General features: G+C 47.4%; 1 protein-coding gene and 2 long non-coding RNA genes across 3 annotated transcripts; 1 reads left to right on the plus strand and 2 right to left on the minus strand.

Annotated features, from left to right (window-relative positions):
* Nucleotides 1-24,334: 24,334 nt before the first annotated feature.
* Nucleotides 24,335-28,800, minus strand: mycn (MYCN proto-oncogene, bHLH transcription factor). Its single transcript, XM_057017101.1, is given in 4 exon segments — nucleotides 24,335-25,929; nucleotides 25,931-25,963; nucleotides 25,965-26,421; nucleotides 28,165-28,800. Coding segments are annotated over 4 exon segments (1,395 nt in total). The 5' UTR covers nucleotides 28,790-28,800; the 3' UTR covers nucleotides 24,335-25,649.
* A 16,213-nt stretch (nucleotides 28,801-45,013) lies between these two features.
* LOC130516234 (uncharacterized) lies at nucleotides 45,014-46,231 on the minus strand. The gene is made up of 2 exons (XR_008947393.1): nucleotides 45,728-46,231; nucleotides 45,014-45,319 (listed from the first exon to the last, which is right to left on the minus strand). It is a non-coding gene; the product is annotated as an uncharacterized LOC130516234 (long non-coding RNA).
* A 4,760-nt stretch (nucleotides 46,232-50,991) lies between these two features.
* LOC130516223 (uncharacterized) lies at nucleotides 50,992-52,210 on the plus strand. The gene is made up of 2 exons (XR_008947390.1): nucleotides 50,992-51,451; nucleotides 51,835-52,210. It is a non-coding gene; the product is annotated as an uncharacterized LOC130516223 (long non-coding RNA).
* The last annotated feature ends 18,640 nt before the right edge of the window (nucleotides 52,211-70,850 follow it).

Raw genomic sequence — 70,850 nt, forward strand, 5'->3', positions numbered from 1 at the left:
TCTCGGTGGGTCGACCCAAGTTTATTTTTCTGTCTCCTCCCGTCTGCCTGCCTCCGCTGCTCCTCACCTAATTAACACAGTCACACAGCCAAGAGTGTGTTTGGCGGGAAACAAAGATAACGGTTGTACTTTGAATATAACAGTTTGTGCATGATATACTGTGGTGACTGTGTGTGTGTGTGTGGTGTGTGTGTGTGTGTGTGTGTGTGTGTGTGTGTGTGTGTGTGTGTGTGTGTGTGCGTGTGCGTGTATTAAGTTTTGTGATATTACATGTCATTTGTGCGTAGAGAAATTACATCTTGCACTTTTTGGCCTAAATCACTGATCAGAAAATATATAATAATATAATATAATATTATCAACTTTTATTCAACTATTCCAAAGTTTCACTTGTGCTGAACACTTTTGACGCCGTTCAATTGCACTAATACCAAAATAAACACTTTTTTGTAACCAGCTCTCTGGCATTTATGTGGGACATGTTTGATAGTTGCAGTTTAATAAGAGAGCAATGAGTCATTTCATCTTCTAAATGCTCCTTAGTTTGATTACTGCTGTTTTTTTTAATCGAATGAGAGAAAAATCAGTATTTCTTTATGATTGGTTTATGTTTGATCAGCAATTCCTGCAAAGCCAAACCTGAGTTTTCCTTATCTTCATAGCCAAAGAATTAATTGAGTCACAAAAGTGGAGCGCATATAAGGCAATGTCACTTTTAATCAAATGTAATTATGTAATTGCATTTAAATGAGCTCTTTATTGAGCCAAGTCGTGGCTAATTAAGACACACTTTATGTGAATTTACATTTACATGTGCTTTTTTTTCCCCATTATCTCGAATCCACCCCCAGCCCTGCCTTTATTTGCACTGAACAGTCTGGATTGAGGCTATTATACTGTCAATATTCAAGTGGTTTTTTTTAAATTAAGATTTTATTCTTTTGTTATGACTAACTGTCCTCTTTTTTAATATAAAGCTGAGACAGACAAAGGCTCTGTCTGTCTGTCTGCATCTGCAGAGGTGCATCATCTTCTCCCCTTTAGACTCACTATATTAATAATGGAGCACTGTCTGGCTCCTGATAGGCGCTAAATAGCTTCTGAACATGATGTGATGACATATTTCTGAATCGATATGGACCACGGTGCACTTAAGCCCCTGTGCACAGTTGCAGCCTCAGGATTGTTGATCCTCCAGTGCTCAGAATTGATTTCCTGCTACTTATTTTATTTGTTGCATCTTCCTGTTATACCTGACCACTGAGAGCTCAGCGCAGCCTCAGCCGCACCAGCTTTCTGAGACATATTGATGCTCTGTAGGTGCTGTACGTGTATTATTGTGGTGTTCTGACCCGCAACACACACACACACACACACACTCCTACACACAGACCTTTTGTGGGGTCCTTGCCAGTTTTTTTTATCATATTCTCACAGTACAACAGAATACAGCAAAACACAGCAACTTGATATGCTGCATTATTTCTATTTGAGCAGATTTTATCCCCAAATCTGTTTCCAGTCTGACTTTTTTAGTTGCGATTCTTCTGATGTTTTGCAGATGACGACATTGTTATGTAACATCTCATTTGCATATCAAGGCAAATGGTTGACTCTTTCTGCAGGGCTGTGTCTGTTAGGGTTGAGGTTAAGGGTTACGATGAGGTGTGTGTGTGTGTGTGTGTGTGTGTGTGTGTGTGTGTGTGTGTGTGTGTGTGTGTGTGCGTGCGCGTGTGTGTGTGTGCGCGTGTGCTGGGGGTCAGATGCTGAGGAACAGGAAGAAGCACCACATGCTGATATTGTGTCATTATGATGATATTTGATATTTAATGGTGGGAAAATGTCATGGTTACACCAGTACACCGAGCTCTCTCGCCAGCGTCACCATCTCTCCAGTACTCAGTTACTTCTGGATAAGATAGCATCCCTGGTTACTCACCCAGTCTCCCCTCCTCCCTCCCTTGTCCCACCCACCTCAACCAACCATGACCCTCCCATGGGGGTCATACAATGACTGTCATGCATATCATTATTGCTGGGGCCCCCCTTCCCTCTGGGGGTCCGCTCATTGACCTCCTGACAAAGGATGAAAGTGTCCCGTCCGAGGGCGGGGGTTGGCCGGGCCGACGTTGGGGTGAAGAGCCCTGCGTCCTCCTCTGGGTCGGGATAAGACCCAGCAGGGCTTTCTTCACGCTAATAGGCACGACCCCTGAACCCCACACAAAGAGCATCACTTCAGGAGTTGTGGGCACTCAGTGTGGGAGAGCTAGTAGGAACCAATGGAAGCAGGCTGGGGGCTCCAGGTTCCTTTGAGACAGTCGGACCACTGACTTTCCAGAGTGAAGAAACAAGAGGGAGGAAAAAAGACCAGGAGGAGAGGAAGAAGAGATAAGGGGAAGATTTTGTGTTTTTGTTTAGGGGAAAGGGCTGGTTGCAAAAGTTCACAGGGCTTTTCGTTTGGGGAAAAGCCTTCCCGTCCTGCTTTCTTTTATTTACCCCTAATGACTGACGGTGCAAGGAGCATTGCGCCTTTCAGACTCCTCCTTAATTACTTGTTGCCACTGTGTTGCAAGTGCTCATTGTGAATCGACTACAGTATCTCCGCTTGTGTTCAAGCATCTTCGCCGCTGTCGTGGTCATACAAATCTATTTGAAAAGGCAGCTGGCCTCGTCTTCAAGATGCTTTGAATGGCCAACTGTCCATCACGAAATAGATCCGACTTATTCAAATAAAGATACGAAAGATGTAAATGACTCATTTTGACAATGGAAGCGGTCGCAGTGATAAAAACACATTTTGCATATTTCAAACCTCATTCGTTCATTTCAGAAACCATTTGATTGGCTTTGCTTCCTTCCCCCGCTCAGACCTGCAGGTGTATGGTTATATAGCAGCAAATATATACAGTATTAGATTTCTGGTTTGGGAGTACAGTAAAATACAAGCCTCAAGGTTGAGGGGACACGGCCCCGGTGGGGTCGTATATGGGAAACCGAAGGCCCCTGCCGGCCTCCCTGTTTCAGCTCCATTGATCAGAGGGGAGGAGTGAGAGGGGGCAGGAGGGGGTTACTGTACCTGCAGGGTGCTGGTGTGTGTGAGAAAGAGAGAGGGGTCCCGCTCTTGGTTTTGCCCTAATCCATCCACAATACCCCCGCGCTCCCGCTCAACCTTCGATCCGAGCCTGACAGCTCCCAAAACAACTCGCATCAACGCAGGAGCAGATAGAAAGAATGGAAATTTATGTCGATGTAAAGCCAATAAGAGTCCGAATGCTTGCTGATTTAAATAATATCAGCTCCATCATGTCTTATTTGTGGCATCAGACTGATTCTAGCTCCCAAGTCAACTGTAACCCTGGTGGGCTCTCACCTGTGGAGCTAATCTCATTGATCATTACAGTAATTAATGAGACCCTAATGAAGGCCTTTTAAACTGGGCTTCAGGTCATTAGCTACAGGCTCTGCTCTCTGCTTTTGCCCACCGTGTAGCAAGTGGTGGAATTTCAAAGCTATGGGGGGGATATGAGAGCTTAAAAACAACTTCCCACAAGAGTGATGCGGGTTCGAACTGGCTGAAATGTACTACATGAATGAACAGTAGAAAATAAAGGACTTTACCTCGTATGGTTCGCAAAAACCACAAACCCGTTCCATAAAATCTAGAAACTCTACTCTGTGCTGCTCTAGAGATGCTGCAGAGATGAGAGGATAAAGCATTTGCCAAATTTTTTATCTCCGTCTCTCATTTCACACACATTCTTACACACACCAACATGGCCTGGAAGAGTGTTATGTCAAGTACCTCCCATCATGCTTTGTTCCTGTGTAGTGAAGTGAGTGAAGCGAATGGCAATTCTTCATTCCCACCCTCCACTCCCACCCTAACTTTCATCCTCTCCTTCCTCCTCTCCTTCTCACCCCATCCTCCTCCTCTCCACTGTGGAGCTGTGCTAATCTGCATTGAGGAAGAACCCCCCCCAAGCCCTTAAGTTACCCCCCTTGTTCCTTCCTCTTCACCTTAACAGCCTTCTTCTTACTCTCCTCTGTTAGTTTTCTCTTGCGTTCACTCCCACCATTTATTTTCTGCCTCATTTCAGCCATATTTTCCCATTTTCAGACCGGCTATTTCTTTTCCCTCCCAGTGACTCTCACCTAAGCCTTGACATCCTTCCCATCTCCCCGTCTTCCTCCCTGCCATCTGTCACTGCTAGCCACTGTACCGATCAATCAATCTCCATTTCTTGCATTCCATCGCTCCTCTGCAGCATCCTATCGTGGATCAGAAACAAAGCGGGCTCCCATTATCCTCCCTCGCTACAACCCACCCACCCACCTACCCTTCAGCTTCCGACTGGGCCTGGCTGGTTAATCTTCCTGAGGCGTTCAGTGTCTAACTGACCCCCCTGATGCTAACAGACAAAGAGAGGCCTCCCTAATTCTCCTTTTCTCTCCTTTCCCCCACCCCTTCACCGCACCCACCACTTACATTCTTCTTCCACAGGGCCCCAAGAACCAGCGGAAAGGATTTTAAGTGAAGAAACACCCCCTCCTAGCTTCTGTCTTCCATCCCTGCGGTACCCCCACACCCATCTACAAAAAAAACCCTGCACCACCAAGGCTGTCAGGGTGGCCCTTCCTTCTCCTGTGCCTCCTTTGTGGCGTCCTGTGTACCCTGCTTTTACATACCCCCGAACCTTAGCATCTGCCCCATCACACCCCCACCCAAACGTGCTCATGAAAGGCCAACCTGCTGAAGAATGTTGTTTTTAGCTCCTTCCCTTTCTCATTGAGCGGGTGATTGGTGATGTGCCCGGTTTTGTTGCCTGTATCAATGGTGCCACTTGATGACAATTTGGCGGGCGAGACGGCCATTTTTAATCAGACGTTAATTTATTGTGCCGCAGCCTCGCCAGGGTGACTTTGGTTAAGGCAATGAGTAGGGTGTTGTGTAGCTTTTTGTTCCTTGTTTTGTTGGGGAGTGTGGCTAACATTAATAGCGTGTAGCTATAGTCCCTTTCTACAGGGGCCTCCAGTGACACTAAGCCTTCCCTGGAGTAAAAGTTCCCAAAAGACGTCTGAGGGCACACACACACACACACACACACACACACGCGCGAGCGCACACACATCAGGGTTATCGGTGTTAGACCCGACAACACAGGGCATGTTTGACATAAAGAAAGAAAACAAAACAATCCTCCATCCCCGTTGTTTTACATTATTTTCACCAGGAATTATTGAACTACTGTATGTTATGGACGCTTGGGTATGGAAGATGTTGATGTTTTTGATACTTTCATTTATTAAAGAACCTCCATATTTATTGTAATGCCTTAGTAGGGGGTCACTGAGCCTGTGTGACCACCACGAGAATAAAAACAAAGAACAGACTGGAATTGAAATAACCTGTTTAAATGCATTTACATGTAATTCAAAGATGCGAATATTAAAAAAAAGTAGGTAGTTCAAATTTGGTTTGGAGTATGTATGTACATAGTAATTTATGACTAAATCTGTGACTTCTGCTGTTGTAGCATTAGCTGCCTCAGTGCTGGAGCTTATCGACCTGCCACATAGGCTGCACAAAGAACAATGGATTATAGTAGAGAAAACCAGGTGTGTCAATCCGATTTCTCATAATCAGCTAACTGCCGTTATCTGCTGAAGCGTATCACATTGTGCTGTTTACACAATCACTTGAATAATCTGATAAGTGAAAAAATCAGATAGTGATAACAGTTTAATGGTCGGACAACCAGGCCGACTGATGGAGTGGAATGAATGAAAAGCCAAATTTAGATGCAAAAGTACAACTGCTTTATCTGCTTTGCCTCTCTCTCACCTTTAATGATCATTTTTCAATCCAAGCAGAGATTTAGAACACATCAATTTTCAAAAGTGAACCCGGCTTAACGCTGGTGAGTTCCCCATTCCCAGGGGAGACTTGGACACTTGCTTTCTCACACACAGCTTGTTTGAAATAGCTCAGAATGCCGGTGCTTGTGTGATTAACCCTGTCTTAAAATGTTTAAATAGACTCTGTCAGCAGGCCAACTAGTTGCTACAGCATGTCATGCAACACATCAGAGGACAAGGGATCCTATGGTTGTTAAGAATGCGATCCATGAAGGTGGGGCAATAATCCGCCTTCAGAACAGAGCGAGAGTTGTTGAGCAGCTCAGATGGTAAAACTCGACATTCAGAGCTGCGCACGCCGTCTCTACATAAAGGCATCCACAGTATCAGATCTACAGAATTTGCAACCCTGTCAAACTGGGTGAGGAATGAAAAGTATGGCTTCAGGCAGAAGCAGCTCCCACCACATGCACCCGAAGGTGAAAACCTGCACACTTCTATTGATTTGCCAGGATGCATGCTGGGAAGCTGTTACCTGCTCGCTAAAACTTTGCCTTCCGTGTATAAAATTTGACCTTTCTTCATATTGTGCTCCACCTCCCCTGTACAATCTTCCTCCATGAGTGCAAACTTGCTCCCATTTGCAGAAGGTGCCAAAAAAGCGGCATTGGTGCATCGTTCCTGTGGGTGGACACCTGGACCCACCGCCTGGTGAAAATGATCCCGCTTCAAATGGCGGCATGAGCGATATCCTTAACACCACCCACTCAAAGCAATAAAACAAGTGCAGGGGAGGGTGTCTACAGGCGTGTTTTACGAGACATGAAAGCAAAGAAAGGTATGGACCAAAGATGAAAGCTTTTTATCAATGAGCATTTCTGTTGTCCTTAATTAAAAAAAGAGAACATGATGATTTTTTTTTCTCACCTGGCCTGAATTAGATCATCAATGTGCAGCTGAGGTATGTTTAGGGTATTTACATAGATTGGGGTGCAGGCTCCACGGGGCCCCATTCAGGTGAGACAAAAAAAAGAGTCGGATATGAAGTTGGGAACCGAATATCCCTCCTTTCTGAACTCAACCTTGGGTCAGCGTTGGGTCCAACACAGGCCTGTGAACACTTTTCAGAAGACTCCTGACAAGTCAAGGCTCTACGCGCAGAAATCCAGCTGCTGGAGATGCACGTCCAGTTCACATTTACGGCGATGCCTGCCAGCTCCACGTAAAAGATCATTTGATCGCTTCAAAAGGTTTCAGCCATATGGACACTCCAGTCATATCTTATCACTAGTGTTTATAAAGCAGTGCAGGGAGATCAAGTGTAACTTTCACAGTTGATCATCTATGAGTAAAAGTAAAAGTAAAGTGATCTTGTTTCCCCTGCCAAGTCCATGGGAGAGTGTGTGTGAATAAGAATGCCCCGAGCCGCCTTCTGATGGATAGTTCAGGAGTCTCCAAAGAGTAGTTTAGGAGTCGTTTTTGCTCCAAGGATTATCTCGATAATCCAGAGGATGAACAGGAGTTTTCGGAGTTCAAACTTGAGGTTGTTGGCGAACTGGTCCTCCATGTTCAAAGCCAGCACACTTCCCCAGAGCTTGGCCAAGTCGCGCCACAATTCCAAACCTCCGGGACTGGTGATGGTTGTTTTTGAGGAATGACAAAGGATACAGGAACTCACCTCTGCAGCTGCATCCTGGATGTGAATTACGTCACACTAATGGTCATATGTTCGCTGTTGTTTTTTCCCCAGTGATATTCCAAGTCCTACCAAGCTTATTTTTCCTCTATTTCTAATTATGTGATAAAGCAACTATAAGTAATACATTCGTTATTGGTGGATATTAAACAGCCTCCTTTTTTCTCTGCTATTTTATTTTAAAAATAAAAAAAATGTTATCATTTAAAACCCAATTTCTGCAAAGATTGCTCCTCTGTTCTCATTACCCCACACTATACATTTATCCAGGCTTGTCAAGCTCCTCTTGCTGATGTTTGAACCATGCAAATTAAGATTTTCCTCAGTTCTCGAAGGCCCCACCCATTAATCAAACTGTAATATTAATTTGTCCCTAGCTTCATTCTTTGATTCCATCATCGCCCTTTCATATTTCTTTACCATTTGTTCCGGTCCAGAACTCAGCGAAGCATATCAGACACTCGTAAAACATGATTTTCGGGCTAATATAAACCTTTTATATACATAAAATCAGCATTTAATGCCTGCCCACATCTGATATGAGGCATCGGCTTTGAGAAGTGGAATAATTTTAGGCTTTCAGTGAGATAAAAGAATGATGGTGGGAACTGTATGGAGAAGCAAGCATGCGTTTCCCATATCAATCAAGGCCTATGTATGGCGAGGGTAGTTAGCAGCTCGTGATTGTTCGGAGGCCCTTGGTTGGGGTTCCAGTGTATCCTCGAGCTCTGTCCCTTTTGCTTGGCCCAGTGGGGGGCGAGGTGGTGCCTCTGCAGCCCCAAATCCAGCCCACGTTCATGCGTCCGTTCGGATCTATCACTGAAGTGCGAAGTTGTGGGGCAAGGGCCAGCCTTTGTCCAGCGCTGCATTCTTTGGTCCCATTGTGTCCCGACCACAACCATTTAGGGGCTTTAAAGGCTCGTTTGCACAATTCCTTTTGTCAGCGACCCTTGGCATAAAAAAGCAACAGTGCGGCGGCCTGGGGGTCATTTTTTTTTTAAAAAGTGTAAACTTATTTGTTGTTTATGTTCCTGTATTTTATTAAATACAGGAGCAAAAATCTTTTTTTGGTTGTTGGGGTGGAGGGGAAGTGGACATGCATACTTTTCTCATGGCACCGTGGTACATGTCGTAATGGGAATAGCGATAGCGGCTCAGACACATCACATGTTCTCATTGAGTAAAACAAATGCTAGGCATAACAAGATATGATGGACCCCCTCCCAGCGGCCTAAAGGAAAACAGCTTCTTATCGGGAATATTTTCCTTTTTCTCCACATTCCTGTTCCTGAGCTGTGAGGGGTCCTTGGTTTGAGCACTTGTTTTGACTTTGATAAATTTGATGGGCGCATTCTGTTACATAATCCAGACTCCTCAGCATCCTTGGTGACATCATAGTGAGTGGTTGGGATTCTTCCCTTAATTTGATTTTCATGCTTCACCTCCTTCTGTGTCCCATTATGATGGACTGCTACCTGAAGAAGCTGCCTGTGCTAAATGCTTCATACCACACAGGGTTCCTTCTCACGTGGGATATTTGTCAGGAACTTTTACCAAGAAATAATGTAACCTGCACGTAACGGTTTCTCAGATAATATCTTCATATCAGTCATGGTTCCATCAAACAACTTACTATTAATGTAGCATGCTGCATTTTACATTCACCAGGTGGCAATTTGTGGAAGTTTAGATTTGTGGACTAGATTAGAGAAGAATTCACTTATCTTGTCTCCTAATCCGTCTTTGGGACGATTTCCAACAGGCTTATCTTCCAAGCTTGTTATTTCACATCAATATAAATTCCTTCACGTGTGATGACAAAGGAATATCCCAACATCCAGCAAGATTTATTCATGAATTTGAGGTGATGGACTGACTGACTGCAGAGCAGAATTTACATGCAGATGCAGGTTTTTGTGTCGTCATGGCTGCATTGTGGTTGTTGTTGTTTAGCCCGGCTGCAGTATGCATGGATAGCCAGTCCCAGAGACTCGCAGGGAGGAGTAGATGCTAGCGCACTAATCTGATGCTGTGGAGGACAGTTGAAGAGACTCCCAGTCTTTAAAGGCACATTCTTATCACCCTGATTGGGTTTACCGCTGAAGCAGAAACCAGTGCATTCTTTCCTATTGTGTTCCAGTCACCAGAAGAGCTGGAGAGAAACAAAAGAGACAGAGCGTCACAATCTGGATCCATTGTTGCTCATACAGTTACCAGCAGAGTCTGTTAGAAACTTTTATTGACTGATTTAATGTTCGGCCGCCAGGAATCTCAAGAACCAAGTAGTTTATTATTTGAATTTGTGGATTCCTGATCATCTTCGGTAAAATCAGGAAGACAATGGGGTGGGTGTCTTGATTTCTGGCAGCAGAGGTCAAAGTTGAAGTGACCTGCAAAGGTGGTGATTAGGCAAGTTGAAAACAACCAGGGTTGCTATGGAAGAAGGCGATGGTATTTGAGTTAAGTCCAGGCTTTTGCGCGGAGCTTTAAAGGCGGCCTTCAAAGTTTCAAGGCGCAGACTTTGACAGAAGATTATTCAAAATGTTTGAAATCACATGTCGAGGCAAATGTGAGCGGGTTTGTTTTTCTAGATCTATACAGACATGCGTTTCAGTGTTTGATGTGTTCTGTTTCTTCTAACGTGCCGTTGTGTTAGCTCACCTTGCCAAGTTTGCAGATCGTTTCCCAGCTGCCAACTTGCACAGGCGTGTTCCCGCGTGAGTCAAAGGGTGGTATGCGTGGAGGGGAGAAGCTTAAAGCTGAATCCGCCAGTGCGTTGACTGACTCAGGCTTTGATTGCTACCAAATTCAGACAAATACACAACGAAGGGTCGAATGCGTCGGCACACAGAGTAAGAGGTGGTGCTGCGCCCTGTGGAGAACCTGAGCAAGAGCTTGCACTGCTGAGGAGAAGACCTCCAGTTCCTGATGACACCTGACCCCACTTCCTCTGTAATGTGCATCATCCTTCTCAGCTGTTCCCTCCATTTTTGTTCTTCTTTTATTGTTTATTATGGCATGAACAGCCTCTTCCAGAAGCAAACCACAGGAAGCTCTTCACTCCCTAATTATATGCACATCAAACCAGGGTCGCCAAAGAGACGCAGACCATAAATCCAGGCCCCCTCCCCACCGCGGTGGTGTGATAGTTCTTCAGCTGCCTCTAATTGGGGCTGTAGGTTCAAACTGCTAACATATGACTTCCTTTTCCTTCACCAACTGTGTGTCTACCTCTACCAAGTTCACAACACACAGACACAAGGGCAGAAACAGGAATATACCCTCTGATTACAGTGTGGTGTGCTTTGGGGATTTGGCTCTGAAGTGGTCTACCCTGGCCCACTCTTACCACACGGACCCCCTGGTCAACAGGAGCTCACCCATTCTGTCAGAGTGAAAGAAAGGGATGTGGAGAAACAAAGTGACAGGTTGCAATAACAACCACAACCACAGTGGAGTTAGAGTATGGCTGCCTGGGTGAATAACCAAAGACTTATCGGACCCGGCAGGGCCAGATGTTGCGTGGTTTACACTTGTCTACCGCTCGTGACTCAAATGTGCGGCGCTCCCGTATATTCTTTACATATTTTCTAACAAACGGGCTTCCTGGCGAGGCTCGCCCCCACCGGTGGGTTATACGTCGGGGTCATTTGCTGGTTCCAATTAAGGACACTTTAGTGGATACACAGCTAAAAAGATGCTTGTGTGTTAAGCTGGTGAAAGATAATGAACCATTTCCAACACATGACCAACAGAGTGGTGGCAGAAGAGCCTGGATAGAGCGTAGGGCCAAAGTGGCTCTAAGACCTGCCACTGCCATGTAAATTGGACCCTTAGAAAGTGAACAAGCTTACCTATTGTCTGTAATGGCCTCTTGTAAGAGAAGCACCCACAGTGTGAATTTGTGTTTGCATTAAAGCTCCAGGGTACAAGCATATGCACTTCCTAGCTCCCCCTAAGTTTACTGCATTCTGCAGGAAACACAATTAGCCCTATCAAAGTGAAAGGAGGGGGTTCTGGAAGGGGGGTGGAGAGGACTGTGTTTTTATGAACATGGGTGGTGAAATAGCAGCATTGTGACAGCAGAGGATATGAGGTGCTGGGCAGCAGCTTTTTGATGTGGAAGAGTCTTTAGAATGCATCTGACTCTTGTTAAAGTAGACCGACGTACAATTAAAGATATATGGCCCGAGACAGCCATGTCATTTAGATACATTAGCGGATTAGATTTTAAAGGGAGCTGTTTAAAGGATGGCCAGTAAATAGTATGTGGCACTGTGTCCTGTTATGTATGCAGTGAATTGGGTTTGGTTTAAAAGCTCGCTTTTTAAAAGCATGTTAATGGATGTCTATTAAAGCGAAGAACTTTAGAGAGATAAATTATGGGTCTGCAAACTTCCAGCTTTGCCGATCTTGATTATGAATATAACGTCATATGTATTTTCAGACTGTTTGTCCTGTTTTTGCTTTGTTTTTTAATTGGACATTTTTGCCTTTTTCTTGTTGCTTCTTTAGCCTCTATGTGCATAAACAGTCATCTTGAGCAGCTGGAAGAGTTTGGAAGTGACTAACATGAACCTTCCACAAAAGATTATGGCTTCAATTTTAAAGTAATTCCATTTCACACTTTGGGACCCAGATAATCCCCTTTTTGAGGTTCATAAATCCTGTACATTGTAGGAATCATTAACTATACAGTAAACTGTTGTTTTTGTTCTGGTTTTAGTTAACCTGAAGTGATTAACTTTTTTAAAATTAGATGCATATCCCAGTATAGATCTGCTCTGACCAGTCCAGCCAGCTGGCTGTGTTGGGGTGGGGGGGTCGCTAATGGACCATTATAAAGGAAAGGGGGCCATCTATTTAAAAAGTTATTGAATCAGGAAATTCCTCAAACTCTGGGAGTGTGTGTGTACGCGTGCATGTGCGTGTGCACGTGTGTCATTGCAAGGCTTAGCTGACCCTATCTCATACCCATGGATGGACTCAAAGTGAGCTCACTGGATGTCCCTTAGTCAGCACATTCAGGCTGGGTGGACAAAAGGTCCATTCTGCCGACAATAGGGGGCACTTAGACCATCACATACCCTGGTTGACTCCAAGAGTGGGGATGTTTGGGGGAGGTAAGGGAACAGAACGTTGAAATAGGGGAGTTTGGAGCTTTAATGGGAGACAGGCAGAATCTAAATAAACAGAAAAAGCAGCTGGGTTGTCTCGTAGATCTGCCATGACCTGTAACTATTCTGCTGCCCCATTGTGTCCCTGACCGTCCCTTTTTCAGTCATAGACACAACATAACTATGAAAAATCAACTCATTATCAACATTCATTATCACAGTGAAGTCTCTGAATCAGTCTCCAGTTGACTCAGTTCTGCTGCACTAATACACCCAACATCACTATGTCTTTCCTCTAAATCTCCTTAAATATGCCCTTTTTTCATACCTGCACCCCTGTGCATGTATAGATGACCCTCTACAGCTATGGTGAACCAGATCAGCTAACCTCCACATGAACACGGGCTCTATGGGACAGTATGGAAGACACATTCATCCTTACACTTGGCTGTTTTGCCCTTGTATCCCTCCCCAGCTCCCAGACACCCCCCCCCCCTTTTTTTTTTTCTCGAGTCCAAATCTAAGGCTGATACTCTAAACTCGATGAATGACATTGATCTTAATCTGCGAAGAGTAAGGGTAATTTCGGTGTGTGTGTGTGTGTGTGTGTGTAAGTAGAACAGAGAGGAGGTCAGGGGGTCTGGCTAGAGGGGGAAGATGATCTCTGCGTCTCCAGCGGGGCACAAAGCGAGGGTGCGAGCGACAGGAGCGCTCTACCTTACAATGCGCCCCGAGGATCGTTAAGCGATTGTGTTACAGAGAACAGGTGAACTGCGTCTCTCTGTCCCCACTTTTTATTTTTTTCCCCTTTCTATTATGATTTACAGGGTTATTCTTCTTCCCTGCTCCCCTCCCCCCATAACTTGTGCTGTTCTTTTGAAGGTGACGTGCTCAATGCCATTGTACCTGGCCCGCTTTGAAGTACCTAAGTCTTAAATGATGATGAGACAAGGGGAGCGCTTTTCTTTAACAGCCAGGCTGAAGGAGGCTCTTGTTTCTGACAGGTGTCTTTTATAGAAGGGAGTGTGCTGGACTTGTGTTTTGTTGGGGATCGGGTTCCACCCCTCCCCATCACCTGCTAATTGAATAACATAGCTTGCCATCTGTGGAGATTTACTGGAACAGACCTCAGTGGACTGTTTGGATTATAGAAAAAAGATGACGTGAAAATGAGTCACATAAATAAAGAGCCGCTCCAACAAAAAGTGACTTCTTTATGACTCAACGTTGACAAACTGGGCTGCTATGACCGGTGTTGTAGAGGCCCAAAACCCATAGGAGCAAGTCTTCAGGTATCAATTAGAGGTTGGTAGTTGTCTTTTATGAGAAATGTAGGGTTTTGACTTTTATGGAATGCTTTAAAACCCCAACTCGAACCGCTTTTGGTTACTCTTCCTGTCTAAAGAATAATCACGTTATTCATTTTAAATAAGCGATGTGTTAAAAGCTTCCATAAACTCCCTAAAAATAACTGAAGTGTTTTTGTCCAAACTGAGCTCTAAAATCCCCTTAACTTTTCACCACAGTGAGCAGAGTGCAAGATTGCATTTTATCTCCTCTTGTACCACATCTTCTACATAGCAATTTGCTCACAGTGGTTCGACCTAGTTTTTAAAAGGTGGTTCAAGGGGAGTGTGTCAATGAGAGCCTACTCCCACTCGTGCACAGCGAGTCAGGATGAAGCTCTGACAGCCTCCTTTCATGCAGAAACTAATCAAATCAGCTGTTATCTCTTCATTAACTCCAGCCTAAACAGAACATCCCTGCTCTCTGAGTGTGTATGCGTGTGTGTGTGTGTGTGTGTGTGTGTGTGTGTTGTGGTTCAGGGTACATAGTGAGGACCATAATACTAGTTACTAATGACTAGCTACCTGCAAAAGGAGAACAATTTGGTCCCCATAACTTTAAAGGGCAGTTTAAGGGAGACTTTAGAACTAGCCCTAACCCTGAAGGTCAAGTTTAGAGTTAGTGGCTGAGGATTGTGTTAAGCCAGTGAAAGTCCTCAGAAAGACAGAAGTACAAGAATGTGTGTGTTGTCGGGGACATCCAGTTCTTCCTCATTGCACAGTTACATCATAATATTTTTGGCTGGTGTGGAAGCTCAATTGTGAGGGTATCTGGGCATGCGGTACACTGAAATACATTTTTTCAGTATTACTATGATTTAGTTGCTATGCAACTAACTGTAAGGCACACAACCATTTTAGTGACATGAGTCAGTTTTATAGTATGAAAACTTAAATTTGACTCACAACACATTTCCTTTTTTTATGGGTGGACTTAAAAGATGCCTTCCTGCCCCGATAACCACCCATCCGTAAATTGGCTTCAAGGGCGAGGAGTCACAGTGAGAAATGGAATAAAAATGCATTGTCTTTGTGTGTGTGTGTGTGTGTGTGTGTGTGTGTGTGTGTGTGTGTGTGTGTGTGTGTGTGTGTGTGTGTGTGTGTGTCCAGCCCTGGAGTATATCTAGATGCAGATAGCAGCAGTCACACATACTGCTGTGGGCCAGACCATCTGGATCTGACCCCGGGTGGGAGTCCACGCGGATGGAGTGGTGGAAGTGCGGGGGGGTCGGAGACTCCTGTGGGTGATAGGGGGTAAGATGTTGCAGGGACTATATTACAGGATGATGGCTGTGATTTGGAGACGGGCAGAATAAATACACCTCCTCCTCCATCCATCCGCCTGGATCTTGTGGTATGATGGAGGGATGTGGGGCCTGAACACACAGCTGTCCTCAGCCATTATCAGTGATGGATGAAGCCAGAGCAGAGCATCAATGGCATACCTGCTGCTCACTCATTTGAATACGTCCGTGTGTTTGTGTGTCTTATTTATCCTCGTGTGTGGACACAGAGTGTGAACGCAACGTGTATGTGGAGTATCCAAATGATGCAGATTAATCACTTTTAGAGTTTTAGACAACCGATTAAGGGGAACAAAAGAGGAAATATGCTTCTTGTGGCTGTTTGATTGGGTTGTGCGTGGGCGAGGGTTTATCAGTGCAGCTGTTCCAACTGCCAGGCCGTTTTAGCTTCCTCCGATAGCGCTACCCATGACACGGTGACACCGGTGACTTCCTGCACCGCTATATGCTATTTTCCAATCAACTAAATGACTTTCACACATGACGACAAAGGAAAACAGGTCAGATTAGGACATGTTCAGCTGTAGCAAACTGCTGGCATGCAAATCATCAATGTCGGCCAGGTGTGACGACCCAGATACTGTTGTAGATTATTAGCTGGGTTCAACAGCTCCCCCACCCCCGTCAAATCTGTCCAGAAATCCTTCTGTTCGGAAAAAAGTTCTGAGAAGCACAATGAACTTTGTGTCCTATTAATAAACTAATGATGTCAGGCCGCCTGTTTCCTTTTCACATGAGTGTGTCAAATATAACAATGTACAATCCTGGGAACAAAATTGTCATCATTTTGGGAACAAATGGTACTGACCATGAAAAATATTGATTCATTTGTGAATGATCGAATTTAGAACTTACTTACAAGTCATCTCTTTTTTTACCATCTGGGAGGTACAGTTTTTTGCTCCAGATATGGAAAAAAAAGCCCCCACATTAAATAAAGTCAAAGATGTATTTGAGAAATGTTATTGAAGGAAAGTCCTGGTGAGAGTTACCTAATCTAATTCCAGTCAGAGATGGTGACGGGCTAGCCTTTACTGGCCGCCAGCCGCCCCAGCTGCAGCTACGACGGACTTTTATACCCTTGTCAGCACTCAGGTTAGCAGGATCTTTCTCTGAACAACGTGGTAAACCCTGACTTAAGTGCTTTCCTCTTTGTGAATCGATGTCCACCGAGGTCGTATTGGAGGACAGTGAAATGTGCTGGCGCGGCGTGGGAGGTGGAGTTGTTGAGTAAGGTTGGTTTGATGCGAGATCACTTACAGAAGTTGAACGCTGCAGATAGTGCAGACAGCTAACAATGACCAATGCACTGGTGGATTCAATTAGAAGTGTGTGTTTGTGTGCGCGTGTGTGCTGCGGTCAAATCAAATTCAGTAATGTGCTCTACTCCTAGTCTACCAATTAAAGTAATCAATGCTACGCCTGAGTTACCACGGCGTCGGGGGCTGCAGGCTCAGGTCCCGTTAGCCTGCAGATACCGAGTGCTACTACCTTCCCCTTATAAAGGGTGAAACCATCGCCCGTACGAATCTAATTCTGCCATAATTAACCTTGCGTGTAATCCTCTGAGCGTGCTGACGGATGTCCGAAATGCTAACTCAATCCACCAGCCGAGGTTTTACTGATAAGATTAGTGTGCACAATGCCATTGTCTGACTCAACAGCTGTCAAACAGAAGAGATGGACTTAAGCTTCTAATTACATATGTTAATGGTTTTATCTTCGGTCATGTGCGAATTATGTATGAAGAGACTTAATTCAGTTGTCCTAATTTACCCTAATGGAAGCAGGAGGGTGCAAAAAGGTAGACACATGATGATCCATATCACGTTTAAATTCCCATTTGTTTGACTACTCTCTGGCTGAAGAGATATCCTCCAGTTCAGTATGGTTGCTTTTAACTGGCACACGTTGGGCACACGGCATAAAATCAATCCTATCGTTTCTCTTGATAATCGGTTACCAAAATGGGAGAAGAGCCCTTAAAAGAGGTTAATGTTTTGTTCTCCTCGTAAATGACCCCGTGTGTCATCGTGACGCTGAGCTTTGTGAGTCTCGTATTACAAAAGGTAACTTCTCGAGTACAGTTGCACTTGGGGCTAAATGGGGGATGGGGAAAGAGAGACGGTCGTCGTGTTCTAGCAGGTGACAAAAGGGTGAGTCCGCCCTTTGACATTCTGATAATTGGCTTTGATTTACATCTGCGCTGCGTTTCAAAGCAGAACATCACCAGAACTGGTTTGGTCTAGAACTCAGTGATGCGTCATAAACAAGTGACAGTCAGCCAGATGAGCCTGAAATGGAATGTTCGTGGACCAGAGACACGGGAGGCATTCTGCCAGAGGCCAGTGGAAAGCTGCATACAGAGATTAAAGAAAGCTCCCAACGAGACGTATATCCCCGATCTCCCATCAGAAACCAGCCCTGACAGTTCAGCAGCAGGTGATTTGTCCCTCGGATCTCTTTCACTGGTTCTGAGATGCCACCCTCTGACCCCTGCATCTCTTCCTCTCCCAGACGAGTGATACTGACGGGTAATATTGAAAGATGAACCACCCTGTCGCTTCACTCGCTCTCCACGACTCATTAACCCGATTTGCACTGAGCTTTGTCCCACATTTGTCAGCGAGGCGCCCGCTGCGGACTCTGTCGCCCCCGCCTTGCCCCATCGCACTTCCAGCTCAACATCAAACCGACAGATAACTGTCGTCCAATCCGATCACCCCTCAAATGTCAATACCTGACGCTTCATTGAGGCCTTTCTTTGCCACAAAATGACCCGCTGATGCTTAAACAATTCCCAATTGGTCAAGTGACGCTCATACTTTCTGGCGTGTTTACGGTTTTTAATTTGTTCTGCACGGACATCGGTTTGTTGGGGGGAAATGAGATAGAAACATGCCAGAGCATCGTATCTTGGGTGGGGCATGGAGGCCGACTGTTTCTGAACAGGCAGAATGGGCCTCAGCCACTTCCACTACCTCATCACACCCTGCTTTTACCCCCCAATTCAAGCCTTGTGCAAACCCCCTCAGGGCATGCAAAGAGGGATTTGCAAGGTAAACAGTCCTCACCGAGGCTTCAGCAGTGCATGAGAGGGTCAGTGCATGAATGAATGGACCGGTTGGTCCGATGAAGTCAACCAAGTCGTTTGTGAACCGTTTATTTTTGTTTTGATGACACGGCACCCCGTGGGTGCCGCGCTCGCTCGTAGTCATCCACAGTCATGGATGACCGTGCTTTCTCTTGAGCTTCTTTTTGCCTTCTTTGACTTACAGCCATGTGTGACACGGTCATCTGCCCAGATCGCTCAGGTCACAAATTCACAGCTCTAAATCCAGATCAGCTCGTCGATGCACACTTTGCGTTTGGGCGAGTCCCACAGACAGTAAGCAGTGTAAATTAAGGCTCAGACGATTTAAACTTCAGATATCCTGTTTGCAGCTCAGTTGCTAATCTTGAACCCAGATTAGATGTGTCTGATTTAATCTTTGGATAGACATTAGCACACCTAAAATGTTGACTGTGGTCTGGCCTGTCAGAATGACCAGTTAATACATGACTAGTTAGATACATTTCCTCGAAGCAGGACAGTTTGGCTCAGACTATGATCGTTGGTGAAAGTTAAGAAGAGGAAGCTACTTTTAATTACTGTAATTCTGATAATGTACGACCTGGAGCTCGACTCACTCAAGGTAATTTGTTGGACAATAGAGACCATCTTCTATGTGTGAAAGGTGCCGATTTTAAATGTGATCACTCATGCTCTTGTTTTTATGAATAATATTAGAAATTGCTGTAGAATCAATAAATCAGGAGGTACAGATCTCTCTCTGTGCCACATTCGTTGTTGTGCCCTTCATTTAATGACAATCACGCACTCTGCTTTTGAGGAATCCATGTCGACCTGTACCGTTCTGAACCATGTGGTACCATTGTGAAATTTGCTCCTATTTTAACACAATCTCAGTGATTAAACAGTTACATATTGCCTCACGTATGTATTGGGGTTAAATGTTGTCACCACAGGGCTACGCGGAGGCTGGAAAGTTTGCGTAGCCCCGTGGTGACAACATTTAACCCCAATAAATACTTCTTTCATTGGATTTAACAAGAGACCAGGACAGCTTCCCATCTGGTCGTCATTCAGCCTCGAGTGTAGGTGCTTGATGAGGCTGGTTGGTTTATACCAATTTGGTGACAGACAATGTTTACCCGACCCCAAAAACCATTTGTTATCCAGTTTGTCTGGAGGGTACTCATGAATCAATCGTGATTCAAATGTACAAACACAGAAGCGCGCCAGTGATTACTGCAAATAAACATAAGCGCACGGACACGCACACACTTGGAGATTACATGAAAGCTATTTTGGCTGCACACTAGCGAAGCCGTTCTACACAAACCACTGCTAAACTCACACTCACTCACAACACATAAACAGACACACGCTGAAAAGTAATGAGGACGTTAAAATCTGAAGGAAATGTGTATGACTGTTACATATTGCCTCACATTAAAGAGGCATGCTTCAAGTATGAGTCCCAATATTTACAATAGGCTTGGTTGTTTATACTGACTGTAATAAATGCCTTATCTCCAGAGCTCGGCTTTATAGCTGTGATGAAATGCTGATAACACATTTAGTCGGAAATGTACATGTGGCTGGGGGGGGGTTAAAGTTTCACTTTGCAGATAAGAAAGTTCTCCACGCTGATCAAAAGAAATGTGGCAACTGGTATCTAAGTCAAACACACATGCCGTCGCCATCTGATCTGCACCGTCTCCGCTACAATAACTGTCAACGGCACATAATAATGCCGCTAACCTACATGCCCTCGCTCGCTGTTTAGCGCTGCCAGACAAGTATGTAACAGAATATAAGCACATTTTGGTTGTAATATCCAGACAGTCAGTTCCTACAGCTTCATTTTTAACTATGACATTTCATAGCAAGTCCATCTCGGGGCTCCGACTGACAAATCATGATGATCACGTGACATTTCACACAACGGACTAATCGCCCCAAGTTGGTCCCAAAACAATAGCTTCAAGGCAGAGCGCTCCTGCTCAGTGCCTACACAAGAATTCCATTCAGAACCCGTATAGCCCGAGGATGTGGCCAGCTGAATTAAGTGAATGTAGTGGGAGCGTATGACGACTACTCCCACTACTAGTTCATCCTTTTGCTTCTTACACTCATGTCTCAATCACGATGTCCTGTATTTTTAATTGAACCTCTCTCATTTTTTGCTGTCTTATACCTTCCCGCTCGTTCTTTTGCTTTTTCTTTCTTTTTCCTTGGTGCTGTGTTGTGCAGCCAAAGCCAATTCTTCCTCAGAACACGTATTTGAAAGGCTATTCATGGATTCCTCAATGAAACCCAATAACATTACTCAGTGTGTGCGTGTGTGTGTGTGTGTGCGTGTGCGTGTGTGTGTGTGTGTGCGTGTGTGTGTGTGTGAATGACTAAGAGAGAAGGAAAAAAGAATGAAAAATAAAGAGAGGGAAAGGTATTCCGGGGGCCAGGCTACAGTACCATCTGTATGCAAATCTCCTCAGACTTTGGTAAACTTTGATCAAACACTCAGGCCTTTTCTCCCTCTTCCCTCCCTCTTCCCTCCCTCTCCTCCCACCCTTTCTTTCCTCCTTGTCCACTCTCAGCTGCAATTGCTCCAGCTCCGCAGCTCTCTGCTGCTGCTGCTGCATGTTACTCAGACAGGGCGGTGGGTGCCCTCAAGGAACTGCCCCTTCATCACATGCTACAGACACACATTGATGTTTTCTGCCCCAATACTCTCCGATACCCTCCCCGTGTCGGGCTCAGCCCCTCAACCCACCGACACCCCGACGAGCACCATTACTGAACACCTGCGACCCCACAACAGATGGTGACACACACACACACACACACACAGGCGCACACACATCCCCAGCGATAGCGGGGCTCTTGGCAAACAGAGGCTAGCGTGGCGTATGGTGATGGGCATGGCTTTGTGCAGAGGTTGGGCACATTGCATGCAGCACACACTTGTGTGTGGACACACACAGCACCCATTGTTCGCTCCATATGGGGAGGTTAACCTTCTGAATAAAGAGTCGGTGTCCAACAGGACGACAGAAAGGTTGTAACAAGTGTCTGTCAATTATTTGCCAGTAGTAATTAAAATCATCAGTCAGATGATGGGACACGTACACAGAGAACAAACTTTAGCACATTAGGCGCTGTGGAGCTTTAATGTCCAACCGCCAATGGGGTGTAAGCCCATTAGGAGTTGTGTCATGTGTGTCTGAGCAGCTCAAGCCTGGCAGTCAGTGGGCAGGAGGATAATGGGTATTAATCAAGGAAAAGCCACAGCCATATGTCTGTTTAACATAGACAATGGTTCCCTCGCTGAAGCCCAGCTCGGCTCCAAAACAATTAGCCTCATTTCACAGAGTAGGTAGCCTCGCTGTAGGTGAAGCGTGTGAGCATATTAATGCTCAGTGAAGAAGGAAGTGTGTGTGTGTGTGTGCGTGCGTGCGTGCGTGTGCGTGTGTGTGTGTGAATGACTAAGAGAGAAGGAAAAAAGAATGAAAAATAAAGAGAGGGAAAGGTATTCCGGGGGCCAGGCTACAGTACCATCTGTATGCAAATCTCCTCAGACTTTGGTAAACTTTGATCAAACACTCAGGCCTTTTCTCCCTCTTCCCTCCCTCTTCCCTCCCTCTCCTCCCACCCTTTCTTTCCTCCTTGTCCACTCTCAGCTGCAATTGCTCCAGCTCCGCAGCTCTCTGCTGCTGCTGCTGCATGTTACTCAGACAGGGCGGTGGGTGCCCTCAAGGAACTGCCCCTTCATCACACGCTACAGACACACATTGATGTTTTCTGCCCCAATACTCTCCGATACCCTCCCCGTGTCGGGCTCAGCCCCTCAACCCACCGACACCCCGACGAGCACCATTACTGAACACCTGCGACCCCACAACAGATGGTGACACACACACACACACACACAGGCGCACACACATCCCCAGCGATAGCGGGGCTCTTGGCAAACAGAGGCTAGCGTGGCGTATGGTGATGGGCATGGCTTTGTGCAGAGGTTGGGCACATTGCATGCAGCACACACTTGTGTGTGGACACACACAGCACCCATTGTTCGCTCCATATGGGGAGGTTAACCTTCTGAATAAAGAGTCGGTGTCCAACAGGACGACAGAAAGGTTGTAACAAGTGTCTGTCAATTATTTGCCAGTAGTAATTAAAATCATCAGTCAGATGATGGGACACGTACACAGAGAACAAACTTTAGCACATTAGGCGCTGTGGAGCTTTAATGTCCAACCGCCAATGGGGTGTAAGCCCATTAGGAGTTGTGTCATGTGTGTCTGAGCAGCTCAAGCCTGGCAGTCAGTGGGCAGGAGGATAATGGGTATTAATCAAGGAAAAGCCACAGCCATATGTCTGTTTAACATAGACAATGGTTCCCTCGCTGAAGCCCAGCTCGGCTCCAAAACAATTAGCCTCATTTCACAGAGTAGGTAGCCTCGCTGTAGGTGAAGCGTGTGAGCATATTAATGCTCAGTGAAGAAGGAAGTGTGTGTGTGTGTGTGTGTCTGTGTGAGAGAGACACACACATTCAAACCGTGTTTGTCCAGTGAGGACAGGAAATGTAAAACTGGCTGTGATGTCCATGTCCGAGTTGTTGACTTGTTTGGGTTCTTCTGAAAATATCACCTTTCCCCGTTTGGAAGCGAACGCCTTCTGTTCACCGCTCTACGGTATTTTGTTCCAGTAGTTGTTTTTGTCTGCGAACTTGTTTTCATCCTATAACCAAGCAATATAAGCCATTTGGCAGATGGTAAGGGGATGTCCCATGAGAGGATATGCGCACGTACACACACTCTACTGTGCACAGTAAGTGCATACAAAGACACCAGACCCACCAGGCTCCTGTTATGTAATCCGCCAGTTGCCCCCCCTCAACCAAGAGGCTCAGCCTTAGAGCCGTCTCAGCTCCAAAACAAAGTCGTCCATCTTCATATAGCTCTGTCCATTACATAGTGCACATACTTCTGGCTCATTTTGGCCCTGCTTTTATGGCAGACTGGGGGGGGGGGGTCAATGTGCTCTGGAAGCGTAAAAACTAGAGTGTTTGATGGTTCTGTACTGGATGATCCATGCTTTTAAAATAAAGGATGGTCTGTTCTACGGTCTGACGCAACCACTGGGCCCATGGTCGAACAAGGATTAATCAAAGTCATCCACAGTGTGTGTTTTTATGTCTTGTTAATTCTTTTTCGCCATCCTTCTGTGGACACAGACTGTGTGGCTACTCCAGCCGTGGCAACAGATTTTTCTTTCAACCATCTCCAGAGAACGCCTGGCCAGACTCCTGAGTGGCACATATTTGGGTTCAGGCCCGGCGCTGGAGACGCAGGGAGAGGGTGGGGGGAGGAGGAGGAGGAGGAGGAGGTGGCGGAGGCCAGAGCCATGTGGCTGATGTTGGTAAACAGTATCCACCCTTGTCCTGGCATCATAGCAGCAAGCGCGCAACGCTGGAGATATCAGGCGGCAGGGCCACACACAGACCGGGACAAAAGGTAGACCCGCGCGCAGACATTTGCATTCATACACGTGCACTCGCGCGCACGCTTGCAGGCAGAAATACACAGACAAATAAAAGACTCACTCTCGGTGTCTGCCACTCAGCAGCTGCTCCAGTTTCCATGGCAACGGCCGGAACAATGTAGTAGGAAGGGCCGACTCGGTGTAAGAGGGAAATCGAAAGAGGAGAGAAGAGGGAGAGTGTGTGTAGGTGTGTGTGGGTGGGTGTTAGAGGCTACTGAGGGGGAGGCAGCCGCGGGGGTAGTCAGACAGAGAGAATTCAGAGGACACTCTCTTTATTTCTTTGTCGGGATGAGTCTTCGGGAAGCGGCAAAACAAACAAGGAAATGTAGGAGCAGACGGAAAAATAAACAGAGAGAGGAGAGCCGCACGCGCGGCTGAAAAATATCACCGGGGCCACGATGAGCGTTTTACAAAAGTCTATTTATTTTTTCAGAATGAGGTATTTCAAAAGTGCTATGAGTTGCAGCACTAAATGTACATTTTAAAAGTGGAAAAACCCCCAAAACAAACCCCATCTCATATCTGTTTACCCAGTTCTATGCACCCGATTGTTACAAATATAAACAAAAGAGGAGGAAAGAAGAAGTCCAGGTACATGATGATACAACACATTTTGCTGTACAAAAGAATTATTCGAGATATAGAAGGGGAAAAAATTGTCGAGATAAAGTGATATCTACCAAGAACTCATTTTCATACGAAAATATAAGTATCAAATTTAGTATGTATCAGGTTCACACTAAAAGCATAAAGGTGTGTAGAATTAGTAAGATGATACAATATAAGAAAAAGCAGGAAACAAAAAAACAATATATTGTTATATTACAAAGTTTCACAACTCTCAAAAATCGAGGCTTTACAGTACTTTAAAGGTATATAAACTTCCAGTCTAGTTATTGGCAGCTTCCTGACATGTATATATATAAAAAACAAGGACAAAATGTATTACAAAACAAGGCAGATCCGAGTGTATTTTTGTCTGTACACTATTGTTATATACAAAAGTGTCGGCTAGCAAGGTGCACAGGTATACATCCACTGACTTGGCTGGAGCACCAGTGTGAGGGAGGAGTGAGAGAAGGGAAACCTGTAGTGGCATTGTTTTTACGTGACCCATAACGCTTCGGCTGTCACAGTCTCTTCAGTTTTTGCAGTGGTAAAGGCAAAATAAGTGTGCACTGCTTTCTTGTACGTGAACTCTCCAAGCAAAGTGCCCTCTGACACCCTGTCCCTGATTTCCAGGCTGGTGTCACAGTGAGTACAATAAAAAGAACATCACAACAAGGTACAAATAGAAATGATAGTTAAAAAGATGACAAAACTGGAGGAAGGAAAGACCAAAGCGAGGAACATCCGCTTTCCTTCCTCCTCATTTTCTCTCTTTCTCTTTTGTCATATTTCCTCGATGTGACTGGATTGAAAAAGTAAACCCTAAACATTCTTAACGTCAACAAATGTGCAAAAAAAGTGGCGGCAGTGAAAGTCCGAGCATCGTTTCCTGCAACTCCTCTGCCAGGTGTGTGGGTGTGTGTGTGTGTGTGTGCGTATTTGTGTGTGTGTCAGCATCTGAAGGTAAAGTCCTCTGAGATGTTTGTGTGTGCGTTGTGACAGGTATGGAGGCAGTTGTGCCTACGCTTGGGTGTATTGGCCTGCTTTACGCGCATCCGCGGGGTAGTCCAGGGTCTGTGTGTGGTTCTGTGTGGTAGTGGTTGTCTGTTAGCGAGTCCTGGCCTGCTCCAGCCTGCGCATCAGCTGTTGCCTGCGCGCCTGCAGCCTGTCCTTCTCCTGCTGGAGCCTCATCTCCTCCGTCTCCAGCGAGCTCACGTACTCGGTGGCCTTCTTCAGGATCAGCACCTTCGCAGCCTTGTCGTTGTGCGCCAGCTCCGGCACGTGGTCGCGCAGCGTCAGGAAGCTGGAGCGCAGGTCGTTGCGGCGCTGGCGCTCCAGGATGTTGTGGTTGCGCCGCCGCTCGCTGTCCTCCGAGTCGGAGCTCCCGAGGACTGCTGTCCCCGCTGGCGCTGCGCCTGCGGCACGCCCGACATGCCGATCAGCGAGCTGCAGGACATGGAGGACGAGGAGGAGGATGAGGAAATGGTCCTGGTGGAAGGCCGCGAGGCATCTGACGTCTTTTGCCTCTTTGGAGGCGGGGCGTGGTCGTCGTCTGAGGCGTACGGAGACGGAGCGGCGTAGTTGTGCTGCTGCTGGTGCACCGAGCTCCTTCTCAGGATCAGCTCCTGGGGGCCTCGGCTGACGAACCTGCTCATCCCGCCCGATCCCGACGCGCTCCCTCTGCTGTCTTGGCTCTTGGCGTGCACAGATATAGTGGCAGTACCTGCAGCCATGGGCGACGCCTTGATTATGGCGCGCCTCTTCTCTACTGTTACGACGTCGATCTCCTCTTCCTCCTCCTCCTCCTCCTCCTCCTCTTCTTCATCGTCATCATCCTCTTCGTCTTCTTCACCCTCTGCATCGTTTTCATCCTCGTCTTCTGGAAAGAGAAAATGGAATGTGAGTGACTCATTGTCTATGACAGAGGTATGTCACCTATGTACAAGTGAAAGGTAGGCGTGTGTGTGTGTGTGTGTGCATGTGTGTGTGCGCGCGTACATAGGAACAATCATGACTATGTGTGGGTTGGTGTTGCTCAGTAGAAACCACTTAATGTTTAGTGTCAGTCATTCCTTAGCTAATCTACTCTACAGGCGTTGACATGTTCAGTCACAGTGCCGAACAGACAGACGGGATTTCTTTCATTCTCCGGCCCACGTTCATAAATTCTTCTAATCTCCCCGCCGGTGAGAAGATGTTTTCAATCTGCTGCCGCGATGATGACAGCGCGTGAGTTCACTTTCATGTCACGGGCATTAAGGACTTTAATTTACCTGACCTTCTGATAGGAAAAAACCAAACTGAGGAGCTCTTCATCTTAATACCTGTGCCAGGACTTATCTCCGACGGGCGTCTTTGAAGATGACAAGAGTTGGCCAATGGTGGGAGCGTGAACGTGTTATCCTTATCAGCTCAGGAGCATCTGAAGAGCCTGGCATTTTACAGCTGACGGCTCGGAGCACAGACGCATACATGCAGAGTCTGGCTGACACCGCCACAAAAACAATGCCGGCCCAGCTGGGGGTCTGAGGAGGGGGCGTGGCCGACTGCCATTTGATGTTTCACCTGCAGCCCGCTCATTGGAGCTGGGTGGCAGATGGAGGCGGGGGCGCACCGGTGGAGAAAGCCAAACAAAGCCAAATTTATCTGTCAGCTTACATGTGTACAGCTTGTTCCTGGTTCCTTTTGCCTCCTGTTAGCAGCACAAACTTTCACACCCCCGTGTGAAATATATGGCGGCGGAGGCGCGCGCTGGAGGGCTGTTGCACGCAGGAGGTCAGTGAGGCAGGCGATCGAATCACCACCCTTTTAAGCCTCGGACCTGGAGCGGTGCCAAGGAGACAGCTGTCGAGATGGAGCACTTGTTCAAAGCTGTCACCCCCTAACAGAGGCAGCCGGGGCCCTCCTCCGTCCCCTATTCTTCGGGGCAGAGGAGGTGTTTGGCAAGGCCGGCTGAGTCTACCCCCTGTGCCAAGTTGGGCGCCTTTTGTACTAATGTTTCACAGCGAAAACAGGCTGATAAGGACCCGTGAGTGTTTGTTTAGGAAACTCAAAGGCAGTAATAGATCAGACATAAAGTCTTAGAGCGATTGAATACACACGCTGATCATTTCCAAATCTTTAGAATCTTTTGGAAGAAGTGCCCGTTCCTCAGCCAGAGCGCGCTAATTGTCCCTTAATCCATGTTGAACGGCAGCATTGAAGGCACCAGAAACACAGTTTAGCCACTCATCGCATCATGGAACACTTTCATCCTCTACCTCTACTTTTAGAGTGCTATAAAGTCAATGTGTGTGTGTGTGTGTGTGTGTGTGTGCGCGCGCGTCCGTTTTATCTGCCTGGGATGCCAGGTGAAAGCAGAGATGCGCACGCTCCCATTTTACTGCCATCTGCTGGATGAAGAGCTCGGTCTGATTACATAAACCGTTCAGTGTGTCACTACTCCCGCCTGCGCGTGCGTGCGTGTGTTGTGCGTGCGTAAGGCCATATGAACCATGCAGCACCAGTCGTGACAATAACAACGATAACAAGGTGTCATTTGCGCTGTTTTCATGTCAACGTTCCTTTATAATTTAAAGAAGCATTTAAAACAACGGCTTTATTGCAACGTAACAAGTCTTACCGGAGTCGGAGGGAGCACTCGTGTTGGTTTTGGGTGCGTTCACTGTCCCCGATGAGTCTCTGCTGCCGGTCTTTTTGTGTACCGGAAAGGGGAAGACAATTGTGGGGTCCACGCACTCTGACACCGAGCTGCGGGTCACAACCTCGGGCGCCTTGACGCACACGTTCTTGCCGCCTCCGGTGGCAGTGGAAATAGCTTTGCCGAGTTTCTCCGTGACCACCCGTTCCAGCTTTTCTCTGGCGGAGAAGCCGCTCCACATACAGTCCTGGAGAATGATACTGTTGGGGTTTGTATCCAAACCGGAGCCGAACAGATCCCCATCATCAGACGCCCCCCATATATCGTCCTCGGGAAGGAAGGTGAGTTCTGAAGCCCAGTCCAGTGGGTCCCCTAAGCCGAAGTCCAGAGGGTCTGCTTCCGGGGAGGCAGTCGCCGGCTCCCCTGGTAGCGCAGCGCGGCTCGGGGAGAGGGGCGGAGTGGGCAACAACTCGAATTTCTTCCAGATGTCCTCTCCCGGTGGCGCAGAGTCGGGACCACAGAAGTAGAAGTCGTCCTCATCCGGATAGAAACACGGTTGTAAGGAGTCAAACTCCAGATCGGAGTTTTTACTAATGATCGCCGGCATTCTATCCCACAATCAGGAAAAAACCTGGAAAGGAACAAAAGACATTTCAGTCTCCAAAGAGCAACAGCGGCTTTACCATTTTCACCCTGTCGTGTGATCTATAAAAACTGAGTAAAGGAGTCAAAGCCCACACACGGCTTCAAACTCACTGCTCTCTGCAGTTTGTTTTATTATTATTCCGCATTTATGAGCGTGCGTAAATGTCACCGTGACGCACAGCCGGTGCCAAAACATCCACATGGGTCATCACGAACCGTATAACAGGGGAGATAAATGTTTTCAGAAATGAACACAAATGACAACAATGTAACACAGCGCATGTCAGCAGGGGGAAACAGGGGGTTTCTATTTTTAAGTCACAGCTGAGAAGATGCTCACCTCGTCTTGACTCGGGGCGGTAATGTGCGAACCAAACGGTCTCGTATCTCTCGTCAGCAACACAGACACCAGATTTGGAACAGTCATCCACTTTGGGAGCACGGACAGTCCTCTGACACACATTGTGGCGGCTCAGCGGTGTTATACGCTCAGTTCTACGGGAGGAAACTAGACTCCTCCCCCAGGCTGAGGGGGTGGAACAGACGGACTCTGGGTTTGTTGCGTCGCGGGAGTCAGGCTGCCTGGGAGCTTTTCTTTCAAGGTGAACAGAGAAAATAGCCTAAACACTGCTGGGGGGAATTGCAAGCAATAATAATGATAATAATTACAAAAAAATCCGACTGATCGCAAATTTAAATTTCCCATGTCCATTCAGCGTATAAGCAGGCCAAGTAACCCAGGGTCTTTCTCACAGGGAGCAGCCTTAAAACCACTGCCCTGTTGTGGATCACAGGATGACATAAACCGGAGTGAAACATCATCCACACGATTTCACATGTTTGCTGTCTTCCTGCAGCAACCATGTGATTTCATATGATTTTGGGAGCACCAACTCAAGCCGTGCAATTAATTCCAACGTCACCATAATATGACGTAAATTGTCACGCATTCGTTTTAGTTTTTTTTGTTTTGTTTTTTTTGTAATTCAAGCACATCAGTTCGTGCAGGCTCCGCCAGCTCCGAGTATCATTCCGTCTTTTGTTTGGGGACCAGCAGCATCCCTGGATAAAAGGCTGGCTGCGCCCTCCCATGGACACTCTAAGAACTGCAGACGCACACAGAACAGACAAAGGCTCAAACTGAAAGACCCCCCACCTCCCCGAAAAAAATATTTGAAAAAAAAAATCCCGTATGAAGCAACATTCCCGCAAACAATAGGCAGTTCAGAACAGACAGGGCAGTTGCAGCCGTCTGTTGGTGGACCAAGGGAGCGTGTTACGTAACCGCAAGCGGTGGTTGGAGCTGGAGTCACTCCCATTCCCTTTTTTTCTAATGACAGCTTAGGAGGAACTGCGCATCTGTAATTATGCAGTCAGGCACAGACGAATACACACACAGTCCGCGATATCGAAATATTCAGGGAGACGTTTACACAGCGGATTCCAGCCAGCTGTGAGCAGGGAAAAATGTCCGTTTCCAGGATTTCCAGCCAGACAATAGAAGGTGATACAGAAGAAGATGAAGAAAAGCTCTTTCGGACCTTAAAGATGTACACGCCACGTCACATTATTATTATTATTATTATTATTATTATTATTATTATTATATTATTATTATTATTATTAACTACAATAAATCAGCTGTGGAAGTCCCTCTCCCACTTTTTCAAAATTCAACTTCAAACAACCACATTAAGTAAAAAGTGATCAAGTGCAGCTGTTTGAGAGAAGGGAGTTTCCTCCTGCTGGCTACTCTGCTCCCAGGAAATAAGGGACATGGTCTGGGAGTTAAATAAGAAAAACAACCCAAAACTACAAAACCTTGACTCTGTTTTATTTTTTCTCGAGCCGCCGCTCACCCCTCACTCCCCAGCAGCGGCGGTTTCCTTCGGAGTGGGAGTGAGAAAACAAGGAAAAGTGCTTTTGTTGTCGCTCAGCGTGGATGGGATGAGGACAGGAAGCTGTATCCGATGCTCATTTGGGTCTCAGCATAAACACGAGAGGAAAAAAAGGCACATGGATGGGGAGGAGGGGGCGGATCTGCCTTGGTATTTGCTAATATAGTGGGAAAAATCCTCTCTAAAGAAAGAGAAAGGGGTTGTTTTCACACAGGCTCCACATGCTCATTGATTTGATAAAGAGGCCCAGATGTTGATACGATTGTCCTAATCTGATTTAGGTTCAGATCTGTAAATCTTCTGCAGCACTTTCCCACCTACGCCCATCAGCGTAAAATATGACCCGTCCCTTCTCAGCCAACAGCTTATTTATGAAACAAGTTTTGGAGTCTGCTCTTTAAAAGAAGACCGTCTGATGACCGATGACAAAGAAAGTTCGACAGGAAAAAAAAACCCAAACAAAAACCCCCTCAGACTTGGAGCGCACGCTGGCGTCTTTGCCCGTTGTTTTGAATGGCAGTTATGGCATGTCCAGTCTCCCCTCCACCATTCGCCGCTGGACCGGCTCATGGATGGTTGGGCAATTAGGCCAGTTTTGATAAAAGATTCATAAGTAACCCCTGCGGACGGTACAAAGACTGGCACCTTGTGACGCAGTGACATCACGAGGGGAGGCGTTAAGTCCCCGCATAATATTATTTGTTGTATGCGAGTGTGTTTGTGTGTGTTACACCTAAGTTTTGGGCCTGTTTTCAGTGTAAACCTCCACATCATCACATCCCCTTCGCTCAACTGTCTTATTTACACTTTCAGCATGAACTTTTATTTTGTCTGAAGTTGGGTTTGCAAAACTCTGGCAACACTTGGCAGCACATGAACGAGGATTGCAACACCTCTGACATGCATCATAAACGCAGCCCTGAGAGCAGCCACTTTCATTTTCATTGACAGATTAAATACAGGTCTTTCGCATTTATCAAAAGAGCTTTTATTAGAGTAATAATGAGGCTGAAAAGACTGCAGCACATGTTGCTAGGCAGATTTTATATTAGGGATTCAAGAGATGCTGATGTTGATGTAAATCAGGTTCCGATTAAAGTGTGTAGACGTTTGTGTTTGTGATCGTCACTCAAACACACCTCAACCAGCCACCGTCGTGTGTGTAAACCATCAAATCTCCTCTGTTCTTCCTCACGTCCAGTCCGATTCTGCGGTGGCATCTTCCCCTCAGATGACCCGACAGCAGAGAGAGGCCATGTTTTTCTGGTCCGCATTATTACGCTCCGGCCATGGCGGCGGCCACGTCGCGGTGCGTCGCCCCCCCCTTCACCTTTACCTCCCCCACAACTAAGACGCCTCCCCCACAACGGTTCAAAGGCATCACAGCATGTAAAATGTCCTCATTTCACCTCCTGCCTGTGTTTTTAGTGATAAGCGGGACCCCTCCCCGTCCCGGTTCGGTTGTGTTTATCACCAGGAGAGACTGTTTCCATCCCGAGTGTCCTGGTGCGACATCTTGGTTAGAGCCCAGCACTCAAACCGCCGTGACTCCTGGGTGATTCGGAGCCATAAAATCTCTGCTCCGTCTGTTCGTCGTGGTCGTCGGGGTTTGAATTCCACAGACAAGATGCATCCCACACAAAAAGTTGTGAGTGCGTGAGAGTTCCAGGTTTCAGGTGTTAGGACCAGGCACGCTCGAGGCTTTTTGTTTTGACCTCAAAACTTGGTATCGAATGAATTTGCAGCGATGACTCAGGCAAAAAGTAGCTCTCAGCGCCGCTGCCAGAGATTACTTCAGCAGCCTTTTGCAAGAGATTTCACCGCGCAGGATAAAGCTGGAGCGAGTTGCGACAAAGGGCTGAGGAATTTGGATGAGAACTTAAAAGCGATCCCTGAGCTGAGCAGCTGTTGTAAGACACATCCCAAAGACAAATGCGCTCCGGAGAGGAAAAAACGCTCTCCCGCCTGTTTTCCCATCAGCTGTAGTTCGGGAAGAACCAACTGGAGAAAGTATTTTGGCCTTTGAGAGTGCCAGACGTGTGCCTGTGTGACGGATGTGGTTACTGTCTTGTTAGATCTTGCCCTTTGAACTCTGTTTGAGTGCCCAGAGGTCTAAAGCCGCACATGCGATGATTCACTGAGAAAATAAACATCACTTTTTCCGCTTGCACAATGCTTTATCCTGTTAATGCAGGATCTCAGCCGTACACCATTCCACCCAGGTTAATCCTTCCACCATCACAAGTTTGCAATGAAGACCTACAACACATGCACATTACACTCTCCCTCCCACACACAGACATGGGTGGAATAAACAGTCTGCAATCGGTCAGCAGACACCGCCACTCAACCTTAAGCTAATGATGTTAACTAGCAAAATCTGATGACATGCTAGCCTCTAAACTATGTTTTCCATATGTTTCACCTGTTTTCACTATCATATCCAGCTTATCTGCTACAGGCCCATATTACTTGTGTGGCTAATGCAGGTATCACCACTCTTGCACAATCAAAGTTAAACGTTTTATGTCATTAAGCTTTGGTGCAATAAAACAAAGACGGATGACATGTTAACGTGACGAAACATGAATGAGATCCAGTACACGGGCCAGTCTGAACTGGCGCCATCATTTAGAGCAGTGGCTGCCACCCAGTCCAACAAGGCCCGCAATTCAGTTTGGTTTTCTGGGAACTGGGACCCTGGGGGAAAGCAGCTGGAGCCACGTAGGAGCGGGTTGCTGACCCCTGATTTAGAGGAGTGGGGCGTTTGTGCCAACCACCCAATCATCAAGAGAGCAGATGTCACTTTTCAGCTCTTAACACACTTTATAGCAACAAATAACTAATTGAAACAGCACAATATATAAGAATTCCATGTAGAACTTTACCAATAGAGGGTGCTCTAAATGCTTCAACTTTCCCTTTGGGGCGTTCATGCATTGACTATGTAGACCCTTTGTTGTACTTGAAGGGATGGTTGACATAGCAACTCGAGCTGTCAAACGGCCCTCGCACCATTGGCAGCATCGGTGTCACCTCATGAATGAATGAGCATGTTCATTGAACATTTGCAGGAATACGGGAGGGTGAAGAATAGCAGCCTGTCATACGTTTCCGGTACAATAGCTTCAACGTCTATTATAATAGCACCTGTTTGAATCCAGCTTTATCTCAAGGTGAGCCAGGATACGGGTTTGCGTCTGCAGCACCTTTGAACATTTGCAGTGGAGGAAGTGGCAGACACACAGATGGGAGGGGGGGAAATGCTGTAACGTGTCAGAGCAGCAGGTAAAGAATGTGTTAACGGATTTCACGCAGACGGCAACCAGGCATCCGCGTTGCATGGGAATTATTTCAGATGTGAAGATATACGCGCGCTCTTGTCCTAATGCAAAAGTATAGATCTGAAAAGACAGATTATCATGAAGGCAGCATGGGTGTGTACTCGACTCTATTGAGTCCTGTTCTATGGATTTGTGTTTATTTCTTCATTGGGTTGCTCAGTGGTAACCTTCAGCAGCTCCCTTTGGGGTGGGGAAATGAAAGATAATCGCGCATCAGTGTTGTTGCACGGATCACATGACCCATTTTGGATCGAGTGACCATGAATCGATGACGGGCCCCTTGAAGGCGAACATTAGGAGGCGTGGTGATCAAATGGAAATCAATGCGAGTGATGGATTAACGGCGTGGGCACCAGCAACGCTGGGAGGCCGCCAGAGCGGCCGGCCTCACTATGAAAACGGAAGAACTCCACCAGCTGACCTGGAGTCAGTTAAACATTGCGACACAATGAGAAACACCACTGCGGCTCTATTGTCCATGGCCTGGTGTGCATAAATTCCGTGTTGCCTCGACAGCTTTACAGACCAATTGTTTCGTTTTCCCCCCCCTTCTTAAAACTCTCTTTGCTGAAGTTGTGTAGTTGTGAATAAGGGAAACGGAAGCTGAGGTGGGGGCCAGTCAAACAGGCACAACAGCAAATGTATTCAGAAATGTCCAACCTGTGCTCGGTATTTGCTCCAAAGCAGGGCACCCTGCCTTACCTGACACAGATATTTTCATTTCTTTGACAAGTTAACTGGCCACACCTGAGCCAGTGGCGCAGTTGTTTGCTGAGTTTTGATAAAAGTCCAGATAAGCCATAATGCAGTTGGTATTATCATAACATTAGCAGCTGAGATAAAGCCTATGTGGGTCTGAGGGGAAGAGAACCACTAGATAGTGTCGGCCCAAGTGACTTGTTTATTGTGATGGACACCGATGAAGCCTCTGATAGCCGAAGCTTTTGTTTAGATTCTTCTACAACCCACACTGACTCATGAGAACACATGCAAGAACTCCATCCTCCTAAACAGCATGCTGCACGTGCACAAACTGTGATTTCATTGAGCTCATTTGCTCGTCCTTTAATCTGCATATGGGCATGTGCACATAGCCCAAGAAGCCAGCGACGTGCTTGTCCCTGCTGAACTCCGCAGAGTCCTCCCGGAGGTCAATGAGCTCTTTTTAGTGTTCCCCTCCTCCTTGCTCTGCCTGGCTTTATCTCCCTGCATTTGTTTTGATCCTCAGGGGTCATTAGCCAGATTAAATGTTTGTCTGCTCACAAAAGGATGGTTAATATGTTTCAACGCTTCCATTTGTCAGCTCTCTTGTCTCTTGGCTCTGTAGTGTGTGAAAGGGGAGCTAGCTCGGCATCTCAACTGGCATTTCAAGACCTACAAGCATTTCAACACCTCAGACAGGAGAGGCCTTCTGTGTGTGTGTGTGTGTGTGTGTGTGTGTGTGTGTGTATGTGTGTGTGTGTGTGTGCGTGTGTGTGTGTGTGTGAGTCTCCGTCTTCCTTCTTTCTTGAGGGCTGGGTTCCCAGCCGCCTGGTCGATATATCACCCCTGACATCATCAATGTGCACTTTGGAGAAAGAAAAAGGAACGTTTCACTTCCTGCAAACATGCTCCGTCCTGTCAGTCCGCCGCAGTCAGATTAGCATGAGTTACGAGAATTAGGAAGGGGTCAAAAGGAGAAGAGCGGCGAGGTCCATTCAATCCAGCCGCAGTAACAACGAGCCTGCGAAGCGAGAAGGAGGAAACCGAGGCTGTAAATTTGAGCTGAGCATTTGTGGTGACAGGAAGCAGTTGCTGTTGGCACTGTTTTAGTGATATCGCTGGTGATTTGCTGGAGTCTGGTCTAAACAGGAAGTCGGTCGTCCAGAAACATGGCCGCCGAGATCTGCGGGCAAACGATCCATTTGTCTGTGCGATGAGTGATTCTTTCCTGCTGTGCCGGACGTTTACGTGCCTCATTCCTCCCGCGACTTTAGCCCTCAGATGTGTCACAACACGTGTCTTTGTCTGGCAGGTCCAACACTTTACATCTTTTAAGGTTAAAGTGAGGCACCGAAAACCGAAGACCATTTGATAAATGGCTCCCAAAACATGGCCTGTCCCGATGGTTAATGAGCTGTGCGGAATGTTTCAAATAAAGTTAGACGTGATGTACCTTTCCTGTCATGTGCAGCAGCACATACCAGCGCTTGTGTTTATCACTGTGTGTGTGTGTGTGTGTGTGTGTGTGTGTGTGTGTGTGTGTGTGTGTGTGTGTGTTTAAACACCTCCCTGTAAAAAGCCGAAATGAGATGTAAATGACTGCAGGAGGTGGTCTTCCACTCTGTCAATGGAACACCTCCCCATGTTTGAAGTCCTGAATTTTGGGGTCTGGGGGTTGTCATAGTGATGCTCCTTCGTCCCCCTGACTGTCTCTGGAGAATTGTCTTTGATGGGTGTATTGACAAGCATGTGGCAGCCTCCTTTTTTTTATCCCTTTCACGTCGTTCTCCCCCGAGCTTTTCCTCAAGGAGGTTCCAGAAGCTGAGACTGCCTGCCACACCAAGTGGCACCGAGGGAACCTACGATTCCGAGCGGGAGACAACGTCTCTCCGCAGCATCAAACGCATCTTTTGTACGACAACTTATGCAAAGTATATTATATTTAGACGCTTTTGTTTTGGAGGAGCGATTCGATGTTTTTTGAGGTCAGGCGAACTGAAATCTGGAGACATAAATAACTCATGCATGCCGCGCGGTTGACCTACATCCAAGCGTGCGTGTATGCATATGCATGTTGACGGGCCACCAAGGACAGTCGCTGGGGGAGCAGCAGCGGGCATCGGTGTCAGTCAGACCACCAACACGGTAATCGGCCAGACAGAGCGTTCTGCTCCATCTGTCCAGGCTGTCTGCGACAGCGCCGTTGCTTCAAAATTGTTGGGGTTTTTTTTGTAGGAAAAAAGAACACAGTTGGAGATGAGAACAAGGGGAAGCTGGGAAACCATAGTCGCACGGGGACAAAGTGCTCCTGCAGGACCCCATTGGCCAAGCAGATCCCCTCTCCTGTCATCATTGATCATGCTTAGCTGCCAATTGATGTGAATCTGTTAGAATGGAGGTCTTTTGTGGATGAATTCCTGACAGGCAGCAGTAGCCTACAGGCTTCTGACCTTTGTGCACTCTGCAAGGTCAACAAGCCCCCCTTTATTTAAAAAAAAAAAGTCCACTACCCCTCCCAGTTGCTACTCCTAAGACTTCCATCATGTGGTCTTCTAATCAATTAAGCTGCATCTTACATTCCTCTTGTGTGAGGTCACGCCAGCACTTCCTCTGGGGGATTTCTTCTTCTCTGCCGCCTTCCTCTCTCTTCCTCCTCTGATTCCCAACCCCCCCCCTCCCCAATCAGAGCACGCATAGCGTATTTGATCACCAAGCTTTCATTTACTCTTTGCCTCATGCGGAGAATCATTCATGATGCAGGAAACGAGGGGTGGCAGACGTGCACCTGGGCGGGAACCAGCTGAGCCGCGCAGCAGTTTCTGCGGAAACGCAACAGTTGGCTTTGAAAAGGGAGCGAGCGTTCCTCAACTGCTACAGAAATGACTTGGATGGAGACCAGGTCTGATGGTTTGACGGCAACGGGCTCGTTCCTGCACGCAGTAATCGGATACAGTTGATGGCTCTTGCACGTGCACATTGTATAAAGCCAGACATTACAGATGCGCGTGTCATTCCCTGCGTACACTAAATGAGCCATCATTAGTGAAGCGCCTAATACAGGAGAGTTCATTTAGTCAGAAGATTTGCTAAAGCAAAGCTGCAAAATTAGGTAACTTGAAATAAAGCAGTTAATTCTGACTGCGCTGGAGCGTGAAGGAGCCCCTCCGGGGGCATTTAAGGCCGCCTGAAATTCAAATGTAAATGAGAGGTTAAGTTATTGTAAAATCAGGCTTTTGAACTTAAAGTAACCTCTGAGGACTGGCTCCTACAAATTGTCAGAACAGTTGCGCTGGTCTGCAGAAAAAGCCTGCGGAGAAAAACAATAGCTGCAGGCCTGGTTGCAGCTAGGCTTTGGCATAAATCATATACCTCTGAGGGGAAACCAACCTCATTTTCCCAGAAAGTCCACCCAACTTGTATGATATCACAGAGGAAGTACTGGCACAGTAAGGCATGGATCAGATATGCATCTGAGGCATGGACGCGCATATAAATAAAGTCAATTGTGTCTAGGTTTTGTTTTGCGGACCAATCGCAAGTGGCCGGACGGCCCGATAACGAGGATCGGCTTCGATTGAAAGATATCCGCACTGCAGTGACGGGTGTTGGAGATGTTCCCAGGTGAAGACGACTGCAGTGTAAAGAAACAAGACATAAACCGTGCATGTTCAGCGCCCCCTTACTGGGAAAACACAGCTTAATCCTCAAATGTGTTCCTACCTTCAAGTCATTCATTTAGTTACCAGCTCAAAACAGCTCCACCCAGGTTATACTCCACTCCTGTTCTCTGCATAACCACCTTATACTGAACTGAACTGTACACACTCAGGAGCAGCAGTTTGCTTGTTGGCTGAGAGAGGAACCAATCCGCCTGGAAAAGATGGCTAATTGGAATAAATCTGCAGGTCTCTGGAGTTGCATCGCTGCGGATGTCGCACGCTTTAGTTTCCAAACACCCATCTTTGTCTGTGCTGAGCTACATGGGACAGGTCCTTCATGAATAATAATGCCTCAGGAGTAAGCTGCTATTCTGCGCAGACGGGTACAAACCAGGAGTGTTGTCAGGAAGGAAACGCGTTTTCAACACTGTCTTTTCCGGCGTTACTTCCTGTGAGTTCCAGGTGAGCTAAGCTAGCATGCAGCTCTTTGTGCTATTGCTGTGATAAGCTTTCCCTGGTGTGGGGGTCCCATATGATTTACAGAGACCTCTAATCACACTCAGTAATCACACAGCTAAGTTTAACATGGGGGATCAGGGAAATCAGACACAAATCAAAGGCTTTGTTATCTGCTTCATGCTTATATTTTAGATTTTGGAACACCACGGGGATCTGATAAACATGGATAAGGAGCAGGTTAAAAACATCTGCATGCCTGCCGGCCACAAAGCAGCAGGGCAGACTTTACATGAAGAAGTGGAAGCGGGTTAAAAGGGAAATGTAGACAGAAAATTAGTGTGTGTGTGTTTCTAGTAAACAACTTACTTGGAAATGGGATAAAACAGTCCAAGTTACTTTAGGGACCAATTGTGTTTGGGAGGGATAAAGCAGAACAGGAAGACGGATTGCCTGAGGCAGCCAGGACTTTCGTCAGATCCAGGTCAGTTAGTAGTAGGGGGATGGTTTGTAATCGCAATAATCAACGTGATTAACGCGAGCCCTCCTGCAGCCACACAGGCTTGGGGCTGCCACCCAGGCTCTGGCCTGTTTGGCCGTATGTGTGTGTGAGGATCATGCTTACAGAGATGGCTAAAGACACCAGGCCTGGACTGTGACCTTAGTTAGTATATTTGACTCCAATTTGTGGGAAAAAAAGAGAGTCACTTCCTCTTCCGCTGGGACAGAAAATCAACCAGCGGTTCGCAGCAAACAAAGAGTTCCCCCGGGAAACAAGTTTCGATGATGCATAAACATGTTAGCTTTAGCCAGATTTGCGTGCATGCTTCTGACCTCCACAGCACAATAAAAAATTCAGTGCTTGCCCCTCTTAAAAAAAAAATGAGCAGCTGGTGGAGGACCAAGCCCTCCTCATGGCCTGCAGGATCTATATTCCAAATCCGGTCAGTGAGTGGTGATTTGTCAATGAGTCGGCATTCGCAAGTATCCATCTCTTCGTGTCTAAACAGGCTGTCACTCACTGTGCTGGTGCTTCCTGTTTACCTGTCCCGTTGACCTCCCCTTTGGAGAGCCACTGGTGCTGAGTGCTTGGGGCAGCCCCGAGGACAAGCACTGACACGGCCAGCTTCAAAGTTAAGGCAAAGTTTACCCAGAGTTGAGCTTCCACAGGCTGCCCCGCTGTCCACCGCGTTTGTGTGTTCAGATAAGAAGGCTGCTTCCTGGTCCAAACATACCCAGACAAAAGGAAAAGAAGAGCAGAAGGCCAGAAAAAAATGGGGCCGGGAGGTAAACAGTGAAGTGCTATCACAGGTATCATTGTTTGAAAAGTGACTCAGTCGTTTGGAAATGCTGGTGGTTGTGCTAAAGTTTGCGCTAGGATTTGCTTAATGGATACCGAACGTTGTTCATTCATTGCTACTGAATACAATAGGCTTTGGTGGCATTAAATTTTTAATTCCATGTCAGATTCATGGTGGTTTTACGTAATGGCCCGCCAAGTCAGTTTGGAGGGGGACAGAAAATGTTGTGAGCCAAGCGGTTGGGGCTGAGAAGGTCAAGAAGGATTTATTTGACACTACTGGTCGATAACAAAGCATATTTAAAGAGGAGTCGGGGCTTCAAAGCGCTAACATCACTAGTTCAGATTGAAACTGGTACAAATCGAGTAACTAAAAGGATGTTGATGTCCAACCTCATCTTGCTAAATAATCCATTGAGATTTGTTTGGATTTCAGATTTAAACTGCTTTATTTTATATGGAATTTAATTTAGATTGTGGTCAGAGCTGGAGTTGGAGCTGGTGGAGCTAGCCACTTTACCCTCCCTGACTTTGGTCATTAAGAAACGCCAAATGGTGCATTTAGAAGTTAAAACCAGTAGATGTCTGGCCCCAGTATGCGACCATCATCAGATCCTATGGAGTCCGAAGTTGACCGCCCTGTGAACTGGGAACATAATGGCCGTTCTGTTTCTGCCATCTCTCAATGTAATGGTACTGTAAACCAACAGACCAACAGCCCCTTGAGCCACATTGCCTCGTTGCCTTGGTATTTCTACAACAAATTAGCGAGCCAAACTTAAATATTGGCTCGTCTGTCAACGTGATGGGTGAAAGGGAAAAAGAGGCAATTTAGGACTAATGTATTTCAATTAGTGGCTAACTTTTGAAGGAAAAACGGACTTCCGCACTCACAGACTTGGGTCATCTGCGGTGGGTGTTTGGGGTTAAGGGTGACTGTAAGAATAAATAAGGCCTTGTGGCTATTAGCAAATGAGCAGTAATGCGTGCTGAATGGTGCTGATAATGATGCAGTGGACAGGACAGTGGAGTTTGATTGGACTTGCTCTGTGAATGGGCTCTAGTACACACAGGAAGCGCTTGTTTGTTCCATGCAGCGACGTTTCCCGTTGGACCGGCTGTGTGGGTGTGTGTACGTTTTCCACTGTGATAATCAGGACAGGCGTGTGTGTGCGCCTGCCTCGCTCCTTCATTTTCCTCCTCGGGCTGCCGGTTCAAAGCGCCGCAGTTCGACAGGGCGGAAGCCTCTCACTCCCAAGGATGAGATCACCGTGCGCCCAACCAGGGACTTCCTCCCCACACAGGAAGTGGAGGCGCAGCTGAGAGGGAAAGGGCTCTTCCTCTGCCATCACCCCCCCTCCCGTTCCTGCTCTTCCTGCGTCCTCCTCCATGATCCGTGTTTTGTCTCAGGATCGGAGAAACGCATCGCTCGCTCCCGCTCCACTCTCTGACCAAGCAGGAAGTGCGGGCCATTTTGTTTACATAACTGAGGTCCTGTCTCCCGCCAAAGTCGCATAAAGACCTCTGGGAAAGGGGATTCCCCAGACTTCATATCCTCACATTTGTGAATTGCACATCCATCACGTACAGAGAGACGTGTTGGGAGAGAGACCTAGAAGGGAAGAGGAGAGAGGGAACAGAGGAACATCTGTGCCAGTGTTGATTGCCCCTTCCTGAGATGTTTTTTTTCTTTTCACTCCACTTGCAGGAACCACCAGACGTGTAAAAAGCCCCCTGTCATTTGAACTTTGCGGCTTTTGACTTGAGCATTGTCCGTCCCCGCATGATTCCAATCGTCAACATTTGTGGATTCGGGAGCAGGAAAATATGAATGCCAGTGTTGATGATTTTACACTGTGTCTGCTTGTGTCGCATTCTGGGGGGAAAGATGCGTGCTCGTGACGTTCATGTGATGATGAGGGTCAACAGAGAAAAGGTTGTCTGAGCCCCCCCCCCCCCCCATCCCGTCCAGAATACTTGAGACTCCCAGTAGCCATTATGGCACGATTGGAAGCTTGTGAGTTTGTGGAAAGGAAGTGAGTATTTATCCCGCTGGAGGCAAGACTGAAAGAAGCCAGTGCTTGTGCTATGTGTTCTAAATAGGCAAAACCATTGATTCCCAATCATGAACAAATACCATAACCAATTAATGAATATGGAATCTTCAGTGAGTGGACTTTTGTGTCTACTTGTTTTCAAAATTGTGCAGGAAGGCCTTTTTCCCGTTGTCACTCTATAGTCAGTTAGTGTTTTTGCTTGCTGTTAATGGACCCGGGATATTCTATGCCCTTGTTTGCCTTGTTTTTAAGGAATTGCCATGAAGGTGTTGCTCCCTGGTTACCAGAAGAATTGAATCGTCTATCGGCTGGAATGGCCACTCATAAAACCTTCCCTGCATCGCTGCTGTGTCTGTGAAATGTTTGCATGCAGCACGCGTGTCCCTTCAGTTAACTGGGGAGCCTGTCCCGGTTGTGACTTCGCAGCCCCGCTCACACAGTGGAGTGTTTGAGTGGCTGCCATAAGGACTGATGGCCTCAGGATCTGTTGTTGGAGGTCAGTGAGTACAAGAGGTGACAGCTGTAGAAACGCTGGGAGCCTGGTGCAGCATGAATACTGGCGATTATAGCCAGCATCACATGCACACACACACACACATGCACAGGCCGATCTGATCCTTATCTAAAGAATACATTGTTTAGAGGTCGCTGGAGCACCGCCTCACAGGATATACTACTGTTAGTACGTGTGTCTGCTCTTTGATTGTACAACACACCATCAGAATGTTGACGACTGGTGTTCCACTCCTGACTCTTAGGAGACTCCTCGATTCGCGTGCACTCTCTCTTGCGTGGGTGGTGTTGGAATCAAAGAATTTGCTTTAGGTTTATCTTTTAAGTCACTGTCACTGTGTGAGTAATGCTGCTGCAGCCACGAACAATAGATCCTCTAAAATTAAGAACATACCCACTCCGAGTGACTCATCTGTACTTGCAGATATCTTTTCTTATGAATGTAGTGTCAGAGGTCATGCAGCGGGACTTTATGCAGGCCAGATCATAGAAAATAAAGATTAATGCTATTCTGTTTTTCTTGACTGGACAACATTCCAGGTCAATCCAGGGGAAGTTTATGATTAATAAAAATGCTTTTGATTCTGGGAAGTACATAAAAGGTGATGGTCTTATCGGTAGCTGTGGACAAACATAAACTTTCGATAAACTTTTGATTCTGACCATTTTCTCCTGAAGACAGCCGGAACTCGGCATATGGTCCGTCTCCACGTACTGAAAGGGTATTTTAGCCTTTTAAATGTGAGACCCCTGGCCTCTGGGGAGGGTCTGGAGCCGCTGACCAGGATGCCCAGCAAGAGGTGTTGCAGCTGGGACAGTGCTCTGGAGAGATGCTGTGGTGTTGTGGGGAGCAGCTGTTGTGTTTTAGACTATCAACAGTATTGAAGGAGGAGTTAGGCCTGGTACGTGGCAACCTGAGCCAAGTCAGCTCTGAGGTAAGGGGGACTTTAACTGACCCCCCATATTTGTTAGAACCTTACTTACACATACAGCCAGAAGATTGCAAGTCTGCTTCAACCCCTTCATTGCTATCACCGTCAGGGTTTTGGATCTCTTCAGCCCCCTCCTCCCCTGTCCTCATTCTCATGGGAACTTCACTGCCTTTCATTGAGCCGCCTGGTTCACCTCTCAGTGCTGGCCGCTCTGGGGTAAACTCCAGAGGTCAAAGGTCACAGGATCACAGGCTCCACAATGCCTCAGATTGTTGATTGTTGATGCTTAAGTGGGTGCTAAGAGGAGGGGTAGACCTCAGTGTGTGTGTGTGTGTGTGTTTTCATTTGTATTTTCTTGATTGCGCTTGTATTTATGCTTGTGCGTACGATCGCATGTGTGACCTTGAGTGTGTCCGTGGCTCTCTTATTTTTCCCCTTGTGCATCCTGACAGGTTTACGGGTGTGCTTATGCAGACTGACACATTGTGTGCCGAAGGAGGAACCTGATTGGCCGGACCACCGTGTTAGATGAAACTTGATGGACTGCAGGCTCTCTAAGCTCCTGTTGATGGGGATTTGGGGGCCTGTCTTTGGGGGGGGGGGTTCAATTTCCTCCCCCTGCTCGCCTGTGCTGTTTGGATAGCTTGGCTCGGGATTGGAGGGAGGTTGTGTGACACTCCAGTTTACCCAGTCACTGAGAGTCTCTTGAGAAAGTGGTGTCTGATCTGTGACACACCATGACTCGACACAGGAAGAATGTGGCACAGCAGAAAGCTGTCAGTGTGTCTGTCAGCCAGGATCTACGTCTGTCTCTCAGCACTGACTGTCTTTATGACAGCCTTTGCCGATGAGCTTCCCCGTTCTTCTTCTGCAGGCACCACCAGTCCAACGACAAAACGACAAATAACTACTTTATGGAAATTTGTTGCCAAGTGGATCGAACTTGTTCGGCACCAGCTTGTGTGATCAGGGTGCTCAACGAGGAGGTTCAGGCTGGTCAGTGGTTGTGGTAAGAGTTGTAATTGGTACTCTGCTTGGCGTTGTGTGACACCATTTCCTGTTTGGAGATTAAGAGTCATAGAGAAAGCATGAGGCACATATTTTATTGGGAAGCAAGTGTGGTGCTTGAACCAGAGATAAGGAAACAGAACACTGAACCACATCCCCTTTACTCCAAATGTACGTCATGCAGCTTGGCAGAAAGAGGCCTTGTGCACCTCCCTTCGGCTCTACCTTTTGAGAACCAGTTTTCAAACACCTCCTCATTCATCAGGTTCATGCCAAATCATTGTGTTTTAATAGTTACTTTTAAAGATTGTGGTACCTTGCATTTTTTAAATTCCCACCGAATAACTAACCTGAGGGCAACAGAGTCATTTAAAGGGGCGTGATGAGAAACAGAGCGGCATCCGTTAGGTGACTCATATCCAGTGTGGAGCCTTGTCTTTTGATAACATGATGAGTAAATGCTAAACCTTCTGTTCTCTGTAGCTGTTGCTCTTCACCCGCAAGATGATTCCATCACCTGGTATTATAGAAAAAGCTTCTCATGTCTTCTTGATGGCGGTTTGCAACGGTGGGTGGCCCCTGCGGATGGATGGGTCAGGCCTGTGGCTGCCACCTCTTGCCTGCTAGAGGTGACAGAGTGAAGGGGTTACACAGATGTCAGCCCTAATCACACATTAACTCAAAAGCAAAGATGGCATCTCCCAGTTGTAGCTGGAGACTGAGCAATGTTTGATTACCTACCTGCACTGCACTCAGGAGCCGGATTGTGCAAATATTCTCACGATTCTGGAAGGGGGGCCATGTTACACCTCATCAGGAATCTTAATTACTTCTGTATTGTTTGTCTTGTTTGTTTGTTTATCCTCTTGGAAAGCTGTGATAGGGATCAGGGAGGTGTTGTCATCTAATTGACACCCAAGCTGCTCACCTCCTCATTACCTTTAGCTATCTCTCTCTCTTTCTCTCTCTCCCTCTTCCTCCCTCTCTCTCTCACCTAGCCGTAAAATGTAGGAAAGTCTTTAAAGCCTCACCCGATTTTACTGTGTCGTCCACTTCACCGCGCACAGATGTTCAGGGATGCTTCCTGGGTCATGCGGCCCGTTATTGTTCTTGGAAAACCCCTCTTGATGAAGACGTGTGTTGCCTGGAGTCTCGTTCTAAAATTAGCGGAAGGAGCCGAGAACAGGAAGAATAAAAATTAAACGTCGGGTCGCCTTACAAAAACACATTTTCTCCAGCAGAGCGTTCTGCTGTTGGCTGACCCTGTTAATGGCTCAACAGTAAAACACCTGTGATCCAGAAAGGCATTCGGTTCGAAAAAGTCCTTCGTTAAATAGTGACTAAATGCTAATTATGAGCGGCGCGGTCACACAAAGCAGCATGCGGAACATAAATGTCGGCTGGTTGCTTTCAACTTGAAACTCATCCGGTCTGAGTCAAAGGCTATCATCACGTGACTAATAATTCCAATGATTACTATAATGAAGCTCTAATGAACTAATAAAGACGAATGAGTTCCTCTCGTAGACTAATTGTTTCAGTTCAGCCACAAAACAGCAGTAAGTTGAACTTGTTTTACTTGTTTGGCAGCAGTTTCTCGCAGACAGCTCTAAAAACTCACAATAGTGGAGTAATGAAATGGATTTCCTCTGTTTTGGATGATTCTATGAAGCGTTATTCCACGACAACCGAGAAAATCCGACCGAAGCCGCCCCATGCTGTGACTGAGGATATCACATCTGCAGCCTGTGAGACGGCTTTGTTAGAATCGGATGCCAACGGCATAAAAAACTCTAAATCAATCCACTTAAAAAGGATTTCCATATCTAATGACGGACGCTTTTTCCCCGGAGTATTTTAAGACAACGAAATCCACAAAGCCCAAAAAAGGAATGATCATTTTAATTTCATTTTGTTTCAAACATTCCAGTATTAATCATTAATGGCCAATCAATTAACTGTAGCTCCTGATTCATTTGCCTTCGATGCACCAGTGTAGTTCCAGTGAAATCAAACGCACATGTATCCGCTGTGACAGATGACTGATGTTCACAGAACTGTTGCACAGGACAGACCGTTACATGTTTACTTAGAAACAGCAGCGAGCAGAAACCCCAGCTAGGCCATGGGTTTATGTCACTGAAAATACATCAGGAGACAACAGATGGCTGGTTTACAAGAGCACAAGTGCCCGACATCAGCTGCAGGAATATATGAATGAGATAAAGAGTAAACGTTTACGCCATCATTATCTGATTTCTGGAGTTATCCGATTCTTTAAGTAAATGAGTGACGGAAGCCGCATAATATGACACGTGTTAAGTGCAAAACACCGTGTAAGGGAAAGAAAGCTGCTGAAAGTCGTGAAAACCCCCCTCTGGAGAGAAGTCTTTCAGCTTCCACATGCCCATCATAACCTTAACGTTCCAAATGTACCAGTCTGTTATCACGGTCAGTCTTTGTTGTTGACAGCTCTTAGATAAATTACACTGATAAAAATATCTGCCGAACTCATGTGGAAGTGTCATCTGTGGTCACATCTGATCCCATTTACCCCAATCTAAGTGCCCTCACCACCCTGTCCTCTACCTCCTGCTCTGCAGCCTCTGTCCCCCTGAAACAGTGGTACTTGTCAGGACTTGTCCTTTGACCCTTCTGCTCATCTGGGACTCTGAGAGCCAGGCAGGATATTAAACTGCAAGCAGGTTTGTTTGGGGTTGGTCTCCCTGGAAAAAAGACAAGAAAACTTCCAACCCCCCCCCCCCCCACCCCCCACCACCACCACCAGTAAAATGTCCACACATTGAGTCAAAGCTGCAGGCATTTTAATTATTTTATTTCCTAAAACATCTGGAAGGCCTATCCTAACCTGGGTTCACTGACTAGTCCTCGAGTGAGTATCCAAGGGTTTTTGCGTAATTGCAGATTAGCTCCATGTTAGATAAGATGTGACGGAGGATAAGAAGCACAGCTTCCTTTGAGATGGACAGCTCGGCTTATCGCGCCTCTGCCCCTCTTTTCCCATCCCATTAGTCTTCCGTCTCATCTGCTCCCCTCCAGGTGTAAAGCATAAGACTGGGCAGAAACCAGATGCCACTGGTGTTCCAGACGTTGCTCACACCTCAGGACTTCTGCTTCTGCTTCGCCCCGAGAGGAATATGAAAGCTAGGAGCGCTTCTCCAAGGCTTATCTGAGCCTTTGATCTATATTCGTTTATTTGGGCATATATCAATCAGCCTCCACCTTCCCCGACCCTTTTCTTCCAACCATGACTTCCTGTCCGCCCATACTACCCACTTCGGCGGCTCACGCTGCACCGGCACTTCTGGATCATAGGTCAGGGGGCAGGGGTCGAGCCGAGAGCGTCGTAACGATGTCCAGACTCGGGGCAACTGACCGATCCTGCTGAGATGTGCATGAGTGTGTGCGTGAAGGCAGTTAAATGGTTGAAAGGAAACTGTCCATCAATGTGAAATCTGAAAACAATTTGACTGCATTAGGCCATTTAAAGCGTCTCCACTGATTTCCCTATTGGCCTCTTGTCGGTGCACTCACAGACACACACGCGCACACACACAGCAGTGTGTGTTGCGGAGGATCAATGCACAGAAGGCCTTTCACAATTATGCATTCACATGTCCATTTGATTCTTCATTTACACATTTGTTTATTCATTTATTCCTCTGCCTCTGACTCGCTTTTATCCAGCTGTCACCGTGCAAAAAAGTGACGAAATCTGACCTCTGCGCACGCATCCGTGTGCTGTGCGCATGCCGCCCATCGCTGTGGTCGGACTGCAGCACGGAGTGTTACCAGGTCTCCGCGTCTTTCTCCCCTCTGTTCTTTGTCGATTGTCCGGCTGCACATAATAACGTGATTGATAGCTTGTTTGCTTTTCGGAGATGTCAGATCTGCAGCAGACCTGTGTAACATCCACATTTCTGGGACGACTCGGGACATGGTCTACCTGAACGAATGGGCCTGCTTGGTCCAGTCATCGCCCCCTTCTTCCCCCCCTCTACTGGGGATCATGAATATATTTCCCTGTGTACAGCCCGTGTTTATGCATCTCAACCCAAGGTTGTGACTCACACCCTCCACTGGCACAGTTTGTCGACTTTTGCTCCACGATCAATGCCCTTTTCCCCCCTGTCTCCGAAATGCCCTCGGATTGCTGATGCGGTGTTCCCCCGCCCCACTTCCCCATCAAAGAAGCCCTCCAGTGCTTCCTTTAATTGTACCATCTAATCTGACTTAAACACAAGGCTGATAATAGTTCTGTCTGTGTGAAGGTTAGCATTAGAACAGCCCCTGATTCCTCCTAGCTCTCTTATTATCCCCTCAGCCTCAGCCGCAAGAAGCTAAAGCTCCGACATGCTCGTTTCAAACGCTGCCAGTTGCTCTGTGACTCATCTAGTTTGAGAAACATTCGAGGAGAATGGAGCCCCTGTTTTGGTATGTCAGCGTGCCGCTATGGCTCCCTGACAGATTGCCGTGAGACGTGAAGGCGAATCTCCCCTCCACACTGTGTGAGTATGGAAAACACACACCCCTTCACCCCAAGCTATGCAGCTCCACCGAGTTCCCATGGAGCTGCTGTGACCGTCCAAATTAGACGGCATATTTGAGGTGAACGGGCATAAAAAGAAAGCTGCAGTGTAAGACGTCCTTAAAGGTAAAGATGATATTTTTACTGACCCTGGAGCGCTCATCATTTCCCATGTGTCAAATTTTAGCTCTCTTTTTTTTAAACAACTGCAATATGTAAGTAATTATCCATCGTCTGTTAGGTGATACTGACCAGGAACAAAGGTCGCTCATTTCCTCTCAACTTGTTTTTGCTTGGGTTTATAGTTTTAAACAAGCCGGCTTATAAAAATTAGACACATTCTTACTCTAAGTACACGATTGATGGCAGCCTTTTGACTCATTGGAGCAGAAAATGAAAGTGAAACTAGAGTTTTCATCCATGTTAATATATAAATAATCATTTTGCTGCTGTGTATCATGATCTTGGTCTCTGCATCTGGGAAAATCAGTGGCAATATTACAACATTTGTGAATATTTACACTCTAGTTTGGTTAGTGGTGTTTACTGTGGGTCGATAACATTATTGTACTGTGTGTTTGAACAGGCAATCATGCACATCAGGAAAGTATTCAGCACCTAACTCCTAAATCAATACATGTGTTTAATTCTAATCATCCGCTGCCCCTCTGATTGTATTGATCCCTCAGTTTGCTTATCCTGAATCACGCCATCTGTAGGCGGGATTAGATCCGTGCACAAGCGCCCACATGTGCCCGAGCAAGTAAACGATTCGGTTTGTTTGATGATGAGGAAGGAACTATTGTATTTATTGATCCTCCTGCCAGGAAGGGCAAGGTCTCAGGGTCACCTGTCACGGAGCTGGGGCAGACGATGACATGCACACACTTCAAACGGAGCCGACGGACCGTGCAGTGGCCAGACGTGGTCAGCTAATGAGGGTCACGAGGGAGTTTAGGTTATTGCCCCAGTGCAGCGTTTGATCGCGGTCGAGGTTACATGAGGTGATTTTTCAAAAGACCGTCTCTGTTTCCAACAGGTTAAACTGGATTTTAATCTAGGATTACTCATCTGTAACCTTCTATGTGTTTGTCTTAGCAAAGAAAGTTCTCCAGGACTTTCCCAAGTTCCCCTGAACCCCATCAGCTGGAGGCGCGAAAGGACAGAGTATCTGGCCCGAGCCTGACGGTGAATGTAGAGTATGCCGCTGACACAGCCTGAGAAGTATTCCTGCTATGCTTTATGCCATTTCCGCGCTGCTGCATTCTCACTTTGACATTTTGCTGTGATAAGAGAAATGCCTTGAATCCCACACACATCCACAGTGAGTTCTGACGGCCTCGGAACACTGGATCCTAACTCCTACTCCTACACTCCCCCATACAGTAAGACTACCGCGCAGGCCTCAGACAATACTCGAATTCAACCCCGAATGCTTGAACCCTATTCACACTTCCTATCGCTAACATCTGCAATGCTAATGACTGAGTGGCTGTGTGTGTTTCTCGCTGGCCGGAAAGTTGTGTTTTCTCTATGCGTCTCTGTCCTCCCCCCCCCCCCCCTTCGAATTTTTCGCCCGTTTCCTCGGCCCCGTAGCTGCGTAGGCGTGGACGCAAAGCCGCTTCAAAGCTCCGGACGTCAAAAGCAGCCGTGTGGCTCAGCTGTGTTGAGACCGCGTAGCACCAGCTCGGTGGTAAATGTCATCCGAGAGATTGTTTACAACATTTCTGTGCGGTTACTCCATCAGAGGGCTGCTCAGGCAAAGGCACTACAGTTCACACTGCTGCGTCATAACCTTACTCCGCGGCAGCTTTATGGAAACCCGCAGGATTTATTAGGCACGCGAAAAGCTCTTCATCAATTAAGAGCACATCCTTTCCTACATATTTTCCATTTTCGCTAATTGGCCTCCGTCTCTCTGGCGGTATATATTTACACATCTCGACACACTGGCGGCTTTCTGAAGACTTTGTTGTCTCAGTGTCAGTTTGGACTTTCCTGCCCCAAACCACTGGCGTTCAGGCAGCGAGGAGGACTCCTGGCGGCGCAGGGCCGTGCTGGAGCCGACTTCCTGTTCAACAGCTGGAGCCTTGTTCAGCCGCGGCAAAGGCTGCGCTGCGATAATCTCCCATGAGTCTTTCCACATGGGTAGAGAAGCCGGCGTGTCGCACCACTGTTTTTCCTGCCTTCCGACAAAGAAGAAAAGGTGATTGTGTAAAGACCTCTCAGCCCCTGTTAGAGGTCCAAATGTGTTTGTGTAGCGCGTGTGTGTCCCAGTGTGTGTGCGAGCTGTGAATCATTTTGCTACCAGGATGAATGCATGAATCAGCCTTTTCAGTAAGTATGTGAAACAGTGGCTGGCTGAGGTGCACAGATTGGGAGCCTTCAGCTGTCACCAGCTGACCTCACCACAGACACACTTTGTGCTCTGGAGCCAAGGAAACAGGGCTTCTCTCTGTCCGACCCCCCTGTGGAGAACACTTGCACCTCAGTTAGTTATCCTTAGATAATTCAGAGTTGTGTGTGCAAGTTGGAGGGGGCAAGCATCCATCTTTTTTTTCCTCAAAATCTCTGTTCCCATCGTTTCAGATCGCTCCCCATCCCCCAAAGCCCGGCAACCTTTGGCTCATCACGAGCCCCACGGCGCCCGGGGGCACAGGAACTGACCTGCATGGAGGTCTCCTCGGGTTACCGTGGGCTACCCAGAGTTTGTGCGCCGCGGTAAAATTCTGAAGGGTTATTAGGAAATGTAATGGCGGTTAAAATAGTGGGAGTCCGCCGAGAAGGTAACTAATCCAACCTGTGATTAAGGGGATAACAAAAGAGGAGAAGCGTGCACGTTTCTCGGAAAGCTGTTTTTAGATCAAATGGAGTGAATTTATTGCCCACATCTTTCCTGCACAAAAAATCTTTCAGGTTCAATAAATGCAATTCTTCCCTTGAAGGGTCGACACATGCAACCACAGAGAGGGATGCCTTTTGGGTTTCTATTCTCAACCGCCCTTCCAACTGAGCGGCAGATGACACACGTGTGGCCATGATTGGGCAAGACAGCTGCACACAGGATGTACAGAGGGCTTTGATTGGCCTTGGCAGCTGCCCATGCCGGGCTCAGTTTTAGTGCTTGCTAAGTGTGTGTCCGTGCACGGGCATATATATGTGTGTGTGTGTGTGTGTGTGTGCATTATCAGTGAGGTCACCCCTTTACCACACTGCAGTAATGCTTTTGAGCTGATGTTTATCCGGCTAATCAAATTACATTTTTTACCGCCGCGACCATCAATGAAGGAAGGACGGAGTGGGTCGTGAGCGTCCGGGGTCTCCGTGCACAAGTGAGCGCACGTTAAAGATGCTGATACAGTTTAGCTTTGGGTCGAGAATCATTTGGAAGGTGTGTGACACTTTGGCCCCTTTTTACGCCTGGAAATAAAAATGGTTTGGGGTCACACACAGCCCAAAGGATGTGTGTGTGTGTGTGGGGGGGGGACAGCCACTGCAGCCAGTCGGCACTACATCATTCCTCATTAATGCAAAGAAACTATTCAACTGACTTTTTTCTCTGCCGACCATATTTAAGGGATACAATTAATATGTGCATTACGGCAGCATTTATGCAATATCATAACAATTTCATCTCACTTGCAACCCCCCAGAAGACAGAAGGAAACCATGTGATGCATCGAATCCAAATTCAATCACCAGTGACATCACCCTTTAAGTCTTCGCCTCAAGCGCATTAAGACGACCGCTGCGTCACCTCTGGAGGGGCATTTTTACTTCCGCAGCTGTACAGAAGGGGGAAATGTACATCAGCCAGGAACCAGTTGTGGAGAAGAGCCTGCAGTTGTGAGGAATACAATAACGCTAAAGAGACCCCAGGAATGTCACATATGTGCACATGTGCAGTTTTTTTTTTTTTTAAAAACGAGTCCTTATCACAACTTAGGAGCACCGACACTGAGCCAAGAGCGCTCATCCTCCTCCTGTGGTCGGGCTTGACCAACAGCTGAAGGCATTACATAATTGTGCTCCCACTGAGGACCGTGCCACCACTGCGGTGGGAGGGGTGCCACTGTGAGGCCGTGGCGCAGATGGCGGTCCCTGCCTGACCACACCTGCGAATCATTTGGACCCAAATTGTTTATTTGGTTTTCCTTAAGTGCTACCAGTGTTTCCTCTGTGCATTTGTGTCCCCTCTACAAAAAGAAAATTCAGCCCCTCCACCGCAAATCCTCCACCCAAAAACGACACGACCCTCCGGGCGATCCACAGATTTCCCCATGACCACCAACAAAATGGGGTCCAAATTAACCCACAGGACACCTTCCACCCTCACCCCCCGCTTTCCTCCAGGCTGTCCCAGTCCAAAAATGTGCAGAGCTCGAACACAAAGAGGTAATTCAAACAAGCTCCGCAGAAGGAAGCGCGGAGATGCTGGGGCGTGTTGGGCTTCTTACTCTTCATCCATTTGAAAGGAAAACCTCACTTCCTGCAATTCTGCATTTATTTTTGTTTGTTGTTGCCAACACAGAAGACAAAGCTGCCATCTATTAACCTCAGTGATCCTGTCGACTATCTAAATAGCAACGTGGGCTGGCTTGTGGTCAGAGTTTATGGTTGCGGGTTTTTCTTTTTAAGCTGCGGCTCACATGCTACACACACTAAAAGATGTCTTTGGCTGTGGCCAAGTTGTTTTCCAGATGAGTACTTCTCATGCACTCTTCGAAATCAACCTGACGCATTTAATAAAGAGGAACGAGCCGTGTTTACCGGCACTGACCTGGCGGAGGTGCTAACGAGGCCCCTCTAGTTTGCTAATGAGATAACAAGGAGGCTAATGAGGCCCCGAAAGAAGGTCATGATGTAATAATGAATTACCCAGCACACACCGCTGCAGTAATATGAGACATGAACTCTTCTGGGCAATTAAAATGAATATGCAATAAGCTGTCCTATTATACAGTAACTCTGGTGGGAGCCTCTCTTAATAGGGGCTTTGGTGATAGTAAAAGGATGCTTTATTGTTTTTTATCACAGAAAGGAGGTAGCACAACAAACAGGAAATGAAATAAAGATGTGTCTATTGTCAGCTGACACAAGAGGCAGCACAGTCGGGGCAATTAATGACAATCAGGGCTCTCTTTCCTGCTCTCAGAACCTGTTCTCTTCAAAAAAAAGGGCTGTCAAAGAGACCTCAAGCCCACATTTTTCCAGCCCCTCGACTCCACAGTGACAGAAATCAATCACATTTGTTTGCTTCCATGCACTGTCTGCACATTGTTTTGGCATGTGTGTAATAACGCCCTTGTATTTTGTGCTGTCTGGGCATGATGTATCTTTTTTTTTTTTTTTACCCCGGCAGTACTTATTGTGTTTGTTTATGCGCCATGCTTCTGTGTGTTGTTACCCAGAGTGACACCAAAAACCAGAAACAGACTTCTTGACTCTTAGTTGAGCTTCAGACGTTCCAGAATGTCCGTCCACGTCTCTATAACTCGGCTCTATAAGCACGTTGAGATGATCAGTGCGTGTTGCTGTGTGTTTCCTGATGCATGCGGGGGTCTGGTGCATGCTTTTCCTTTCACCTTAAACGTCACAAATGCACAATGTGTAGGTTTCTGTCATTACGTGTGCCGTCCATGTTCCTCAGCATCTTGCTATAATTCTGTGGAAAATTCCCAGATTGCCATTGTGCAGGCTTAGAAAGTGGAGAGGCTGTAACCAAAGCTCCGGCTGTTTCAGCCATAATCCCTTGTGCCTCTGCCTTGCATTGCCTCCCCATCAAAGGAACGCTGATTACTGGGAGCTCCGCTGGGGAAAGGGCTGCGAGTTGGGAAGTCAGCAGAGAAAAGGTGGGGCAGACGTGCCTCTGCAAAACGTCACCGCGACCACTCAAGCATTTGTTATAATTCCCTTTTTTAAACAAAGAAATTAGGCCTATTTCTGTTATTTTCTTTTGATACCTTTGAGCTGTAGCGACGCTGCATGAAATGATGTTGATTCTTGGACGTTAAATGACATATTTTCACAAAATCCTTTAAATGAAACCCCAAATTCGACATTTCTGACAGTTGTTTGGCGGCGATGTTAAATCTTTTACGGTTGTCGATCAATGTCTGAATAATTATAGACCTGGCAGCATTACAGGATGGACAATAAACGCAACTTACTTAATCTTTTGAGATATTCAATGTTTCATTATCAGATCAAAAAATCAAATACATCTTCTTTTTAGCCATTGATTCATGTTTGTAGCAACACTTTTATGATTAAAAATGACTCTGAGACAGTTATTAAGCAGTCACATTTGTGGGCTCGCGTTTTATCGGAAGTTCATTATTTTGTTTTTGAAGCCGTGTATGGGTGCGTATCCGACATCTGATTCTGACAAATCTGACAAAAATCGACCTGACAGAGCTTCATGTGGCAGCACCATATCATCCTCGGGGTTCAGTTTGGACTCGGCTGGCCTTTGTTTCCACTGGAGGACGCGTAGGTCAGATGGCACAAGCTATGTCAGGTCAGTGGCACAGCGTGTCCCAACGGATGGGCACCAAAGTGAGGGACGGCACAGTGCCGCTATTGACAGCATAATGGCGGATGAATGCATGCTACACAGAACCAGCCGGCATTGAGAGAATTTGACCCAAATGTACACAGAATAACATGAGACAGACTCGATGTCGCCTGACTTGTGAAAGGGAGGATAAAGTATTCAAAACAGAGCACAGCGAGAGTAAAAATGTCTGACTCACTGGAGGCAAAGGCCAGGAAGTGAAGCATCCTCACTGCGCCTGTGTTCATGTGTCTGTGTGTGTATTTTCAAAGCCTGAAATAGATTAGGGAGTGTATCCGCACATTCTCTGCTCGTGTTTTTAATCTTCCTGTCCATTTGTCTATCATGTCACAGTGTGCCACTTCCTGTCTGTGTCGCCGCGGTGATGACTCCGCAGCCAATAAAAAGTCAAACAGGAAACTCGGAGGCCCGCGCTGATTGTTACCGAGGTGTCTGCAACAGGGAGACCTCATCGTACATCCGCTGTTCCTTTTCCCTTTTTATAACACACAAGCGCACGTCCACACACAAGCTAAGTCCATCTAAAACAAGCTTGCATCTATGTTCATGCAGACACAGGCAAGCCACTACTACAGTATTTAAACTGCTGTGAGACTGTATAAGCATGTGATTGTGACAGCAGAGAGGCAGGAAACAGAGATGCTGCATATGTAATGGAAACATCCCATCCCAAAGTCCGGACCCAGAATGAACGAACGTCTCTTTTCGCACAGTATGAAACACGGCGGTGCAACGACACACAAGAGATTCAGGGAAGACGTCAGTCACACTCAACGGGCTGTAAAAGAATGCTAAATTTAGCAGCAGGTATTTTCCCTCTTTGCATCTTCCACGTCTCCAACGTGCAGCTGATGGCGGTTTAGATGTTCTGTCTAACTGGGTCTAATGATCTGACAGGAGCCATCTGGTGAAAAGGCCAGGGCCTGGTCTCTCACCCTGGAAGGAAGTGGAGGTCCTGAGGAGCTTATGGGAGGGCAAAGGGGGCAGGATGTATAATGGGGGTGGGAATGGACTAATTCATTTACTATCCATCACTGTTTACAATAATAGGAACTAAAATATGGCACAAAGTGTGATCTTTCCTTTCTTCAAAATATAAAATCGGGCCATATTGTGCTGTATTTAAATCACTGCTGCTGCTTTCTGATGTTCTGTTAGCATTGTGCTAAAAGCAGAAATACGTGAAAGCCTCCTCTGTGTCTTATTCACATGCGCTCTCTTTGTTCGGCTGTCTTCTGACGTGTTTTTACACAGTGTGCCATGTCACAGCTCAACTGTGTGCCAGCTTCAGCCACAGTCTGCCAGAAACTGTGCCAAACCTCAGACCAGAGTACGCACCGGCGCCTCCTTTCTGACGGCACACGCGTATGTTCATTTGTACTTTCTGCGCAGAACACACCCTTCCCACACACAGATCCTTACCCAGGGATTAACAAAGACACCACCTTCCTTCAAAAAATGCACTGGAACACACTCCTGCAGCCAACAACGGTCCTCAGTTTTACCGACTATCGCACTATTGCCTCCCAGCAATGATATGGGTTCAATCCCGTTACAGTACAAGTGTGTTGAGTTCGTATGCTCTCTCCCCGTCTGTGTGGGTTTCCTGCGGAGGCTCCAGTTTCCCCACCATGAAAAGCTAGGTTAATCAACAGTGGCGGTGCTTATTGACCTCCAACCGGCATCAAGTAAAGTCTTCTTCTTTTCCATGAAAGTAAAAGCAGAGGAGTGTGAGAGTTGTCAGTTTAACCAGCTTAGTGTGTCCTAATTAAAAAGTCTCAGAGGTTGTTTCCTATTTTCCCAGGCAGGGAGAGGCTCTGGAGTGTCCCTGCATGCAGAAGCTTGTGCAGAGCGCCATCAGATCTGGACAAAAGGCTGGGTTTGTCCTTTGGTTTCGATTCCAATGTTTGAAATCACAATCCCACAATAAAAACGACTCGTTGATTCGGATCCAGTATCGTGGTGCGCACCGGCAGAGCAAACCTCTCGTAGATTAAGGAGGAGCCGACTGAGGCCAGCTGACGGTGTTTTTGCCAAGTGTCACAACCTGCAATAATAAATGAGTGGAGTTTTCTAATTTGACTAAGGATTCTGCCAGAGGTCAGAGAGCATCACCTCTGAGCCTTTGAGTCCTTTCTTGGGAGGTCAGCAGAGGTGAGGCCATAGCCACGGGCGAGCGCACACAAACGCAAACACATGAACTCACACGATCCGGCTCCGTCGGCTGATTTACAACAAGGTCGGCGCAAGGATGTTTGCCGCTTTCATTGCTTTAAATTCCCATTTCCTGCAATCCTCAGATCACACCAGGGTCACCTACATTTCTCGGAGTCGAGGCCATATTGCGCTCGATATGTCCCGGGGACCGATTAAGTGAGAGGCCCCTGCAGACAAGGACGATCTGAGCAGATCAAAGCTGCTCATTAGAGGCTGTATGGTTTTGGCGTTTTTCCTCACAACCGCTTGCACACAGACTCCGTCCCTCCCTTGTGGCACCCCCTGACCCGGTGAACTGTGCGTGTACAGAGCCCAGGCGGAACTAAACGGGTGGCTCCGGCGGCGTCATGAGAAGAGCTCGCCGTCATCCATGCAGAATGCGTGTCAAGGGATTGGGTAACTGCAGCAGGCGGGGAGACTGCAGGCAGCGCACACAGCCCACATTGTTGAAACAGAAGACATCTCACTTACACCAGACAAGCATGTAGTGTGTGCGCGGGGGTCCGCGGGGGTCCGTGTGTGTCGGCTCATGCACAAGGATTCCTAGATCTGAATGCATGTGTGAGCATCTTCTCCTGTGTGTCTGTCTGTTAAGTGCATTTGTTTGGCTATTTATGTCCATGTTGGGGAGAATCTGTGTGTACATGCCTCGTCGTGTGTTTGAGTGTGTGTGTGTTAGGCCTGTGGATATCACCCCCCTCCCCATCTAAACCTAAACATATTTAACTGAAGCAAATGACCCCCATTACTCAATGTGCTACAATCAAAGGTAAGAGGTCGCTCTTACTCCAGCGTGTGTGTGTGTGTGTGTGTGTGTGTGCAAGAGCATACTTGCATTAGAGCAGGTTTTCTGTCGATTTGTTTAGACGGAGAGCAGTGTGAGTGTGTTTGCGTGCATGCATCCAAGCGTGTGTGCATCATTTATCACCCACGCAATGTTTTCTCTCCTCTCAGTATTTGTATTTACCTGCAGCTCTTATCTGAAGTGGCCACGCAGGAGGTCAAACCCACAGCGTGCTTTACATCTAAGCCTGTCCGAAGGACAAATTGTGTCTCCCGGTCTGTCCCGACCTGCTCCGGCCGACACCGGCAAAGCTGGGAACGAGACGTTCGGCAAACGCGTAAAGACGGAACCCAAACGAGTCCAGCTTGGAGCGGTTATACAGGAAAGAGTTCTGGTTTGGGATCTCGATTGGTTGTGATGGATACAAGCGTCCGTTCTGCTCGTTTATCCGCACGTTCCAGTTGCACCCTGAAATTGCTATTGACTTTTTCTAACAGGATCCCACGGTGCTGCGCTGCGTACCAATGAAAGGAACAAATAGAAATAATAACTGGGGGAGATGAGCATTAATTTTGTGTAGATGATCGAATAAAACACGATTCTGTGGTATGAATGTAGGAGGAGTTGTTTCCCGTTTCCAGTGTGGGTGGTTCCATTATTGCCTTACAAATACTGCCAATAAACCCCCACTGGAAAGATGCATCATCATCATCATCATCATCATCATCAGTGGCATCATCGGCGTCTCCGCCGCCGCCACCATTTCCCCTAAGCACTCAAAGACGAGAGTCATGTCGACAGCGCACCGAACGCCCCGTTATGGGTTTCCTGAGTCACATTCCACCAAAACGAGCCAGCCGACGGATGCCCTGCACAGGGCGTGCATTCCCGTCTGTACGCTGATCCCTCTTCATACTCCTAAGTATTCCCTGCACTTTGAAAACATCCTGGGATGTTGGGATCGGATGCCCTGCCGCCTGGCGACTGCTCGCCTCTCTCAACCAGCTGGCTCCCATAATCACAAGCTTTGAGTCGACACCCAGGAATGCCAGCATTCCCCTGGATATGGGTCTCTGTACTCGCCAGCGCTGCTGTCAGCATGAGTGAAGGGGGCTCGGGTTCGTCATCAGCTTGGGTAATGGGATAGACAGATGTTTAGATGTGAGGGATCGGTCCCCGTGGGGGCCCCTACAGTGGTTCAGCCTGACAGAAAGCAATCAGCTTGATGTGGGGGAACAGAATACCGTACTGTACATTCACAGAAAAGACTTGCAACATGAGACAGGAGAGACGGATTTATTGTAGATACGGGGACGGATAAGGAGGGAAATTAGCTGCCGAGAGGGTGAAAAGACTTAAGGTACCGCGGAGTAAAGGGAAGCGAACACAAAACAGATGGAAACGGGAAGAAAAGAGAATAAGCGCGTTGTTCTCTTGCAGAAACCATCCGTTCTGAAAATGGAGTTCCGGCGTTTGAATGTTTTTTTCAGAGAATTCTTGGAGCGAGGACGGGAGCACGGAAAAAAAATTGGGGGAGGAGGGAGGAAGGGTGGGTAGGAGGTGGATAAAAATGAGTCACGCTGGCAAGAGAAGAGGGGGAAACAGCTGAGAGGTTTTTGAGGTGCGTCTTTGGCTCTGATCGGGCTTTTATTTTGGCTGCAGTAAGACGATACTTGCGAGGAAAAAGGGTTTTTCTCTCTTTCGAACCCACCACACAGTTTTCTCCTCCCCTCTCACCCCCTCCTCCCTGTCTGTCCCAGCCAAGGTTTCTTTTTTTTTTTTCTTTTTTTTGTCGTGGGAGGTGATGTGAGTGTTTCCACATGTGGTGGGCCCGTGCTACTAGTTTGGCTCCACTGACTCCACAGAAGCAGACGGGCCACCGGCCCAGGGCCCATCATCTCCTGATGCTTTACTCCCAACAGTAAAACAAAGTTAACAAAATGAACAAGGACGGGAAACAAGGAAGAGGTTCATTGTCAGTATATTAATTTGTCATTATTGCTTGAAAAGTTGCAAATAATAAAGCTCATCTACTGCTGAGACAGCAAATTTCATCTGCTGCTATTTTTCTACTTTTAGTTTTCATATAATTCATACTATATATTTTAGATGGCATCTTATTCTTGGCTTGTCTCCCTGTGCGCTAGAGTTCAGTCATCAACTCTACCCCCAAAAACTCATTAATTTCATTTAATATCATTTCTTGATAATACGATATTCATCCCTATAATACGCCATTTATGAAGTTCATTCAGTTTTTTTATTCAAAAGGTGACATTGAAAAAAGTAACACCGACCAGTGAGTAGTGTGAAATCAATGTTGCAACAAAATCCTGCATTTCATGCATCCTAAAGTGCATCACCAATAAATACTACTACTAACAAGAACCACAACTAGCAGTAGTTGTCCTTAACTGTAGAATATTTGGCTACATACTGAGGACCAGAATCCACATTCTACCAGCAAAGTGGGGTTCATTATTGGGAGGTGAGGACATTTTGGCTGGTTTGAGGGTCGAGACGTGATTTTAAGTTTGAGATTAGAGTTGGGTTAAGGCTCTGGTTCTGGTTTGGATGGTTAGGGTTAGGGGGCAACGGAATGTATTATGTACATATGTATATGCATATGAACGTCCTCACAAAGGTAGAAGTACAAGGGTGTGTGTGCATGTGCTTGTGTGTGTGTGATAAAACGGGTTTTCTTTTATTACTGTTTTGAACAGAATATTATTGTTTTGGGGACTGAAGGTGGCTGACTGTGATGGAAGTGGCGCAGCAGGCAGGGAGGAGGGAGCCCAGAGGATCACACACACACACACACACACAACACACACACACACACACACACACACACTCCTCTGTCGTCCGTTAGTGCCTGCCACCGTCACAGTGGGGGGGCTGTGGCCTCTGGATAGCCTGAGAATGGTAAAGGCTAATCCTACAGGAATGCTTCAGGAATGTGAAAGTTGAGTCAGGGATCGAACAAGAGAGAGGTGGAGAAGAAGGAAAAAAGGAGGACTTAAACCAAAAGAGTGGCATTCAGGAATGAATTAAATGAAAGAGAGAGAAGGAGAAAAGGGGGGGTTCAGAGAGAGTGAAAGAAGGGTGATGTTGAAGGAAAGGGAGGGGGAGAATTCAGCCTGAAAAACCTGAGAAACAAAGGTGAAAAAAATGGGATGAGAGAAACAGATTGGCAGGAGGGCTAATTGCAGAGCGGCTGGCTGTAAGATAAACGGTGGGATGCCCATCTCCCTCTCTCTCCCTCTCTCCCTCTCTCCCCCTCCTTTTTGTTTCCACCAGCATTTACAGGAGTCGTTATGGAAACGGGCCAAAACTTGCAGGATTGTTTTCTCTTAAAGATCTCTCCTGTTCTGCAGGTGATCTGCCCCGATGGTTTCGCTGGGAAGAGCGCGGAAGCTTGTTGTTATGACACAAAAGCTCTTTGTGCAGGCTTTCGTAACAGTGGCAGTTGGGCGGCTGCTGCTGCACCTTAACTGCTGGGATGAGTCCCTGCTTGTACTGACGTCCTGGTTCCTGTTATGGGTCTTCCGCCTCACATGCACGCTGCGATGTATCCCAACTGTCACAGAGCGACACCTTCTCCTTTTTGTGTATTGAGCACACAAAGGATGCACCCCCCCTCCCCATCACCGTCAAATCCTAGGAAAATGTGCAGTCTCTTCTTATATCTTTGTAAGATACCTTGAATTACCTGACCGACAGGTGTGTGTGCCTGAGCGATTGCCAGTGAGGATAAGAGCATGTGGACGAGAGCTTGGTGACCCTGAGGATGTGTGATTTTCTGCTCAGTCTTGCTCAACAGCAGCTACAGGTTCAGTTACAGTTAAACACAAAACACAGCTTAAGGTAAACGCACCTGCCATGTTACGCTTCTTTTTGTGTGTTTGTTTCGTATCACCCCCGCGCACAGGTGTGGGCGGAGTTACGTCGACAGACGTGCCTTCAGTCGATTTGGAAAGAGCACGTCTTCCCTTTTCAAATGCAAATACGTGTAAAACAGATGTTCTGAAGGTCTACTGAAGCAAAATAAAAGAGGAATGAAACACCCATGTGCACACATTTCCATCAGGATCCGATTTGGAAGATTAGATAAAGAATCCTGCCATTACTGCATTTTGAGCCTTTCCCCCGAGATGCTAATTTGTGGTTTTTAATGAGCCATTTTTTTCCCCCTCGTTTGGTCCACTTCCAGCTAGTTGGACCTAAATGTTGGGTCATATGCAGAGTACTGTTGAACCAAAAGAGAAATCTAGTATGAAATTAGCTTGGGCTCCTGCCCGAGATGTAGCTGCTAATGATCGAAAAACAAGCCGAAATGTCGGTGGACAGAATTATTAGTTTTGTATGAATTATAAAGATAGGTCATTCATAAGCACTCTGTGTGTGTGTGTGTGTGTGTGTGTGTGTACTCAGGAAATGCTCTCATCGGTAGCCTGACTGGTTCTGTGTTCCTCTGTGGTGATCGGAGTCCCTCGGAGACAAACTTCCATAATCACTCAAGGACGGATATCAGACATAAAAACAATACGGGGGGACGGAGTGGTAAATGGGCAATGGTTGAAACTGACTGAGAGTGAGTGGGAGAGGAAGAGAGCAGATGGAAACTGAGGAGTGATGAGAGATTTTAAGAGGGAGGGATACTGGGAGAGACAATGGAACAGACAGGGACACACAGAGTCCAGCCGTTGGCGGAAGTCCCCTAATAAAAGGTTTCCTGTCTCGCTGAGCATCTCTAGACGCCGATGGCTTTTCAGAGCGGCCCGCTTGACACCAATTAAACCTGCACTGGGACTAATGCCCCCCACCGGACACAGCACACAGCCGCTCGCATGATGGCTGAGGACCGGGTGAGAGGACTTCCTGTGCAGACGTCACGCCACGGACACACACGCACCGGGCTGAGAAGTGTGTGCGGCCGTTCACATACGGATGCAGTGGAAGCACAGGCGATCAAGCAGATTCTTTTTTTTTTTATTGATGCATTTTTATTGCTGTCGTTTGAAGAGACGGTCCGCTCTGATCCATCTTCTGTTGGCCATCTTCTTCTTTCTTCTTCTTCTTCTGTGAGAGAAAGTCTGTGTGTCTAGTCCGACACAGGACGACAACATCTCCTAATTCTGTCTCTTCCAGGTTTAAGAAGCTATAAAAAGCACGCATGCGTGTGACTTCCGAGAAAAGTTCGCAATTTGTGTGGCCCTTTACCTCCCACAGGATCTGGGATGATGTAGCTCGGGATAAAGGATTGGACCAGCAGATTACAGCAAAGGGGGGGAGGCAGGGTGGGAGAAGGGGTGTGGGTAAATTGGAAATTGGGCCCAAAGCCCGGCGCAGCATGCCACGCTCCGGGCTTCATTCAGCCCTGCTTCAAAGAGCCCTGAAATCTCTCCAGAGCCACTCAGACAAATTATAGTAATAAACAACAAGTCAGCCACCCATCCCCCCCGGGGCAAAACCAACGGCCCAGGATCCCGTTGTCCCGGCGACTGAACCCTGACCAGCCCGCCCAGCCGCTGACCGTCTGTTTCCGACTTTTGTTTGTTTGTTTGTTTACTCAGAGACACCAGAGACGGCAGCAGCGGGGAGGTTATCTTCACAGAGCTGGGGCCGAGAGGAGTTGGAAAAAATAAAGCCTCCAATTACATGTGATTTAGTCCATCCTGGGGTATTATGGGGATGCTGGGTTTGATTGGGGGAGATAAGCCGGACTGTGAGTGGGGTCTAATGAGGAGCCGGCCTACGGGAAGACTGGGTGTACTTTCTACCGTTGTCTCCTTACTGTAAAATGTCTGGGAAAGTGTTTTTATTTCCCCACATGGCCTCCAGGATGAGGCTGCCGCCCACCGTCACGCTGAGCGAGGCGGGTCGGGAAGACGGAGATCCGCTCCGTCCTATCGGCAGGTACTCAGACAAGATCTACATCTGCATTTAAGGATCTCACACTAGATAAAAATCCTACTTTGTGACATTTACGTGTCGGAAGGGGCCAGTTTGTGACAAGGAAATGAAATATCCGAGGAGAAATCTCCATCGTCAAGGTGTGGAATTTGACGAAGCGATAACTCGGCGCCGTACTGTAGTTCACACGGGACCGCCAGCAGAAAAGCTGTGAGTGCTCAGGCGAGGAGTGGCCGATCAATCACGGTTCTCTCCTTTTATCTGGTTTAGCTAAGAGAAAAGCCAGATAAACACTCTCTGGTGCCGTTTCTCCAAGGTCAATCCCCGCGTGACACCAAGGCCTCGCCGGAGATCCACCAGAGCTTTAGGTGAGGCAGGGCGAGAGATGCGCCGGCGGAGGGAAGAGACAGATAGATTGAAAGATGCAGGACCAAACGTAAATGTTTAAGTTCAGGAGCTGGGGGGGAGGGTACTTCCCAGGGCCCTGCTATTGCGGCTCACTCATCCTAATATCAGACAGTCATGGGAGGAATGTCAACAGCGCTCACCTCTAACCCCACACGTGAAGGCATTACAGTGGAGCAGTGACCCCCCGATTCTCCTCACGGCGACCTCCAGGCAGCCCTGCTCTAATGGAAATTTTATGGATGGTGTTCCACTTTATAGAGACCGGAGCCTGACTGGGCAACTCTGGGAGCCAGATGTGTTATGTGGAGAAAGTAAACCAATTATCCTGAGCCAGAGCGGCCTTTGGGTGCTTCTCTCTGGTCCAGGCAGTGATGTGTCTGTTAAGCTTCCCTCTCAGTTGAGCTAGGACGTGGAAAAAAAGAGGCGTAGCTCCTCCACATACTTTACCAATATTGTGCTGTTAAAGCACCGTTTGAGTCTGACAGCAGGTGCGTTCTCCGCACTCTGGAAGTGTGAGACAGCAACAGTTGTTGCCGCAGCTGCTTCAGCAAGGCGCTCTTGTTTTCACTCGGACCTGCCCGCACCGGGGCACCGATCCCGCGGTGATGCCGCCGTCCAAGTCCTCACCGTCTGTCATAACAGACAGCTGCTCTCAAACTACTTTACCTCAACTGGCTCGTCTTCCTCCCTTCCAGCAACTGGAGAAGAGAGAATGGGATGTCAGGCTGTCGCGGAAAGGTGGTCGCCGTCGTTTATGATATATGGGAGTCCAAGAGCAGGCACCACCTAAAAGAGCCTTTAGGAACCTCTTATTGTAGATCGGCATTATTTATAAAACCTCTTCCGCTTTGCTGGAATTCTGTCTAGCTGCAGCTGAAGGAGGCTAACGCTAATTGCAGTGCTATTTTAATCAGACTTCTCAATGAATTTATAAACATCCATTTCACAGACGTTCTTGATGCTGCGTTCCGCCAGTGAAACGAATTCACCGCAGCACTGAAACTGAATGATTGCAGAGAAGGTTAAAGAGGAGAGGAAGTCGGGCCTCTTAAGTCGACTACTGTAGCGCCCGGAGGCATCTCTGCAGCCCTACCACATCATTTTCCCCACGGCAACATTTTGCCATTCACGAGACAAAGGCGGCACCCACAAAGGGCCAAAAAAAAAGGAGACAAGAAATCAAAGAGAGAGAGTCAGATGGAAAGTGTGAGATGGCGTAAGGACTGTTGGAGCAAGACAGACAGAGACTTAGTGCAGGGTGAGATAAAAGGACAAGAGAGAGAGGCAGAGAAAGAGAGGGGAGATCAAGTGTCAGGTCCACTATGGTCCATTTTGCCCAGAGACAGCTGCAGTCACAACTGACAAATCCAGAGGGGCCCCTTCTTCTATAGGCCCCGGGAAAGCACCGAGAATTATCCAGTGTCTTAGCCCTCTGCTCCTTAGGGAACGTCTCTCTCTCTCTCTCTGTCATTCTTCCGTTAGTTTGGAAGAGGAGGAGAAGGTCACGGCTAGGTCCACTTCCAGTGCCTACACATACCCCCCCGTACTAAAACATGGCAAGTCCTGCAAACAGTTCCCACCTTCCTCCACTTCCTCCATCAGTCCACTTCTAATGATTTGTATGCGTTTGTGCTGGAGGGATGTGGAAGGAGGTGCGTGTGCGTGTGTGTGTGTGTGTGTGTGTGAGTGTGTTGGGGGGAAGGAGGGGCAAGTGTGAACAGCTGTTATGTATTGTCGTCTGGGGCATGATAATATACCCACGCCATTAGGAGCTGGACTCGGCTAACATGTGTACGTGTGTTGAGGTGGGTTTTTAAAAACAAGCTGCTCCCAGTTCAAAGGAGGCCACAGATTGCTGGCAAAGCTCGCCGCCCGCTGCGCCCGTAAAGACGGCAGAATAAAGTGAGTCAAGTGAAATGAACGCGGCCCACCGCCGCACAGGGCAGGCTGCGGATATTACTGAGAGAAAGGGGGCTCTCAGCTGGGGTCTGACGGGGGGGGGGGTGTCAGTAGCTAAAAGGGTGAGAAAGGTAGAGGCAGGTTTTGATGTTTGGGAAGGGAGTGCAGCGGGGGAGCGCATCGTAATGTATCTATTGAAGTTCAGGCCTCTGTGTTTGATACACAACATCTGTACCCCATTTCCCCTCTTTTCCCCCAACTGTGCGCCCTCACGTGTTCGTGCACAATGAGACGCGGGGCCGTAAATTCCCTCGCCCCCTCTCCATCTATCTCCCTTAAAGTCTGCTCTTCTCCCTTTTAATCTCTTTCTCTTCGCCGTGTTCTGTCAGCCACCCACGCCCTGAACGCCCCCCCCCTTCCCCCCTCCCCATTTTGATATAATGCGGCGGCGTGGCGCTTTGCTCGTCGCCGTGCGCCTCAGGTTGCTGAGTTGGCTGCACATGCCGTGTCATAAAAAGCTTGAATGAATTGATTTCCTCTCTCTAAGAGGGGTCGTGTCTTCTGCTCTGGTTTCCGACATCCTTTTCTCACCCCCCCTCCCCCCCAACAACGCCGCCTCTTCCCGTCCCTTCCCAGTGTGGCCTGCTATCCAGATCCCTCCAGCGCCACTTTGAGTATTGCAGGAGAGTATCGGTTGGCCCCCGTCGGGTCCACCGGGGTTCTGGGAGCAGAGCAAATGAAATATGGTAGCTGTCGCATTAGGAAATCCATTGAAGTTAATTAGGGCCGGTGTTCTCTGCGGAGCCACATCTGCTGCTGTTTAGGCGCCAACACCCCCCCAACACACACACACACACACACACACACGCAGACACTAATATGGGGAACAGGAGGATGGGGGTTGATGCTGATGGGGAAACTGGACCTGGTGTATTGAGTGGTACCGGCCACCAGTTGGCTACAGAGAGTGGCAGGGACGCCGGGCGGCCCAGAGGTCGTGACCTCCAGGTAATTCGCAATGGTGGCTGCACGGACATTCGAGTAATCGATACGGCGCTGTTATCAGAGCTATCATCCGGCTAAGCCGTTGTAAAACCACGGAAACGCGGCTACTCCACACCCACGCACCACAACATCTGATACTGACCGGTCAACTGAGGTTTCCTTCAAATATTACATTTCACTACCCACATTTCTGCTCCGGCGAATGAGAACGACCACGTCGGAGGCGGTTGGTGGTGAGCCGCTGCTCGGTAATGCGGCGCACTTTAGTGACGGTAGCTAAGACGGAACATTCAGAGGCTGGACCGGCTCAGGGGGGTCACGTGAGGATTTATGGTTGGGCAGCTGAGTTGCATCATCAGGTGTGTGGGCCGGAGATTGATAACAACAACCAAACAATGGAGACAGGACAAGTAAACTCAGAGCCGCTACGCCGTCGGTAGTCGCGGGGGCTCAAAGGAGAGTGTTTTGTCAGGGAGTGACAGACGCGGCAGGGTCAAAAGTTTAATGGTTGTGTGTGTGGAGCGCGGCGACTGGCAGGGTATTGGCATGTAGACAAACGTCTCAGAACTTCCTTGAACGACCGGTCACAGCTATTCAATCGATGGGTCAGACCGGTTCTCCGGATCGTTGGGGGGAACGTCCAGATTTTACGGCCGAATCTGGAGCCCACAGACGTCTCGGAGGTTTGTTTTTGTATCGGGCTCCGGTCAAATATTTGAAATTAGCTTTCCTTTTTGTTGGTTTGAGCCGCTGGAAGTTCCAGATGGGGCACGGTTTACTGTATCAAAGAGTGTTTGGTAAGCTGTCAGTCACAGGGCAGAGCTGATATTCCGCTCGTGCCGCAAAGAAAACCTCGTTCATTTGATTCTTGGTGGATCGTTTAAAAAAAGAATTCCGCACCAATTCTTCGGCAGCTCTGTATTTTCGGAGCGGCTTAAACTTTAAACTAGGGTCCTTTGGTCCTTTTGAAGCAAATGTATGACTATAATTGACTTGACTTCATTGTTTTCAGCCTGAAGACCACTTTTGCATTCAAACCAACACATTGTTTTAAGTCTTCGTCCACAAATCAGCAGGAGAAAGGCGTTGTGGTGGTGGGGGGTGGTGGTGGTGGGGGTGTGTGTCTCTTAACCTTTTGTTAAACAACAAAATAAGACACCCTCGGTCAGCAATGGCGGGGGGCCGGTGCCCCCGCTGAGGTGGCTGATCATTTGTCACCTACAGTTCAGCTCAGGAGCATGTTCGCTGCTCCATCCATCTTCACTTTGAATTCTGTGTGTGTGTGTGTGTGTGTGTGTGTGACACCATTTGTCAATAGTTCAGAGTGCATCTTCCCTCATTCGTCTTTGGCGAGCAACTTAAGTGTGCATTCTTTGCGTCCATCTCAGGTCATTAGTGGTCAGCGGGGGTAATGGATGTGTGGGGTGGGTGGCTGCCGGGACAGTGTGAAGAACTCTCTCTAACCATTACTCAGTTAGAGACCGCCGTCGTCAGGTAAGTGGTGCAATGGATCAGGGAGGCCGCCCTCCATCGACCAGCCCGGAGGCGGGATTAACAGTATTTTACGTGCCGCTGTAGGTGTGGAGGCCCACGCCAGAACACTGCTTTCACTTTCATCTGCTTAGGGTGGAGAGTTTATCATCAGGCCTTTGTTCTACGTCCAGGGAGTGTGTGATCAAGCCTGATTTGTGGCATCAGCCATTCTGTGCCAGCCGCGCTCCAATACAGCAGGAGTTCAAACGGAACTGCTTTTCCTGTTAATTAATGCTGATCATGATCACGATAAGGCATCAGTGTTTCGCTATATATGATTTGTTTCGTTTAAGCGATACATCACGCTCATTATACCACAGCCAAGACACGAATAATGTATAAGGAGCGTATATCACGGCCTGAAGCAAGGCTTTTATAGGGACCAACAATTTTAATATCAAATAAGGAAACAATCTCACGTTGTTTCTTCAAATTAAAAAAAAAAGCCCCACGAGGTCACGTGAAAACAAAATAGAAACAAAAAAGAGGGATTAGAGCTTTGGCTGATTGGAAGCTTCTGTTTTTTTGACATTAATGATGGTTTCTGTGGACTGTTTATCCACTGTTTCTGAGGAGGCACCAGGAGGAGCTGGGGTGGACACTGGTGAAGATGCTAGGTCCATATAGCCAAACTCACCGAAGCCTTCCTGACAGGACCGTCTCTAGGAACATCACTAAAGTGCAGTTTAGACATCTTCTTAACGTCCATCAACACACTCTTATCCTCAACCAGTCTACAAAGCGCTTCATCTCCATTCTTTCTTGTAAAGACCGTCCTTCAGGTTAGTGACACATAAGCTAGGAGTTTGTTGTCTTAGCTCAGACGCGGCGTGATATCAGGCACCACTGTGACATGCAGGGCTAAGAACCAATCACATCGCCCGAATTCACCTCTTTGTTTTATAAAGTTTGTTGACCTTGTTGACCTCTGGGCTCTGCAGTGTGGTTTTCCCCCCACAGGCCAAACACAAACACGTACACCCTAAATTTCCCCCATAGACATGAACGCTTCTCGGTCTGCTTTGGCTACACACGACCAAATACACACTCTGTCCTCTCAGCTGTAGTTTGATACGGACTGTATAAAAATGAATGTGGGCAGAAGAAAGAATGAAGCTGGCAGTGCCCGGGCCTGAGTGTGTGTTCTGCCTGCATACTTGGCACCAGATCAAGGCGATCAAGGAGAGTGTGACTGTGTGTATGAGTGAGTGTGTGTGTGCATTTTTAGCCCCTCATTAGCAAAACTGCAGCCCTGCACTCACAGTA

The sequence above is a fragment of the Takifugu flavidus genome, chromosome 19 (genome assembly GCF_003711565.1).
Source record: "Takifugu flavidus isolate HTHZ2018 chromosome 19, ASM371156v2, whole genome shotgun sequence".
Taxonomy (NCBI): domain Eukaryota; kingdom Metazoa; phylum Chordata; class Actinopteri; order Tetraodontiformes; family Tetraodontidae; genus Takifugu; species Takifugu flavidus.